This window comes from Calliphora vicina, chromosome 1 (assembly GCF_958450345.1).
Source record: "Calliphora vicina chromosome 1, idCalVici1.1, whole genome shotgun sequence".
NCBI lineage: Eukaryota > Metazoa > Arthropoda > Insecta > Diptera > Calliphoridae > Calliphora > Calliphora vicina.
In genome coordinates, this window is record NC_088780.1 from 131,515,756 (window position 1) to 131,587,844 (window position 72,089).

General features: G+C 30.0%; 7 protein-coding genes across 7 annotated transcripts; 4 read left to right on the forward strand and 3 right to left on the reverse strand.

Moving 5' to 3' along the window:
- The first annotated feature begins 13,329 nt into the window (after positions 1-13,329).
- mil (milkah) lies at positions 13,330-20,892 on the forward strand. Its single transcript, XM_065515830.1, has 6 exons — positions 13,330-13,530; positions 19,677-19,843; positions 19,905-20,034; positions 20,107-20,338; positions 20,412-20,491; positions 20,555-20,892. Exons 1-6 carry the CDS (start codon positions 13,459-13,461, stop codon positions 20,732-20,734), a joined length of 861 nt encoding a protein of 286 aa, XP_065371902.1. The 5' UTR covers positions 13,330-13,458; the 3' UTR covers positions 20,735-20,892.
- On the reverse strand, positions 20,748-25,694 carry LOC135963839 (uncharacterized). Its single transcript, XM_065515829.1, has 5 exons — positions 25,235-25,694; positions 24,793-25,066; positions 23,543-23,824; positions 22,131-23,482; positions 20,748-21,290 (listed from the first exon to the last, which is right to left on the reverse strand). Exons 1-4 carry the CDS (start codon positions 25,579-25,581, stop codon positions 22,280-22,282), a joined length of 2,106 nt encoding a protein of 701 aa, XP_065371901.1. The 5' UTR covers positions 25,582-25,694; the 3' UTR covers positions 20,748-21,290; positions 22,131-22,279.
- A 145-nt stretch (positions 25,695-25,839) lies between these two features.
- Positions 25,840-27,182, forward strand: mRpS22 (mitochondrial ribosomal protein S22). The gene has a single exon (XM_065515833.1). The coding sequence runs from the start codon at positions 25,921-25,923 to the stop codon at positions 27,088-27,090; it is 1,170 nt and encodes a 389-aa protein (XP_065371905.1). The 5' UTR covers positions 25,840-25,920; the 3' UTR covers positions 27,091-27,182.
- On the reverse strand, positions 27,169-28,779 carry Boh1 (Buddy of Hmr 1). The gene has a single exon (XM_065515831.1). The coding sequence runs from the start codon at positions 28,684-28,686 to the stop codon at positions 27,325-27,327; it is 1,362 nt and encodes a 453-aa protein (XP_065371903.1). The 5' UTR covers positions 28,687-28,779; the 3' UTR covers positions 27,169-27,324.
- Positions 28,780-33,130: 4,351 nt separating this feature from the next.
- Positions 33,131-36,698, forward strand: mre11 (double strand break repair nuclease mre11). Its single transcript, XM_065515834.1, has 6 exons — positions 33,131-33,299; positions 33,430-33,553; positions 33,616-34,670; positions 34,742-34,898; positions 35,151-35,565; positions 35,630-36,698. The coding sequence occupies exons 1-6, from the start codon at positions 33,203-33,205 to the stop codon at positions 35,723-35,725; spliced, it is 1,944 nt and encodes a 647-aa protein (XP_065371906.1). The 5' UTR covers positions 33,131-33,202; the 3' UTR covers positions 35,726-36,698.
- A 3,530-nt stretch (positions 36,699-40,228) lies between these two features.
- Positions 40,229-43,840, forward strand: ALiX (programmed cell death 6-interacting protein-like protein AliX). The gene is made up of 6 exons (XM_065515835.1): positions 40,229-40,565; positions 40,814-40,932; positions 40,999-41,280; positions 41,358-42,953; positions 43,048-43,239; positions 43,314-43,840. Exons 1-6 carry the CDS (start codon positions 40,354-40,356, stop codon positions 43,430-43,432), a joined length of 2,520 nt encoding a protein of 839 aa, XP_065371907.1. The 5' UTR covers positions 40,229-40,353; the 3' UTR covers positions 43,433-43,840.
- HSPBAP1 (HSPB1 associated protein 1) lies at positions 43,667-45,228 on the reverse strand. Its single transcript, XM_065515836.1, has 3 exons — positions 44,765-45,228; positions 44,338-44,701; positions 43,667-44,269 (listed from the first exon to the last, which is right to left on the reverse strand). The coding sequence occupies exons 1-3, from the start codon at positions 45,226-45,228 to the stop codon at positions 43,898-43,900; spliced, it is 1,200 nt and encodes a 399-aa protein (XP_065371908.1). The 3' UTR covers positions 43,667-43,897.
- Between the last annotated feature and the right edge of the window lie 26,861 nt (positions 45,229-72,089).

Below are 72,089 nucleotides of genomic sequence, written 5' to 3' on the forward strand. Positions count from 1 at the left end.
GACTTTTACCGACACTGTATATTAAAATCGAGATAGAGATGCAATATAAAACAGATGTTTTCTAAAGGCCAGAAACGCGGACCGGGCTAGTCTCTTAGAACTTAGCGCATGTCAAATTTCACTCAAATCGGACTAAGGGTTTAGAAGTTACAGATTTATTTCCCTCTTTTTTTTCTCATACCACTGTGCGTCAGTAAATTTGAAGACCTTATGAAGGTTAAAATAATTTGTTAGGAATAAAACACAGTATAAATGCTTTGAGTATATCCATTTTTTTCTAGACATTGAAAATTAACTTTTATTCAGTGTACTTGTAGGAGAAATAGTTAACAAAGCATTGAGTAAGTTTTCAAACTTTCTAGATCGCTTGTGACATTTAACTAAATATAAAAAGTCGTCTTAAATAGTTGGAGTATTTGTTTTAAACAAGCTTTTTTAGAATTTAGAATATTTTTTAAAGTTTTTAATACGCTAAAACACAAAAAAAATCACTTTTAGAAAAAACCGGCTATTCGAATATAAAAACCAGGTTTCGTCGATATTCGAATTGTGATCTTTTCAAAAAAACAGAAAGCGACATAACCAAAAAAACCGGTTATAACCGGTTATTAAAAACCGGGCCGCTAACCCTACTGTTCAAAGCAATTTCAAATACATATAAAATATTGTAAAATTATGAGATATGACATATGACATATTATATTCATCAGGACACACTTAAAAAGGTGACTGCATCACTACAACAAATACAAAAACAACAGGAACTTTGTTTTTGTTAAAAGGTAGGTGAACTGTCAAAGTTGCCTGTTGTTGTTTTTGCTTTTGGGTTTGTTGTATTTTTCGCCACAACAACCACAAGTGAATTGACAATTCAAACTGAATAAAAAAAATAATCAGCTGTTTCATCGCAGTCACCTTTCTAAGTGTGCCCTGATATTCAAAAACTATTTATATTGATTTCTGTAAAAAATAATACAATTTTTTACAAAAATCAAATTATGCCGTTTTAAATTTTGCTAAAAAAAAAAGAAGAGCTAACCTAAAAAAAACGGTTAGAACCACTGAACTCAGCGTACTCGAATTAGTTTAACCCACAGTTTTTTCAACTAGCACAGTGTAATTGTTTTGGTTGTTTTTAAATTTCCCAATATAACATTATTAGTGGTGTGATTAATATGAGAAATTGCTTTAAAAACAACAATAGTTTTGAGATCTGTTTATAACGGGTTAATGAATGCTCAAATTTTCAGCGTTTGATTTTTAAATAGCGCAAAATTATTAGAGCCATGACTTTGGCAGCATTGAAATTCACAAAAGTGCAAAACATGGGCCATGCTAATATACACATTTACCCTTTACATACTGTAATACTTATATAGTAAAAGTATAAGTACAAGTGCAACTATAATAAAGAAGCTAAGGCCTTTAAAGAAAGTCTTGTTTATTTTGTTTAATTTGGAAAGGATTGAACTATTCACAAATTTATTGAAATATAAGGTTTTTTAACAGCATACATTTTTTTAGACTGCAAAAGTTAAATATTTGTTTAAATATTGATACTTTTTGTAGTTGTATACAGCGCCCAGAAGGGACAAAGGTTCTCATATAAATTTCAAGTATCGTGAAAACCCTCTTAAAGAGCACAAAATTCTACATCAGCAGGCAAGAAATTAATGTCAAATATGAAACGGTATTTTTAGTCACGTGTTAAAATTACACATTGTGAGAAAAAAAGCTAAAAAAAAAAGTGTTAAAAAAAACTAAAAAATTTACGCAAATAAATACTACTTTATAATAGCTAATTTCCAAAAATGAATAAAACAAGTATTTCTTGCTATGTTTTGGTTAAATTTAAATTTTAATTATTTGTGGAAGTGGTTTTGTTTTTAGTTTTTATATTTGAAGTGCAAAAAAAAAGGATGTTATCTGTTCAAATGTCTATAAAGTTATTAGTTGGGCTCAGTTGGGCAGATAATTCAATATAATTTAAAAGCCTGGACAGTTATATGCAAATTATTAACAGCTTCACGTGCTAAGTCTACCAACAAAAAGCCCTTTGCGATTCTGCTAAATATTTTATCGCTGTCGTTGTTGTTGTCACTGTTTTTTGTTTTATAATAGATGGGCAAATGTCGTGAGTCACGTGAGAGTCAGGCCTCATGTATTATAATGAGATAAACAATAATACATTTTTACCAATTACTTTTCTTTATTTCAGTTAACTTTAATTTTCCATCCGTTGAATTTCTAATCGTGAATGAATAGCATGAGGGATTTTAACAATTTAATTCTCACCCTTGTGTATGCTTGTTTAAAACTTTTTTATTTTTGTGAATAATTCGAAGTTTTTTCTTAGCTTAATAAAAAAAATCATGTTAGTTAGCACGATCGCGAGAATTTTAAAATTTTATATCAAGAGGCAATTATCGTTTTAAGAACTTCTCTAAATGAGTTAAAAAAATCATTGAAAATCAAACCGAATTCTTTTAGTGGCAGGTGTTGGGAAAGATCTCTTTCAGTCACCCTCCCTTCTCTAGTTAATATAATGATTACGATGATGTCATTACAATATGGTAGTTTTTTTTTACTATTGTAGTTCTATAGATATAGCACAGTTAATAATTATTTCATATGGTGAGTATCTGACTTACCCATCCTATAGCTATAGTCTGAGAGCTATCCACGTATGTATATGGGGCATTTCATGTCAAGTGAACCAACTTTTGAAATCAATGTATTCCGATCGGTAAATGATGGTAAATTTTTCTTAACACTTCAGAATATACAGTATCATTATTATTTTGGTTATAAAGTAACTATATGGTTATTCATAGTGCTGTAAAGTCAAAGGTTTTTTCTTGTCATTTTAATATTAGAAAAATGTGATTTTTTTAATTTTGAATCGCACATGTTTTTATAAAACAGTTAGCAGTTAACCATTCTACGTAGTTATTAAGGAGTTTTTGCGTGCTCTTTATATATAAAGGTGAAGTGATTAGGAACTTGTTTTAAATCTATAGAAACTATGTAAATTAAAAAATTACCCCCATATGCATAAACAATTTTTAAATTTATCAAAGGTTTATAAAACAAAATTTCAATACAAAATTTGATTTATAAACCTTCGATAAATTTAAAATTTTTTATGCATATGGGGGTTAGAGGTTAAGTGTAAATTACATCTAATTCTGTAAAGTATCAAGAGTAAGTACTATAAATTTCAGCTGAAAATATCTGTCATTCCAATAACCAGAACGATTTCAGTGCCTTCAAATTTTACACATTTTATTTTGTATTTTTTTGGTCAATTTCAAAAATTATGTAAATTTGAGAGTTATTTACGTCTATGGTGATTTTGCCAAAACATGTATTTTTATTTCGACATTTTTTCAATGGATCATTTATGTTATTTTTAATTATAAACCTAATTGAAGCCATTTACAAAAATTACATACTTTTTTCGATACTTTTATAACGTCAATGTTTATTTGGCCAACTCCTTTTTGCGATGGATCAAGTGTGATTTTCTTAAATTTCAGGCATTTACATGAATAACCTAACTTTTCCGATAATTTCAAAACGTCCATGATTGTTAGGCCAAACCCAGTATACGTATACCGAAATTTGTACGACTATTTTATCAATCACTTATGCTATTCTTCATTTTTGTACTAAATTTCAGGCATTTACATGAATAACCTAATTTTTTCGATGCTTTTAAAACGTCCATGATTGTTTGGCCAAACCCTGTATACGTAATCCGAAATTTTAATGACCAATTTTGTTTTCGATCACATATTCTATTCTTTATTTTTGGACTAAATTTCAGTCACGTACATGCAATTTTTTGATACTTTTAGAACGTCCATGCTTTTTTGGCCATACCCTGTAATTGAACATCGAAATATTTATCAATCGATCGGTTATGTTATTCTTAATATAAATACCAAATTTCAAACATTTTTATGAAGAAATAAAGAAGTTATGGATTTTTGGCCGGAATTGACCACCGTGCAAGGTTAGTTCTATTGTATAGTAATTCAGACAGAATTTTTCAACAAGATCGGCGGAAAACTCTCTGAGTTAGAGTGGGTCAAAATTTTACATTTTGGCAAAATGTGTCCCAAATAGTTTAGATATTAAAAATAAAAAATTTTAAATTTTTTTTTTTCGAAATCAAAAACTTTTTTGACTTTTTTTTTCAAATTGGGCGTTTATTTTTTTTTCTTAAAATAAAGCTTAGATATTTTCCTTGAAGACCTATTTGGTCGCTTAGTGGGATGCGAGTGGGATATCTATCAAAATAAATATTTTGTAACTCAAGACATACAATTTTTGGCTTTTTTTTTGCAAAATCAAACTTTTTTTACAATATGTAAGCCATCGATTTCACAAGTTGGTTAACTTGACATGAATGCCCCATATATGAAACTTATTTCTTTGTGGTGGTGAATATAAAAACTGAAATATCTTAAATAGTTAGGTAAACATCGATTTTTATTATAAAAAACTAATTTTTTAAATAGTTAATAAGTTTATACATACTGTGATTTTATGGAAATTACAATCAGTCTGTGATCATAGAAAATATAGATTTTTTTATAAAAATAACTTTAAATAGTTAATAACTTTGTAAATATTGTGATTTTAAGGAATCAGTGATCACTAATATTTTATAGAAAAAATTTATTTTTTTATAAAAAACTCAAATATTTTAAAACGTAATAACCTTGTAAAAATTGTGATATAAAAAATACTTTGTAAGAAAATTATGCACAATCTGTGATCTCTCATGTTTTATACCGAAAATCGATTTTTAGTATAAATTTTAAACATTTATATTTATGTATGTAGAATCTACAAGAAAATAGCTACAAAAAACATTGCTATAACTATATTTTATCTTTTAAAGTTTACGAGATATTCACCATTGAAAATTAGAATTTTAGGATTTTACCTTAATCTGTATTTTTGTAAATAGCGGATCTCTCCCGACTTTTTCGATTATATATTTTTTAAGTAACAACAAATTTATTGGTATTACAAAAAAAGAATTATTTCAAAATCGATACCAAGTCAAAAGTTATGTGCAATTAACTTAAAAAAAATTAAAAAGTAGTTTTTTCGCGAAAGAAAAGATTTTTAATACATACAAATTGACCCAATCTAATGTATATACATTAGGCTGGCTGTCCCATCTTTGGATGAGAAACATGTTTTTTCGAGCTACACTTTCACAAGAGGTATCAAAATTTGTGTAATTTTACACAGATTACGGTAAATGTAAAAAATCGAATTACATGCCATCTTGAGCGCTCTACTTTTGAAAACGTTTTTACAAACCTGAACCGTATGCTTAAAAAAAAACGAGATACAATTTTTTTTTATTGATATATTTTATACTTGCAATTAATGTACAATAAAATAAAACTTTTAATAAATGACTAACCGTAATAATTGGTATATAATTTGAAAGTGAATGTTTTGGGTCAGGAACAATTTTTTTCCGGAATTTCTTTTTATAAAAAAATCGTTATAACCGGTGCACCGCGGTGTACGTTATAAACGAACTCCACTGTATCTAGCAAATTTGTAGTGTCGTTTTTATATAGTCGTGGCATATTTATAATATGTGTCGAATTTAAGGATAGCGAAATATAATCATGAAAATAACTACTTTTCAAAACTTTGAAGATCGGTAGAGCCCTAAAGATATAGTTTCATTTTATTTTTAAAATCATTTTGGTAATCTACGATCAATTACGCAAATTTTAGGAGGTCTTGCGTTAGCGAAAAAAATCTCGGGACAACCTAATATACATATCTATATTTCTATTAATACAAATACCAATATTCAGCATTTTTATCGCGTTTTTGAATGCACGACGCGTTTCGTTATAAATAATTAGACGGTAGTTAAACTGCTACTTCAAATAGCTACATATAACTTTCAATCGCCAAATTGATAACTTCGAAAAAAAATTAAATTGCTAAAGAAAACAGTTATTACTCATATACTCGGTGTATATATGGGGGATTTCACGTCAAGTGAACCAACTTTTAAAATCGATGTCTTCCGATTGGGATGAAATTTACACCAAGGTTAGACCTATTGGATAGTAATTCAGACACAATTTTTCAACAAGATCGGACCAGAACTCTCCGAGTTAGAGGTCAACATTTGATAGATATTCCACTCGCATCCCACTACGAGACCAAAAAGCTCTTAAAGGAATAGACCTAAGCTTTCTTTTGAGCAAAAAAAAATTTAAAAAGGGCCGCTTTTAAAAAAAACGTTTGATTTTGCCAAAAAAAAATCAAAAATTGTATATCTTGAGTTACAAAACATTTATTTTGCTATATATCCCACTAAGCGACCAAATAGATCTTAAAGGACTAGACCCAAGCTTTCTTTTGAAGAAATAAAAATTTTAAAAAAGGGCAGATTTTGGAAAAAAAGTTCGATTTTGAAAAACAAAAATAAAAAAAGTGAAAAATTGCATGTTTTGCGATACAAAACATTTATTTTGAAAGATATCCCACTCGCATCCCACTAAGCCACCAAATAGGTCTGAAAGGAAAATATCCAGGCTTTCTTTTGAGCAAAAAAAAAATTAAAAAAGGGTCCATTTTGAAAAAAAAGTCGCCAATGTTTTTGATTTTACAAAAAAAGTCAAAAATTGCATGTTTTGAGTTACAAAACATTTTTTTGATAGATATCAAACTCGCATCCCACTAAGCGACCAAATAGGTCTTCAAGGAAAATATTTAAGCTTTATTTTAAGAAAAAAAAAGGGCCCATTTTGAAAAAAAAAGTTAAAAAAGTTTTTGATTTCGGAAAAAAAATATTAAAATTTTTTATTTTTTTTTTTAAATATTTTTTTTCGAAAGATTGAAGAAATAGCTATCTAAACTATTTGAAACACATTTGGCTAAGAACAATAGGTAATAAGTTACATGGATGAGAAAAATCACATGTTTGGCCAAAATGTCAAATTTTAACCCCCAACTCAGAGAGTTCTGGACCGATCTTGTTCATCCCGATCGGAAGACATCGATTTTAAAAGTTGGTTCACTTGACGTGAAATCCCCCATATGTTTATTATTTATATTTAATATACACTGAAAGAAAAACCTTCGTAAATACAACGTTTTTCTACGTTATATTAATGATTTTGTTCTTGAAATCAGTCCGATTACCGGTGTCATTGCATTAACGAAAAATGTTTCATTAATCTCAAAATTTTCGTAAATATAATGAAATAATGTCATTAATATAGAATATATAAATAACGTCACTATACGTGTTTACAATGTCAAATATCATTAAACCAATGATACAATTTCGTCAATATAATGAAAGGGTTTCATTAAATTAATGAATCTCTTTCAATACTAATATGAAACAAATCATTAATTTAACGATTTTGCGTTAATAGTATAACGACATGTTTCATTGATGTTAAGAAACTTTATCATATATGCAATGAATGTTGACATTGGTTTAATGACATTGCTTCACTAATATAATTATATCCTACATTAATGGAACGAAGTTTTTACATTTCAAAAACGAATTTTGTCATTGATTTTCCTACATTGTTTCGTAAATAGAATGTGCTCCTTCATTAATGAAATGAAATATATCATAAATATAACGATTATAAGACATTATATTAACAATATTAATCATTATTTTAATAAAAGGTTTCATTCCAAAAACGATTCCTTTCATAATAATAATGAACAAATATAAGTTATTTATAATTACAATTTATTAGGATTTTAATCTAAATGTACATATGTATTAATACTTTTTAAATACTTTTTATATTTAAATTCGATTCGCATTTGTATAAATAAATACAAAAAATATAAGCGGTATTCACAATGTAGAGAGTACTTGGCCTAGTAAAAAAGCAGAAAAGCTATTTATTGACAAACATTTCAATTTCTAATGTATTTCGTTTTTATTTTTTTGATATTGTGCTCTTTTACTACATTACCAGGCCAAGTACTCTACATTGTGAATACCGCTAAAATGCAAAATAATTGAATATCAGTAAAAAAAATTTCGCTGCAGGAAGTCTGAGATAGTGAAAAATGGTGATGAAACGTTTTTGGATTCCTGAGAGTCACTCAAAATTTGTTGAGACATGTTTTTCTCCGCCCTCCACTTTTCTAAATTATACTTAAAAACGATCTTGTCGCCAATTTTCATTTGCTGAGTAATTTCAAATAAGTCATTAGCAGACATTATGGAAATTGTGATGTTTTATTCTGAAAAAAAAAAATATTTTAATAGTTTGTTTAAATTTTTATATGATTATTAATAATGTTTACCTTGAAAAAAGTTTATGAGGTGATTTAGGCCCCAAGAAGTTAGTAGATATTGTAACGTGTTTTTTGAGTTTCTTCATCTAAAAATAAAATTTAAACGTATTCTTTAATGGGTATCATAAATTTTCCTTTTGATGTATTAATAATAGCTTACCTTTCTTATGAGTCACTGATCCACTTGAATCGAAAACCACTTCCTCAATTGATTGAAATAAATCCTCCTCAATCCATTTTTGCACAAAAAACACTTCAAATTATTTATTACTAAATTAGATTTTGATCACAATTTCAACTTTTTATAAACAACAAATAAATCAATTATATTTTTAACACAACAACTCTTCACTTGTTGACTGTTTAAAATAAACTAAAATTAAATAAAAAGAAACTCTCAAAAACAGAAGATGATGCAATTTATGTTGTTGTTGTATTTTTATTAAACGTGCCACATTATGTTCCAACTCTATTTTATTTTTCTTTGTGTCCATCAGCATCAACATTCTCTTGTGTCCCGTTATTTCTTTAAGAAACGTTCAATACAACGCAACTTTACGTTGTATTGATAAACGAATCGTTATATTTACCATTATTATATTAAATACTTAATTTTTTTTTTTATTGAATGACACATTACGTTAAATTAATGATAAAATCATTGTATTTACTACAAATTTTCATTAAAAATATGTTTGCCATAAAGTACCGTTATGATTTGTTTGCAAAGAAATGCAATGACACATTACGTTGCATGGATTACAAGTTCATTAATTTAATGACATGGTTTCATTAAACGTTCGTCATAATTACGTGATTGTTAAAAAACTTGTTTAAAATATTAATGTAAAATGACATAATTTTTGGCGTTTTTCGTCTCATTAATGACAATTTGTTATATTAGCAAAATAACAAGAACTAAGCAATTTAAATATTAAAAACTACATTAATTCGATTCCTTTATATATAATTTATTTTTTTTATTTTTCAATATTTAATCCAAAAAAAATGGAAAACAAAAAATTCATTATTGCTACGTAAATATTTCATTGAATTTTTAAGGGGTGCTGTATTTCATACAAATATTACTATATTTACACAAAAACAATTAGGATTTGCCAATTAAACCTTTTTTATTCCAAAAAATTAATTTGGGACACATTCGTTATTCAATTTATACATTGAATCTCACGTTAAAGTTTTACGTAATATTAACGTAAAAAGTTTCATAGCATCAATGACTCTACGAAATGCCAAAAAATACTCATTTTGCCTGAATCGTAATATTAACGTAATTTTCGTAAATACAACGTAAAATTTCATATCATTAACGAAACTTTTCATTGCATTAACGTAAACAGGTTAACGTAAAAGTTTCATTGGGGTTACGAAGCGTTTTTCTTTCAGTGTAGAAGATTTTTTAAAGTTATAACACTGATAGTTAGTTGTGGATAGGCATTTACTATTCTCCTTTATAAATGCTTAACCCTCTAACCCGCAAACTTTAAAAAGCTAAAAAGAAAAGTTGTCGAATAATTTTTTTAGGGTAATTATGACCCAATAAACCCAGTACAGCCATCAGAAACTAATTTGCAAATTCAGTTTAGGAACAAGGTGCAAAAAGGTGAAGAGTGCCTCAGGGCATTGTTGCCGGTTTAGGTGTAAAAAACAATAATTATGATACGATTTTATTGAAAAACGAATGAAAAAGAACTAATAAAAAATATTTCGAATAGATCGGACGACTAAAAGTTAGTAAAATTTTAGTTTAAAAAAAAAAATTACACACAAAATTTCACGTGCTAAAATTATGACATCACTCACAAAACAGCTGACAGAACAAAAACTAAAAGTCAGAATGTATTTCGACCTTCACAGTTAAATTTAAAAAATAAAAAAGTTATAATTACTTTTTGAGATAATTGGTGTTTTGTAATGCATGCCTTGAGGCAATCTTGCGGGTTAGAGGGTTAATTAGGTTGCAGGTAACCCATAATTAGACAATTATTCTTGATATTAGTAGCACAATTTGCTAAATTCCTTCCTACTCTTTTTTCTAATTGCGATATTTTCTTTATTGCCTCCATCCTACTTCAATTTAGTCATGTTGAGCAATATTAGTATTAAGTTAAATACTCATCATGTAAATAAATACAAACACAAATAGTTGTTTAAACAAGCGAAACGCCACGACAGGATAACATTTGTTAAAAACGCATTTTCCTTAACATAGAAACAAATGACCAGAGCACAGTAAAAATTGTTTTTGAAAAAATATTACTAAATCGTGGTTGGAATTGACAAACGTTGTTTACACGTGCGATTTTAGACGTTATGTTATGGTACAATGTAGAAAATGCGACAATTAAATAAATTTTGTTACCATTTAAACATTTTGTTTTCGATTTGAAATTAAAAACTTGCAAATTAATCCTTTATCATTTATTGTACATACATATATACATATATTAAAGAAAATTTCCAGTTCAATTTAAATTTAAATTATTACGGCAACCAAAAGTCAATATTACCCCACTAGTTGTAAGCACACAAATAAATATCACTTGCCTTACAGCTTCTTAAAATGCTGAAAATAAATAAAAAAAAAAACTTTAGAAAATCTATTAGGTATGCAAAGAAGAAAACTAAATGGTTGAATGTACAAACATTTAATATTTATTTCAAAATAACGGTCAACAACCGTTTAACTAAAGTTTAACTAAATATTAACATTACGAAGCTCCCTAAAGCAAAGACAAAACAACAAAAAAAAACACAACAACCAAATAGAATATTTAATACAAACTTGTATCAAACAACAAGTAAGAATGTATAGTCGTTCAAGCTCGACCATATGATACCCTACATCGATTACATCATTATAAATACTTTCAAAATTTATATTGAAGCTGTGATTAATTATGGGCCGATCATAATAAAATTTGGTAGCATGAAAATAATTTCTGTTGAATTTTATTTCAGAGATTTATGCTCATTAATGACCGATCGGTACTAAATTTTTAGTGCGAGTTAAGCTTAAAATCTTTTTTGTGTTGAATTTGGTTTGGATATCTATATAATTAAGATATTTGTGAGAGCTTAACTATTTCATACTCGACTCAGAAAGTGATCCTGAGCAGATTAGTATACTTTAAGGTTGGGACAATATTTGTGCTCGTTACAAACATCAGCACTAACCCAATTTACCCTCCCCACTATGGTGGTGTAGGGTATTAAAAGAAGAAAAAAAAACAAAACAATTCTATATGTTTTACGAGAACCGAGTACTTATGAAAATGCAAAATTATTTTTCATTATTGGTGGGTGGTAGAGTGAGTAAGGTTCAGTGTCTAAGTGTTTAAGAACTGGTGCACAGTGGAGACAATGGCAAAAAATGTGATAACAAATCTGAATGTTCTAAACTACTGGTCCGATTGCAAAATAATGTATGAACGAATCGTAGAGGAAAAAATGTTCTATTTTGAATTTCAGACATTTCCATTGGTATTCTTATTAGAATTTTCTAAAAAACAATTGGAAAATTCTGAAAAATCATTTGGACATTTCTAAAATACAATTAGAAACTTTGAAATACAAATGGAAAAGTCTGAAATATAATTGGAAATTTCTGAAATTCAATTAGAAACTTCTGAAATACAACTTCTGTAAATGGTGTAGATGTGACATTTTTTTTAATGCTGGTTCATACACGTCAAGTTTACTTGAGCAAGTCTTGAGTTTATAGAAGAGAGAGGGATATCCTCGCTCATCTACAAACTCAAGACATGCGCAATAAAAACTTGACGTATGTGAAGTAGCACTAACTTGATTTTTTTTTCAAACTCATTTCCAAATTCTGACTTTGATAATTTTTTGCGACCAGGTGGTTTGAGATAATGCCAAAAGCTTTTTACGAGTGATTTTGGAATTTATTAGAAATTAGAGGATGTTTTTCTACATTCACCGAAGAAATTCAAGGAAAAAAACGAAAATTTCAAAATTTAAACATAAATTATTTTAAACTATAAGAGATAACTTAACTTACCTCAACACATAAAAAAGTGCACATCAAATGCAAACAAATGTCTTTAGAATAACGGTACATATGGACACACCACTTTTTCCCTTGCTTTGTATATCAGGGTTAAGGTAGGGTCTGACAAGGCAAATATTTGATGCTTTAACTTCCCACTGGCTTTATTACAAATGTTCATTCATTGATTTCTGTCCATATTTGTACAAAGTACAAGCTGTACCTACATAGTTTTTCTAACCAGAGGTGGTTGACTTTGTCATTGTATCTCATCTTGTATTTTAACAGGATGGTCTCAAATTTCATTTTCCTAATAATCCTCCTCTACAATTCGATTATACAAAATTATTCAATCGGAACAGTAGTTTAGAGGATTCAGATTTATTAGCACTTTTTTGCGATTTGACCCACAGTGTGGCGGTGGATGGGAAAGATATTTTTGTCGTTGCTCAGTTCAAAATAATATTACACACTTCGTTGGTTTTGCGCGAAATACTGGAATATTATAGCGACACGTTGCCTGCATCTTAAGTTAAATACCAGTAAACAAACAAAAAATTAAATGCAATTTACATATATTTGAAATAGTAACTGACTGTTCCCCCGGCTTTTTTCCAAAAAAAAATAAAACAAAATCCTTTCCTTTGGCATTTATTTTTTGCAAAACAACCACAACTGGCAGGACCCTTTCTTTATCATTATTTTGCAAATACGAATACAAGCTCTTTCTTCCTCGCAACAACACCTTTTTAGAATTGTTAAATGTTAATTTGAATGAATGCACGAACCCTTTTCACATAGAAGTCAGTCACGTTTTTACTAAATATTTAAATACTTTGTTATTTAACGATTCATTAATTTGTTTGAGCTTTTTTCGCAGTCACTTGTTTTGATTTCCTTTTAATATTCGAATAATTTTTTTAAAATCTAATATTTCTTGCTTTAAAATTCAATTATTTTATTGAGTTTCTTTTGGATGTGTTCAAATATATTCAATAATTTTGTGACTGTTTGTTTATTTAACGTTAATAAAATTAAAAAAATAAGAAAATTTTCATTCAATATTTGTGTTTTGAAGTGTCAACCAGAAAATGGATGCAAAAACCCGTAGTGCTACCAAAGGAGCAAAAACTCCACTGCCATCTGAGAAGAAAAAGTTACAGGTGAGACTTTGGAAATTACCAAAATTTGAATCTTCAGATTAATGAACATAACAAAATGAATACATATTGTATTATCGCAAACTTGCACCGTAATCATGCGAAGTGAATGAATACATGTACATTAGGGATATTGTTATCTGAGTGCGAATCACTTGTTAAATCCAATTGTATATTTAAACTACAAAAGTCAAAATTTAATTAAATATTACATTTGTCTAATTACTTTAACCCCCATTAACACGAAGTGTGGTTATGCCTTAACTAATAGTTATACTGTCGGTTAAAATTATTTTTGTAAAAAAACTGTCAGTATAACTATTAGTTAAAACATAACCAGACTTCGTGTTAAGCTGGGTTTCCGCATACACCGTAATCGGCGCCGATAACGAAAACTGATACTGAAAAACGTTGGTGTTCGTCACCGTCTCGTTTCTGAATTGTTTTCGTTTCAGTTGGAGGCGTTGCGGCATAAAACAGAAACGAAATTATTACGGTGTATGTGGAAACGAAGTTTACTGGGGGTACATTACATATATTACATTTATTAACAACTAGCTTCACCCGGTGAGCTTCGCAACCCTAATCGTCTTAAAATTAAAAATGTGAAAATTGATTATAATTTTTAAACTAAAGGGCCTAGAGCGAAAATAATGGAAATCTGTGATCACTCATATTTTCCCCCAAAATTTTATTTTTATAACGAAAATTCCAAAATATCTAAAATTGCTTATAATTCGTCAACTAAAGGGCATAGAGCGAAAATAATGGAAATCTGTGATCACTCATATTTCCCACCAAAATTTGATTTTTATAACGAAAATTCCAAAATATATAAAATTGCTTATAATTCGTCAACTAAAGGGCCTAGAGCGAAAATAATGGAAATCTGTGATCACTCATATTTCCCATCAAAATTCGGTCTTCATGAAGAAAATTCCAAAATATCTAAAATTGCTTATAATTTCTAAACTAAAGGACCTAGAGCGAAAATAATGGAAATCTGTGATCACTCATATTTCCCACCAAGATTTGAGTTTTATAACGAAAATTTCAAAATATCTAAAATTGCTTATAATTCGTCAACTAAAGGGCCTAGAGCGAAAATAATGGAAATCTGTGATCACTCATATTTCCCATCAAAATTCGGTTTTCATGAAGAAAATTCCAAAATATGTAAAATTTCTAAACTAAAGGGCCTAGATCGAAAATAATGGAAATCTGTGATCACTCATATTTCCCATCAAAATTCAGTTTTCATGAAAAAAATCCAAAATATCTAAAATAAGCGAAAATAATGGAAATCTGTGATTACTCATATTTCCCATCAAAATTCGGTTTTCATGAAAAAAAAATTCAAAATATTTAAAATTGCTTATAATTCGTCAACTAAAGGGCCTAGAGCGAAAATAATGAAAATCTGTGATCACTCATATTTCCCATCAAAATTCAGTTTTCATGAAGAAAATTCCAAAATATCTAAAATTGCTTATAATTCATCAACTAGGGCCTAGAGCGAAAATAAGGGAAATATGTGATCACTCATATTTCCCATCAAAGTTTTTAGTTTTCATTGAAAAAAATCCAAAATATCTAAAATAAGCGAAAATAATGGAAATCTGTGATCACTCATATTTCCTATCAAAATTCGGTTTTCATAAAAAAAATTCCAAAATATCTAAAATTGCTTATAATTTCTAAACTAAAGGGCCTAGAGTGAAAATAATGGAAATCTGTGATCACTCATATTTCCCACCAAAATTTGAGTTTTATAACGAAAATTTCAAAATATCTAAAATTGCTTATAATTCGTCAACTAAAGGGCCCAGAGCGAAAATAATGGAAATCTGAGATCACTCATATTTCCCATCAAAATTCGGCTTTCGGCTAAAATTGCTTATAATTCAAAATATCTAAAATAAGCGAAAATAATGAAAATCTGTGATCACTCATATTTCCCATCAAAATTCGGTTTTCATGAAGAAAATTCCAAAATATGTAAAATTGCTTATAATTTCTAAACTAAAGGGCCTAGATCGAAAATAATGGAAATCTGTGATCACTCATATTTCCTATCAAAATTCAGTTTTCATGAAAAAAATCCAAAATATCTAAAATAAGCGAAAATAATGGATATCTGCGATCACTCATATTTCCCAACAAAATTCGGTTTTCATGAAAAAAAAATCCAAAATATTTAAAATTGCTTATAATTTGTAAACTAAAGGGCCTAGATCGAAAATAATAATATAATATGATCACTCATATTTCCCATAAAAATTCGGTTTTCATTAAAAAAATCCAAAATATCTAAAATTGCTTATAATTCGTCAATTAAAGGGTCTACAGCGAAAATAATGTAAATCTGTGATCACCATATTTCCCATAAAAATTCGGTTTTCATGAAAAAAATCTAAAATATCTAAAATTGCTTATAATTTCTAAACTGATGGGCCTAGAGCGAAAATAATGGAAATCTGTGATCACTCATATTTTCCCCCAAAATTAGATTTTTTTTATTCATGGGTCAAGCTTACAAATGTACTTACAATCAGTTAAGAAATAAGTAGTAAATTCACAACAAGAATATGTGGCTAAAAAAACCACAAAAAATATTGCCTTGTGTGGGAATCGAACAGTCACATTATTTGCTTGTGTTTGATAGTCAAGCTGCTAACTCACTGCTCCATGTACGAGTTATTTTATTGTAAGTTAACAATAGTTTTTACATCAACATATAAATGAATATGATATGAAAAAAAAAATTAATGACTTTGACAGGTGGCGAACCACTAACCTCCCGTTTTCCAGTCAAACACACTAGATAGCTGTGCTAAATGCAAAAGTTCATTACCTGTATAAAAATAAGTACTTATTCTAGTAAATAAAATAATGTGCTGGATAACCACCACTCATTACAAAATAATGCATGAAATAACTAGTTGTCATTACAAAAATTCACAACATTTTTGCTGGGGCTGTGACCACTCATATTTCCCACCAAATCTATAATATCTTAGAAAACTATAGTTCAGCAGATAATGGATAAACACTATTTACTTTGTATATGTGGTGTTACGCTCAATTTTACCGAAGTAAATTCAGAGAAGTATTGCTGCTTTAATGATAGTTCTCCAGATATTCCATTTTAAAACGATCGGTCCAGTGGTTTAGTTTCCTATAATGTACAAACAAACAAATAAACAGACATATGGATAAACACAAAATTCCTAATTTTACCCTTTTTTACTCATCTTTTGAAAATGTGCTTTCTAAACATGAGCTGAATTAAAAATGTTTCGTTTCAAAACAAATATTCAATGTTTTAAAACTAAAGGCACAAATTTTTGCCGTTTTTTCCTTTTTTATCAAATTATTTTTGTTAAATGTAAAGTGATACCAAATCAAGTACGGCAGCAACAAAACACAGCTATTATTTATTACAACAAAGTGGTTCCTGTATTAGAAAGTAGCTTTTGTTGACATTTAGCTAAGACACATGTTAAAAAAAGGTAATGCCAATAAAGGATTCACACTTCCGTTTTGCATTTTAAGAACGACCGTTAATTTTAAGTTTCTTTGTCATAAGTAGGGGGCGGATTTTCATGCATTTATTATTGGAAAATATGCGCCTAAAATATGCTTCAAAAAAATCAAAATATGACCTAAAAATTTAAAAAATATATATATATTTTTTAAATTTTTAGGTCATAAAATAATTAAGTATGGAATTCGAAATGTCCAAAAAAATACACAACACTGTTGCCAGCAGTTAGAACTCTTTAAATTATACCAGGAATTAAACAATTAAAGTTCTAAAACTATTTTTAAAATAATTTTTCTTCTGAAAAAACGATGGACGATATATTAATTGTAATATCTTGGTATGAATACTTGTTTAAAGCCATAATCTTTAGAGCTTCTCTATTTTGATCGTGCTGTAAAGTAGCATCCAACCTTAATTTTTATCACGTAATAACCAAGCAATTAAGCAATTAGTAAATGTATCCCTTATAGAGGGAAATAATATCTGATCACTTGGCTGACTCCAATTTATATATTTTGGGTCATTTGACGTGCTATTTGTAATGCAGAGAGAAGTCAATTGGTTACTTTATACATCCCATGGAATCTAGCATAAAGACAATTATCACTTAAGTGTCTCTATGTAATCTATAGTGTCTCTAAGTTTTCCAAAATCACTAGTTTACGACAGTCTCGTAGAAATGACTGTCAGGAGCGGTAACTGTGTATGTGAATCTTTCGATAACGAAATCTCTTATAAATCGAATTTGCAATTAAAACAAATATGAATGTTTTTCGATACATTTAATGAATTTTTGATACTTAAAAAAACTAAACTTTTTTGAAGAAAAATGTTTTGAAATGATAATTTTCAATTACTGTTAAGCAATGAAGAACTTAATGCCAGTTTCTCGATGTCGAAAGAAGTTAGTTAGTAAATGTTGTCTACTGCTATTTCTATAATAAATTCGACAAAAAAATTGTTGTCGAAACAATGTATTGCCCATTAATGACAAAAAAATATATTTTTATTAAAAATTGTCATAATATGCATATAAATATGCATTTTGAAGTAAAATATAACAAAATATGCATTATCAATAAAATATGCAAAAATATGCACTAACAAATCGATGCCATTTTGCAGCAAAATGTGCGATTCGGATAGATAATTGGTCTACATTGTATTTGGACGTTCTAGAAAAAACATGCATTTGCATATAAATCCGCCCCCTAGTCATAAGCGAGTACTTTGACTATAATTTTAACATGTGTTTTGTTAATGAAGCAAAGAGACAAAATACGTGTAAAAATGGTGAATTAACTTTAAAATCAATTTGAGTGCACAATGAAACATCATCGAGTGATCTTCAAGTATAAATAATTCTTATTTTTCTATGCATTCTTATTATAAATGCAATATTTAACATTTGCTCCAATAAAACGAAAGTGAGCAAATGTGTTAAGAACTCTATAAACTGAGTATTCTATTGACCGACTTGTGACTTTTGCTTTTCTTTAGTATTTTGGTACAAATTGCGATTGCACTTTGTTTCCGTAATGCAGTTTGCGCTCTACACTCCAGCGGGAAAAAGATGCAGTAAAGAGGCCTTCCTAAAGTTCTTATTTTGCATATACAAGGAGCGCTGTCACAGAATTCAATTTCGATCGAAAGTGGAATCAATGCCGTATTTCACTTCTTCAGAAAAATTAAAACGAAAATTTCTTTCGGAATGAAACCACTATCAGTTTTCAAAGTGTAATTGATATTTCTTTGTAATTATTTGTTTTTCTAAGGCAAAATCAATGTTTAAATATATATTTTTTTATACAAAAAAAATATTTAAACATTGATTAGGCTTAACTATGTTTAAAATTTTGATAAGTTACCCGGCCTAAAACTTTTAATCAATTTCTTTACCAAAAACTTCACTTTTGTTTTAATATAAAAAACGCTGCCAAATTAAAATCAGAAATACAGTGTTATTAAATATTTTTGGAAGTAATAAATTACACGGAATCTAAAGAACATAAAACGAAATCGAACGGAATTGAAACCATTCCGAACAAAATTTGTGACAGCCCTGATAATGTCTACATTAGAAATTCAATTAAAAGGCCTGGAAATCAAAGCCTAATTGAAGGTCTGCTGAAGCAAGCTTTGAAATATGGTTATTAGGAAAAATATTCTTAATGAATAAAACCTAAAGAATTTAAAAAAAATACTTCACGCGAACTTGAAAACATCATAACATTTGATTACTAAATTTTTAGAAGATTGTGTACCTTCTTCTTGTTTCAAAATAAAATTTATTATAAAGAGTTAACATATAGGAATAGTTGCATAACCAATCAATCATGTTTGAATTTTAAATAAAGATTTGTTAGAACATTTTTTTGTAATTCAGGGGGGTTACAAAAAAAAATTCGTTCGAATTTGTATGCTTTTTTAGAAGGATAAGCAACACCCTTCTTGAACTTAAGTGTGCTTTGTCTCATCAAAAATATTTTATTAAGATTTTTGTAATACAATAATTAAATATGTTGCTAGTTAATAAAAATTAATTGAATGTCTCAATATTATTTATTAAGAAATGCAAATTCTCACACATTTATCTTTCAAGGACCAGAAACTTTCCGCAGATGAAAAGTCATGTATAGCCGAATTGAAGAAATTGTATTTGGAAACAATAAAACTAGATGTAGACTTGCAGCGCGAAATCTACAATCTTGAAAAATCATTCGAGAAGAAACACAATGCAATTTTTGATAAACGCACTAAACTATTAGAGTAAGTTTTAAAAACAACAAAATGAAATTCATTTTAAAATTTATTAAATTCATTTTCTTAGCGATTTCAAAAATGTAGCCAAGGGTGGAGATGCAAAAGATGAAGGTCACAACATTAACAATTTCTGGCTGAAGGTCTTAAAATCATCCTATACGGAATTTATAAGTAAAAGGGATGAGAAAATATTGGTGGTAATTATTTGAAAGAACAATGAAATAATACAGTTTTAAAATTGTTATTATATTTACATATTACATATTTAGCATTTAAGCGATATACGTTCAAAACTTTATAATGAACCGGACGTAAAATTCGTTATTGAATTTTTATTTGAGCCCAATGAATATTTTTCTAATCGCATTTTAACTAAAACATATTTCCTTAACTGTTTGCCGGATATGGATAACCCTTTGTCTTATGATGGGGCCGAGATCTATAAATGTGAGGGTTGTGAGATTGATTGGAAGCAGGGATATAAGGAACATGATAAAAAAAGTAAATTAATTGAATGTGGTGAAATAAGTTTTTCGTAAAATTACTATCATTAATTTTTTGCATACCATTGCAGGTTTGACTTCATTTTTCGATTTTTTTGATCCACCTACACTACCTGATAATACCGAAGATCCTACTTATGCTGATATTAATGTAAGTTTAGAAACCATATGATATTAATTATTTTAACTTATGCTTTGTTATTGGTTTTGAAAGGTAATTTTACAAAATGATTTCGAATTGGGTTTCTATTTGAAAGAACGTGTTATACCCAAGGCTGTAATGTTTTTCACCGGCGAAATAGCCGATTGCCTAAGTTCTGATTCGGAATCTGATACCGATGATGAGGACACCGAAGGCAATCCAACTTCTGAATGTTTCCCAGCAGCTAAATAATTAAAACAAAATCTTTAAATTAATGCTAATTATACATATATATAGAGATTACAAACTTTATTATAATTATAATCATAAATCTGAAATTATTTTGATTTTAGGACATCTTCCAATTACTTTACATAATTTTTTTTGTTGATTTTGTAACGGTTTCAAAAATAAATTTTAGATTTAAAAAATAATAAAATAACAATAAAATTAAAACACATTTAACAGTTACACATGTTACTTTATAATAGTAATTAATAATAAAAATAATATTGACATCATTTTGGAGGTGTGTGTGTGTGTACTAGGGGTGGGAGTGTGAGTTTTAAATATTTATTGCAAATAAAATAATCCAAGTTTTCTAAAAAAAACTCAGTTAAGACAAAGTAAAACTAATATTAAAAATGGCTCTAAAAATGTTTGTTTACATTAATAGTTTATTTTACATTGTTTTAATGTACTTTATGTATATAATATAGAAGTAAAAAGGAATTATTTAAAATTACTTGTTCCACATGCCAGGATGATGTTCAAAGCAACATCTTCAGCTAACGGATCAAACTGTTATCTGAAATAAAAATTATTAAAAATATTATTAATTAGTTATTCAATAAAATACAATACAAATATATTGTGCTTTTCTTTATTCCGTGTCACGATCTAGAAGGTACTCCGATGAGTCCATGTATCCTCATTTGAGTACCGTTAGTAAAAAATTAATAACTGATATAAAAAATACAGGCTGTATGTTGTGTGGGGTCTGTTGCAAAAGTTTGTAGGTCATTGCATCAGTCAGTATTACTGACTGATTGTCAATATTTCGAATATACAAAATATCTGTGTCAAAATAACATATGATTCAAAATGATACCAGTGTTTGTATTTATTCTGTATCGTTATAGATATCGTAGTCGATATAGCCATTTCCGCCTGTCTGTTGAAGTCAACTTTCCGAAGCTTCGAAATAACTTGCATATCGTTGGTGTCATGTAGAAAGGCCCTAAGTCACATTTTTCACACAAATACACATCGTCACAAAAAATTTAATGCAATAGTATCAGGAATAACGGTTTTACAATCAATTGGGTAAAGAAAATTACATTTTCATAATTACCTTCTATAAATATCAATTATTTGAGTAAAGGTCGTTTCTACATGAGACCAATGAAATATGATTCATGTATACTTTGGAGAAGGGTATATAAGATTCGGCACAGCTTAATATAGCACTCTTACTTGTTTTTAAGTAAATTTACATATTTGAAAAATTTGTGTGCAGATTTTGTATATTTGCAATTTGTATACATATTTTGTAAAGGAACACTAAATAGGTCCATGAGACATGTGCGACAGTTGATTTACATAGCTTGAATCAATGTATATATTTTAATATTGTCTTTTTTCTTACCTTATATTTCCTGCGTGCTCTGCGCACACTTGCATACATCAAATGTTTGGAAAGTTGAAAATATTTAAATGTCGCTTTATCGCTCTATTCCATTCCATCCATTTTTCAATTATTTTATAAAGATCATTTATTGTTGTCTAAATACGGTTTCACGAAACTGTTGTTTCACTTTTGGTAACGCCTAATAAGTGTTCGGCTACGACTTTGCACTCGGGTTTCAAATCCTTAAAACGTTGCAGCCCATCTAGGGTAACACTAGTGCCACTCACATCCAAAAATATCAGACGCGGGGAACACTGCACCAAATGTTGCAGCGATACATCTGTGACAGATTTATAGTCACGTACAGAAAAACGTTCGAAACTATTTTCAAAAGGACGATTATTGAAACGTATCCAGACGACACCCTGTTGTACGGGTTGGCGGGTGCGTCCGAAACAACAAACACCACGATCCGAAATAGTACCACGAGATTGCTGGCGGTAGGACGAGGATAATGAGAATAGATTTAAGTGATATTCAGCACCATTCTCTTCGCCAAATAAACGATCTGGGCCACCTACACCCACCACACGGCCCAAAGGATTTACAATATCCCAAAAGAGATTGTGACGCATCATTTGTTCGATAACGGGTGGGGGTGATTGTTGTTGCTGTTGTGGCTGGTTCTGCTGATGTTGAGACTGGCGGGGCCGCCGCAAGGGTCTTATAATATTGTGATCGCGTACGTTTACGTGCGAACAATCAATAGAAATTCTATTGCGTACATTCAAGTAAAAAATGTGATCTGGCCGTGGCAGAAAACGGCTGCGAGCTGGGGCGTTTGTACCAACTAGAGGTACAATATTTGGTGATAAACTAAAACTTGGGGATGAAGTAGAGGGAGTCGAGCTTGAGCTTGGACCTGCCGCATTATTTTCCGTAATACTACTAGACTTGGGCGATGAAGATGAGGAGGATGATGATGACGACGACATAGATTCACTATCATTGAAAGATAACGATGCCGGCGTATTTAGAGAATCTTTAGTTTTCTCTGGTTTATCCTCATTTTGATCCGTACCAGTTAATGAACGAGAGGTAGAAGGTGTTTCAGAGTTTAATGAACTATTTGCATTTGCTGCTGAATTGGAGGATGTAGATGGCATTTCTGTAAGTATATCTGAATTTGTGTCTGAATGTGCTTCCTGATTATGGGATATATCGTCTCGAGTACCCGAAGATGTATCAGTTTGTGTACTGGTCTCTTCTTCTTCTTCAGGGCACTGTAAATAAATTTCCTTCAAGGTCTCCACAGCATTGAAACACTGTAAATCTGAATCATTCAAAGGTGTATCACGTAAATCTAAAATCTTAAGAAAACAATTAGGGTTATTAGATTGTAGAGCGTAAATTGGACAATATGTACTTACTTCCAACTGTTTGAAACCGTGTCGTGCTGCTATACTGCCATATGGTATGAACTCTTGCATTAGCCAACATCCTTTTAGACTCAAATAGCGTAGTAATGGAAGTTTTGATAAAGGCATTACGTAGTAGGGATCAAACCAAGAATTATTTTCAATGGCAAGTTCTTCTAAATTAACTAAAATCGTATCGATGCCAGTGAATAATGACTTGTTACTGACCACACGTACGTTGCAAGTGTTGAGTATCAAACGTTTAAGTGTTTGGGGGAAATCTTTTAAGGTAATCTAAATTTGAGTAAACAGAAATCAAACATTTTGTTTTAATAATTTCTCAAAAAAAAATTGGGTTGAAAATCAGATTGTGTTTTTATTGGTGGAAAAAATACACTTTTGATTAAAATAAATTAATTAATCGTTCTAATATAGCGAAATATTTTTTATTAAAAAAAACCTTAAGCTTAAATAAATATAATTTTAAAATTCATGAACATTTTGAATTGTTTAATTGTAAAATAGTTTTTTAACAATCCTCATATTTCGAGATTATTTTAAGAGCTTTCATCATAGAATAAACGCATAGAACGGAAGGAGAGAGTAAAATATTACTCTCTTTTCACACATACGGGTGATACAAAAACAAAATACATGGAATACATTCTCATGAATTAGGTTTCTGACAACAGACTTACATTTTTTGCACTCAGTTACCTATCTAGTTTTTAATTTTGAGTTTTCGAACAATATTGCATTGTCATGCATGATTTTATTTCAATTATTTGTAAATTTTTCGAACAAAACTTCGAATTTGATTTCGAATTTTTGAACATAATATTGCATATTGCAGGTCTAAGCATGAATGCTGAATTTCAACCTATTCGGTCTGCGAGAACTGGTTCAAAATTCAGTTACATATTTTGATCTAAACAAACATGCAAAAATAGTGTTTTTTGGTCAAAAATAGTCTATAAATTATCAGGGAGCTAAGAACACAAAGCTATTGTAATTTGTTTGTACATCTCATGCATATTTATTAATAGCAAAATGTTCCCGAATATTTTTCATATATTGATACTACAAGGACTGTATCTTTTTAAGCATCCAGATCCAAGTACTTATACTAGGGTCACAAATGAATGTTGTAAAAACTACTGAAAGGCAAATGAGCTAGTAGTAGCATCGGTATACAAATATTAATAATGGTTTTGCGATAATAAATAACCCAACTAATATTACAAAAAATAATCTAATTTTACCTGATTAAAATCCAACGTCACACCATACAATTCTAATGTTACCAATTTTGTGCATCTTGTTGTAAGAGAATTACGTATAGTTTGGTTGAAATGTTGTATCTCTCCCTCGATATGCTGGGAAGGAGATGGTCCTCTCAGTTTAATACTTTTAGTTTTATCGTGAGATCGTTCCAGCATATCTTCTAAAATACCCAAAGGCAAAGGCTCTTGACTAAGATCTATGTTTTCCCATAGACGTTTGTCCAAAACAAATTTTTGAAAACGTTTGCAGACACTGAAAAATACATACATATATAAAAACAAAAGTAATTTAAAATTGAGCACGCACAGATTTTAGTAACTCATACAAAGATACATATAATTAATTAATTTTCATAAATGTAACTAACGCTGGAAAATAACTATTGTAATAGAAAAACAAATATTGTACATATGTACTTACTTCATTAATGCCATCAAAGACCATGTATCTAAAAATTTAAATATCTCATATAAAACTTCATCGCATAATTCCTCCAACAAGAATTGAGATTGCAATTCTTCCTCATTATCAATATTGATGGATTCAAGCGGTGTTTTATCATCTTCGGCACCACCATCACCATTTGTTATGGACGTTGCATTTTCATTGTTTTCTTCTGGTATTGCCGATGTTGTTGTAGCTGTTTTCTTTTTTGGTGACTCATCTAAAGATTCTGTTAAAGAATAGTGCCGTTTACGTTTATTTCCAGTTTCTGACCGGCACCCGCTCAGATCATCTTCAATTTTATCTCTCGTTAAATTATCCATAGCAAACTAGCTGATTTATTGTTATGGTATAATTTCAACAAAAATTAAAAAATTTCCTCAACAATATTTTTCAACGTAATTTTATGTATTTTGCGTTTTCTTCTTCTCACAAAAGATGCAACGCAGTATGTTCAGTTAAGATGTTAACAAGGTTGTATTGAAGGAGTATGTTTAAGGTACTTCATTACTACAAAATTCTACAACTATGTGTTGTTAAAAATACAGCTGTTCAGTACTTTTTTGGTACTGTGGTCGAGTGAAAGAACTGCATGCGGCGCAGGAATCTTGTTATAAAACCATTATTTTCAAAGAAAATCATAATATTATTAAAAAATAATAATGTCTTTGTTAAAACAAATCAGTTTGTTAACTAACTTACGCAATGCGGCCATTAAAATCTCTGTGCGAACGTCATCTACCAAGGGAGTAACATTGTCATACGACAAAGATCCGCAACCTTTATTTACCGATCCAGAGACACAAAAGTTGTTAAAATCCATTACCCAGTTAAAGCTCAACAAAATATTTCGTAAACATACCACCAAGGATAATTCGGTAGAATATAAATTCATGACCACCGAAGAGTTGGAGGAAGAGTTCCGTAAAACCGTAGAAAAAGCCAAAATAAAGTTACAAATGCCACCAGTAGTTAATATTAAAGAAGATGAACAGAGAATAATTTCAGAGGATAAAGCCTTAAAAGGATTTTCTAATACAAAATTTGTTATTACAGACATTACCTTCGGTGTACGTAATACCGATCGTAAAGTAGTGGTACGTGAAACAGATGGTACTTTGCGTTATGCCCCCATGGATGTAGCCAAGCGCATGAAACAACTGTACGTGCCCATGGAGGGTCGTAATATACAGTTACCTAAAATGTTTGAAGATGAACACTTGCAAAGATGTTTGGAAGAACATAAGTATGAATTCATTTTGGATCGCATTTTGGTTCAGTACGATCCCAACGAATCGGAATTCCATAGGATTAGCGCTAAGGTATTTCAGCATTTGAATGAAACCAAAGAATTCGAACAATTGCGTTCAACTCGCCACTTCGGTCCTATGGCATTTTTCTATGCCTGGCACAAAACGATCGATGATCTGCTGTATGACATGATTAGACGTGATTATTTGCGAAATGGCGCTGAACTCATTTCTCTTTATTATAAAATCCACAGTATGTCAGAAAATTATTCCGAACTTTTGGCCAAACTTGATCAGTATAATGGTTTAGAAGATCCCGCCCTTAAAGAATTAAAAAGTACTTTGAAATCTTCGATCAACGAGGATATACACGAAGAAATTGAAACAGCCATTGGAAAGTCAGCAAAAGACTTTGAGGTAGATGAATTATGTTTGAAATTTATCGATAACTATGTAGCCTCTCATGCTCTAAAGAAAGTACAATTGGAACTGGCCATACAAACGCTGAAAGAAATTAATGCTGAAAAGAAACAACTGTATGAGGGTCTAAGTAAGGCACATGGAGTACAAAAATCAAGTTAATTTTATGAAATTGTTGAAATATTGTTTATTATAAACTAGTAATCTAAAATAAAGGCAGTCGAGAATAAAAACGAAAAATAACAATGTAAAAATATAGTATATTTTTTATTAATATGTATTAAACATGTTTGTAACAAACAGGATAGAGATAACTATACCATGGTTACAAAAAATATTAGTAATTAGAATATATTCTTATTATAAGCATTGAAAATAAAAAATGTATCAACATATTTATGCATTTGCTCTGGCACGTCTTTTTCGTATTAATCGTTTGCGAAATTTTGTTAAACACTTGCTGCGATGACGATTAAATACGGATATGTTGGTAAATGATCTTAAGCAAATCTTACAAACTCCTTGTTTAGCAACGCGCTGTGATAAGAATGTCTTCACCAATGTTGTACGTTTCTTGAACGTATGCAAAGTAAACACACGCACACGACATAAACGATCTTTTTGTGATTCCAAACCATAGACTCTAAATCGTTTCCGTTTGGCGGTCGTATAACATTTACCTCTGATTAGGATATGACGTAAAAATTCTTGACCAGTGCAAAAGCCTTTGCGGCAAGCAGAACACTTGTACATGCGATTGTTGTCATGTTCGTTTATATGATCGTATAGTTCCAAACGAGAAATAGCCACTACACTGCAGCCATGATGGGGACATTGCAGAAAAGCCTTCTCCAATTGACGCACTTTTCCACACTTGTGCTGAAGTAGCAAATTCTCGTTGTCCAAGTATTGGCCGCATTTAAAACATAAAACCCTTGGACCACGATGAATGGACATGTGGCCATAGAAATATTTATTCGACTTGCCTATCTCTCCGCATATTAAACATTCTTTATAGTCTTTGTGCTGCGTTGAATTATCTTCAACAAATTTCCTAAAATTGTCCATTACGGTTTCCGAATTTTCTCCATTCACAAGTGGTTCTTCAGTCATTGGCAGCCATTCACCCCATACGTCATCTAATTCCTCGTCCAATTTACATTGTATAGCAATAGACTTCATATTTAGAGTTGAAACATCGGTCTGTTGTACTTGATCATTAAAATTACACCTAATAATCGGCATATTTATACCACTGGTTGCTCCTAAAGAATTTACGGGCAAAACTGAAGCATTCACGTTGGTAATTTGCAATTGAGATGTATTGCTCTGCGGTATGTCTGTAACTGTTGGTTTTGATGTATTTTTGCTGGCTGATAAATTAGTGACAACATTGGTATTACAACTCGTGATAAGCTCTTTATTGCTTTGATTTGTTAGAGCTGATGCTAGTGGTACTATTGTACCTGTTGTTTGTTGTATTAGTGGGACTGGTTGGGTGGGTCCCTGTTTTGTTTGAATACTAAGTGTAACTGTTGTGGGTTTAGCAATAGTTATGGCATTTTTCTGCGAGACCTGTTGATCTTCCTGTCTACTCATTTCCAAACTTCCATTTTTATTAGTAATGTAATATATTTGTTCATTTTTCTTTTGCTTAGCAGCCGACTGAGTTATAAAACGAGTTTCCACGCATATGGTTTCAGGAATTTCATTGCAATTAAGCACAAAAACATCCTTAGGGGTTTTAGTTGTTGCCATTACTTTGGCTAATTTTAATTGTTTTAGTTATAATTATTATTTATTAGATTTTAAGAACAAATCAAAAAATGTAAATTTGTTGATGATTTTATAACAGCGTTGACAAAATATGTATTATTATTATTCAACGTTGCCACTCATAAAATATTTTTCCTACCAAATTTCTGATTAAAAACTACCAAAACCTTCCAAATTTTGGATATTTGGAAATTCTTTATGGATTCGTTTCAAAATTAATAGTTAACTTAAAATGTTGCGGGTGGTAATTTACTTGGCCAAATTTTGTTTTATGTTTGTCATATTTTGTTTAAGTGTAGCCCTCTTGTTTTTTTTTATCATTGACTTTATTCTTGTATGGGTTTAGTAGCTTAATTTTTACAATTGTATTTATGTTGTGCACTTTATTTTGTGTTTTAGTTTGTCTTATTTATTTAATTTTGTGTTAAATTATTTCTTTTGTTTTGTTTATGTTCATGTGTGTCTTACTATCAATGTCTTCTTCATTGTCGTACTAATATATAAGTGTGTGTGTGTCAGCTGCTTGTATACTAAATTGTAGTGGCTGTGTTTAGTAAGCATATGTGTAATGTTACAGTGTTGTATTTTCATTCAAAACTATTTAAATGTAGATAATTATGAAAATTGTAAAATTATGAATGAAAATACAATACTTGTTAAATTTTATGAGATCCTGATATGAAAGTTAAGACACACAGAAAATTTAGGATAATCTAAGAAAAATTTTAGCTATAAAAAAAAGTAATATAAATAGGAAGGGGAAAATTTAAAAAGATGGCGAGATTACAAGTATGTAATAATTAGCGCAAAATGCATATATTTAAAATAAATAATTATTATATATTTTTATATATATACTTTTCGCGCGAGGAAAACTGGCAACATACATTTTCCAATATCGCTATATTTAGATATATGCAGCTAGAAATTGTAAATAAGACGAGAGATTGAGGACGAGCTTAGAAGCAATTGAAAACTCGAACAGGAGACATATAAGAATAATAGTAAAAAAATTTTGTGTGGTGTAATTATATTTGTTCCTTTAACAAAAGTAAAGGAATTTGTTTATTTCCATAAAATATAAAAAAGTGTTGAAGAAAATAAACGTAAGTGTATAATGACGAAGAAGTAGTTCAGTGTGATTAAGCGTATTTTCCTTTGTTTGTCACAGCTGGCTATCTCTGGAGGATTTTATCCCAAGGACTTCCTCAACACCACACAATGATACAGAATAGCCAGGTAATATTTTTCGTCTTCAACTGTATAAACAATTTAATTTTTAAACAAACAAATGATTTAAATTGGCAAACGAGTTAAATTGGCATGATTATTGTTTAATTTATAAAATATTGGCAGCCAAATATTCCATATTGTGAGAATACGTCTGTAAACGCAGAAAACAATAATAATAAACAAATTAAATAAAAAGAAAATAAGAAACAAAGATAAAAATTAATTTAAGTTAGTGTTAAGTGTATTTCGTGATATTGTGATCCAAAAATTATAAGTGTAACGTTAAATGTTTTAGTTCGTATGTATATGTTGTCCGTTTTGTTATGTACACTTCTCCCTCGAGAGCCGGTAAATTTAATAAAATATAAAATCTTGAGGAAACGTTTAAAACTTATCTAGGTCACAAAATTGAGCGCGAAACGAAGGAAAGTAAAAAAGAAATATATATTCATCTTAGGGAGCTCCTTCAGATAGAATAGGCATATATATAATCGTAAAAACCTAGAATTAGGAAAATATGCATTTTGAGATCTAGAAGTATAAGTTTAAAATACAAACGAATATAGATATAAAGATACGTGAAATTTAGTCATGAGGGAAAATTGTGAATATGTATAATTGGTCAATTCACAAGGTCTCTTATCATGTCATATTGTGTTAATGTTCTAATATTTCACAATGGTTTAAAAATGTTATTGTTGCCATTCAAGCAAAAAATGTCCTAAACTATTACTACTCTGTTAGCTATGTTTATTGTGCTGTCGTAACCAACCAGCAGAGACCTGCGCCGAACCCTAATAGCCGCATACGCCGAGCCGCCGAGTCGCTGATAATATTCGGGAGCCGACACTGAGAATCGCAGTCAAAAAGTTATAGTCTGGAAAAATTATGCAAAGCCGCCATACCATTTTTCACAAGCCGCCGCCACCGATAAAAGTGTTCGACACAGGTCTCTGATAATCAGATGTTTTTGTTTACAATTATTTTTTGAACAAAATTTGTTTTCGTAAAAGTGTAAAAGTGGTTGCAGAATAATATGCAAACAAATTTAAGATAATCTTTATTTACTTGAGTCAGCCATTACCACCTCGAAAATGTATTTTTCGCACAAACCGGATATTATTTTAGATTTCTCACTTGGCATTGTTAAAGAAAATTTTTGTTATTGTTTTATTTTGTATCTGTCTTTTATATCAGCTGATTTAGATTTGAAATAGCACACTTAGTTATGAGGGGTTGTTCACAACAGTCGTATTTTTTCTTGTTATTATTTTAGTACTTCTGAAATTAGGACACCTTGTGAATTAGCTTAATATGTTTTATGTTTTTATTACTATGATTATGTGTATTTTTTTTTGTTAAGGAAATTTATTAATATTATAAGATTTAAAAAGTATAAATATGAATTAATAAAACATGTAGTTATGAAATAAAATTTAATAATATTTTTTTTGGACTAATTAAAACAGGTTTGGTAATGATGGATAGGTAAGTGGAGAAGTGGTCATGTGGTCATTTGGGTCGTAGAGACTTGTGGAGCGGATGCGCCTACGACATGGTTGGGTGGGCATGATAGGGACCAACACCTGTCCCTGGTCATTATTCATGTGGTGTATTTTGTTCAGTGTCTGTTTTGTGTTCACTTTTGTTTATTGTGCGGAAACGCGGCTGGAGAGGAGGGTTGGAACCGCCTGAGTTCAAACATGCCAAGAGCTAGTGGGAAACCTCGCCAGGCCAACCGATCCGTAACAAAAATTATATTATTTCTGCTATAAAACTACCCAGAGAAAGAACATTATTTAACTTTTACAACTTTGAAGACATTTTCACTTTTGAGTCGATTTAACGTTGTCCCTCCATCCTGGCTGGCTGTTCATATAAACTTGTGCACAAAGTATAGGTCGTAATTTTAAAGATATTTTGATAAAATGTAATATCTTTGGCCTAATGAAGGAGTCTATTGAAACTGATAAAAATCGGTCCTTTATTTCAAAGGCCCACCCAAAATTAGACTTTATACGAAACTGAAATCTTGAAATAGCAGAAAAAATAATATTAGAAAAGAAACGTTTTGCGAGCCCTTTTGCATTTTCTGAACTGAACACTACTAAATACGTACACATATATCTGAATAAACTAAATATTTAATATAATGCTAATTTTATGTTTTACTAAAAATTTTATTATTTTGGCATGTTTTTTATTATTTTGTTCTTAAAAATACTTATATATTCAGAATTATCGTAGCCTACCAAAATCCGACAAAAATCGGAACTAACCAACCAAACTACCAAAAGTCAATTTGTTATCTTTAAACTACCAATTTTGTTCCAATTGGACCAAAGCGTCAACGCTGTTATTATTTACTATTTTATAACAGCGTTGACAACAATTTTATTTTGTTTTTAAGCATCGTATTCAATGTCTATACCTGTTTAGCAATGATAAACGGCAAAATGGTTATCAAGATAAAAAATGGTCATTTATAGTTTCCATTTATTAGTCAAGATAATGTTGTCTGATAATTGTTATGAGAAATATTTGTCAAGTATAGACAACATTGAATACATTGACATAACACTGCAGCCACACGATCAAGTTTTTCTTGATAGTCTTTTACATATACTGTTTGTCAAAATTTATAAAAATTGAAAGCGGTGACGTAGGCAGCACGCAACTTGAAAACAATTTTAGTACAAATTGGACATAAAAATGTAATCAGCTGTTTTCTTGAATGAAAAATTGAAAACCAACTTGAATGTGAAATTGAATGCAAGTTCGTTTCAATTCTTAAAAGTGTGAGTGTATTAGTAAAAAAGTGTGAGTGTATTAAAACTTGAAAGGCAAAACTTGATCGTGTAACCCCCAAGTAAAGTGTACAAACAAGACAAATTCACAAAATTGTTCGCTGAGTGAACAAATTGATGCCTAGTCAAGACATGGGTTACGAAGCAATAACAATAATACACCAGATGTCGATACGTCGAAAACGTTATTTTTGAAAACAATTTTATCGATATTATGTAATATTATGGTGAATTTTATTTTTAAAAATTTCAATACCTCATTAATACGCCATGAAATGCCTTCGGTTTTCAAACCCTGGTGTCATCATTTCAGAGTGAGTGCCATACAACAAACAAAAACTTTGTATATATACACAGAAGCGGTGACAGAAAGCGGCGGTGATTTTTTTGCATTATCGCGCGTTGTTGTTGCGAAATATCTCAATTTTATTAAACAATTTAAAAAAAAACTGGTTAAAATGACTACTGAATCGAATATTGATGGTAATGATGTATTGCGTATAATGATATCAACTGATAATCATTTAGGCTATGGAGAAAAGGATGCCGTGAGAGGTAAGAGTAGCACTTTAAAGAAAATTCAATCTGGAGTCATTGTCCTGTAACATGAGATCACTGTACTTTTTTTTACTAATTGAAAATTTAATAATTCTTTAATACTCACTTAATGTTGATAATGATGCAGGAGAAGACAGTTTTCTCGCTTTTGAAGAAATGTTGGAGTTAGCCGTCCGCGAGGACGTGGATTTTATTTTGCTGGGAGGTGATTTATTTCATGATGCAGTGCCCAGTCAAAATGCATTGCACAAGTAAGTTTCGCCTTTAAGGTACATTTGTATAGAGCATCATGTAACTTAATGCTTATTTGTAGATGTATGAAACTCTTAAGGATGTATACGTTTGGTGACCGACCAATTACCGTGGAGTTTTTAAGTGATGGGAGTCAAAATTTCCATAATGCCGTTAACGAAACGGTCAATTATGAAGACCCGAACTTAAATATTTCTATACCTGTATACTCTATACATGGAAATCATGATGATCCTAGTGTTTTTGGTGGCCTAAGTTCGTTAGATTTACTATCGACCACGGGCTTGGTGAACTATTTTGGCCGTTGGACGGATTTAACAAGAATTGATGTTGCTCCAGTTCTATTAAAGAAGGGAGACACTAAATTGGCCCTCTATGGTCTAAGCCATATACAAGATATGCGTTTGGCGCGTCTTTTCGAAAGCCGCAAAGTCCATATGCAAGTTCCAGAGGGTGGTGAAGGTGAATGGTTTCATTTAATGGTTTTACATCAGAATCGTGCAGACCGTGGTCCTAAAAACTACTTGCCCGAAGAAGCCCTGCCAGATTTCCTCAATTTAGTAATCTGGGGTCATGAACATGACTGTCGCATAGAGCCGGAGCATAATGTCAAACGTGATTTCTATGTTTGTCAACCGGGTTCGACCGTGCCCACTTCTTTGGCTGAGGGTGAATCTTTGCGCAAACATGTGGCAGTTTTGGAAATATATAAAGACAAGTTTCAAATGAAACCCATACCACTTAAAACGGTACGACCTTTTGTATTTGAATCTGTCAATATAATGGATTTGGCTGCAGAGCTCCGATTAGATGAGGGTGATGCATCCAACAAGGTTCGGGCTATGGCTCAGGAGAAAGTGGAGGCCATGTTGGAAAGAGCTAAGGATTTACTAACAGGTCATCCAAAGCAACCGACGCTGCCCTCAATTCGATTGCGTTTAGTATTCACGGACGAAGAACAAATGTTCAATGGAATACGTTTGGGGCAAATGTTTAATGAACGCGTTGCCAATCCTGGCGATATGATACTTTTTAAGAAATTAATAAAGAAGGAGAAAAAAGAAAAATCAAATTTTGATAAAGAGGAAATGAAAAATCAATTTAAGAAAATGGCAAGTTATTAAAAATCTTTTTTTTTCTCATCTTAGTAACAATTTTATTTCTACGTATGTCTGTGTTTAAGGAAGGAGAATCGGCTGCTCGTGTAGAGGATTTGGTGGAGCGTTATTTCAATGAGGTAGATGATAGCAAGGCTCTCAAAGTTCTATCCACAAAAGCATTAACCGAAATCTGTCATCAATTGGTTGATCGTAGAGACAATAATGCTGCCGACAATTTAATCAGGTACATTCAACTATATCTAGATTAATCTAATGTGTTGATTATGGATGGAACCGAATTATGGATGGCAAACCGAACTTCAGTTGCGTTGCTAGAGGGCAACCACTAATTTCTGGTTGCCATTTGACAACAGAAAATTATGCTGCCATCTGTAATACAATTTAGGCAACTGACAACGCAACTGAAGTTCGGCTGCCATCCATAATCGACCCATAATTATCTTTTAACTTATATATAACTATCTAAAATGTCTAGGTCATATAAAGTAAAAGCTGTTGAGTATTTAATGGATAAAATGCCGGCAGAAGATGAGCTGGACTCGCAATTGACACAATTTAAATTAAATGTAACATCTGATGACATTTTAGAAATGTTAAGTACTACGCATATAAATACTGCTACTAAGACATCCTCCATTATTTCGGGTAATTCCAATTATAACAATGATGATGATGAAAGCTCCGATGAAGATGATGAGGAAATCCCTGTTAAACAGACTCGTTCATCGGCATCTGCTGCTACCTCTAGAGGTGGTCGTGCCAGAGGAAGGGGAGCTAGAGCTGCACCCCCTAAAACTACAGCTTCGAATAATGCGAATACATCGCGATCTCCAGCTGGACGATCTAATAATAAACATATTATGCCGGCGTTGGAAACTTCACGCGCCACAGTAAGTTGTACAAAAGTCATGTGAACAGGATTGGGTTATTAATATTTTATAAACTCTTTTTTAGCGCTCTTCTCCCCGTAAGCAGGCAACATTATTCAATATGGTGGGTTCCAGATCTAAGCAAAAAATTTATGAAGTTTCTGATTCCGATTCTGATTAAATTTGTCTATCAGATTGCATATGTTTGATTCATACTTATAAGAACTATTTTTTACACGAAATAAAAAAGTATTCCAACGAGATTTTTTTCTCGAATTTTAACATATACATTTTTAAAATTAACGCTAATTATTGAGTACATTTCCAGTTGATTGAATACGAAGTATTGTTCCAATAAACCAAATTATAATATAACAATATCATCTAAGTGATATAAACTATAATATATGATATCGGAATTCTCGTATCATAAACGATAGAATTTACGAACTAAATTGCACCTTATGATTTCGTTTTTCCATGAAATTATGATATTGTATTCATAATTAAACAAATTTTGGTAAAATCGCCATGCTACAGATTTTATTCTGAATGCTAATTAAATTTTTTTCTGTTTTACTACAAAACCTGAAAAGAAAATATAACAAATCTCATTCATATCACATGTGCATATTTTGTTGCAAATATTTGAAAGCTTTAAAACATGAAAAAAGGTTAGCTAGTTTATTACCCACAATTTAAATGATTTAATATTCATTTAGTTTTCATTTTTCGTATGATTGAAAATTTTTAATTTAAATTATTTTTCTGTTTGTAATTTTTTTGTGGTTTATTTATTTTATTAGAAGCAAAACGTTTGAAAACGATATTATGATAATATGGTTTCTATAATAAAATATGATGTTATACATACATAGCTATCATATCGTTCTCTGGTTTATTGGAATTCTTCTACAATTTTGTTTTTTTTTTTCCAAATTTTTCTTTAAAAATAATTTAGTTATACAACAGTACTCCTCTTTTAAATTTAATAATTATATAAGGTTTGTGGTATTTACTATGTAATATGTTTATGAAAATATTTTTTTTTTAAATTGGAATTCTAACATATGTAGCAAGCAACATTTAAATACTTTGATTTAATTTAATTAAAAATTCAATAAAACTCTCAAATTAAAGGTAAATAAGATAAATATATTTTTGATTTTTTGTAATTACAGTGCACTCGCAATAATATGAACTAATTAAAACCAGGCCAGTTCACTTTTGCAAGATTGTTCATATTTGCGAATTCCATCTAATTGCCATCTACAGCAAGGAAAATTCCCAAATTCTTAATAATTAGCTGTTAGAATTTAGCCACTACCATGTTGATTTAGATTTCAACTCTGTGTAGATATATAAAATACGTTAAAAAACAAAAAATAAGCTGTTCATATTTTAAAGCTTTTTTTGAGTAGCCAATGGAAGTAAAAAGTGTTCATATTATCGCGAGTGCACTGTATTTGAACTTTATTTTTTTTATATAATTTGAAAGTAAATTTTTAATTTGGAATTGTATGATATTGTATCACTGAAAAAGTAAGTAAAATTTCGTCTAACTTACAAAAAAGAAAATATATATGAATTTGGCTTCCCATATTCTAATTCCAATATTTATTCTAACTTAGCAGGGTAGAAAATGCATTCCAATTAGCCAATTGTCTAAAAAATTAATTTTCAGTGATATTCTTTGTATTATTACAGAGTAATTATAATAAATTAACTTAAGCCAAATTTAAACTTTGAATTTTATTTTTAAATACTTTTTCATAAATACAAATTAGGGTGCCATATTAGGAAGATTGTTACGTTTTACCTTATAAAAACGTTGGCTTATTTTCTTTAAATAAACCGGATTCTTTTAAATTGCAATAAAGCGCCATATTTATAACGAGTCTTTATTCATAATCACTCAGTGTTATACAAATCGTCACAATGCAAAATAACGTAACATCACTTTTCATAACTTTATAGGAGAAGCAAAAAACGATATAAAATGAAAACTACTTGAGATATTGAAACAAAATTTTCCAATCTGACTTACAATGAAACTAGAAATATATTTTATAAAAAAAAATGTTTAAAGTACACTTTAACCCTCCGTTAGTCGCAATCATTTTCAATAGAGACTAGTCTCAATGTATCAAATTGATATCAATAAAAAAGGCGCGTTCGAAAATAATCTCTTCACTTTTTATTTCGAAAACATAAAAACAATATTAAATGCAATGTATTTAAAAGAGTAATACAAAAAAATTGCAGCAAAAATATTATTTTATCAAAAAATAGCTTAAAATTTAGGGTGTTTAAAAAAATTTATAATAAAAAAATGTTTGCCTGTATTTATTTGCACTTTTGATTTTGACTAAATCACACGATTCACAATAAATTAACTGGTGATCTTTACATCTTGTTTTTTCGTTTTTTGAGCGAAATTTTTTTTACAGAATCTTGGATAGTTTACAATACTATTTTATATACTATTAATTATATTCAAAACCTGTTTCTACTTTATAATTCTATAATATTTGTTTTTTCAAATTCGGGCAAATTTTTACCGAATATTGGTATTAAGTAAATTTTTAGCCTAATCCGAAACCGAATATTCGGCCGAAGTTTACTGGTTATCAGGCCTGTTATACATATTCTTCGGAATGGTTTCAATTCCTTAGTTTTTATTCCGATCGCTTTCGTTTTAGGTTCTTCAGATTCCGTGTGATTTATTAATTCCAAAAATATTTAATAATTCTGTATTTCTGATTTTAATTTAACAGCGTTTTTTATATTAAAACAAAAGTAAAGTTTTTGGTACAGAAATTGATTCAAAATATTATAAAAACAAATAATTACAAAGAAATATCAATTCCACTTTGAAAACTGAAAGTGGTTTCATTCCGAAAGAAATTTTCGTTTTACTATTTCTGAAGAAGCGAAATACGGAATTAATTGCCCTTTCTGTCGGAATGCAATTCTGTGAGAGGCCTGTATATATTAACTTAATGTTATACTGTCTGTTTACATAATTTTTGAATGAAAACTGTCAGTTTAAAATTAGGGTATATATTATACATTAGGTGGGTTCGCGTACTTTTCAGTAAAAAATATCCAGTAACTTTATTTTAGAGAGTAAAAATAATTTACTCTCAATCTGAAAAATAACCAAAAAAAAGTACGCGAACAACAATTTGTAAAAATAAATTGTATTTTATTATAAATCAATTTAAAACGTTTGTTTTATGTTATTTTACTTCTTTTCTTTGCAAGTCTTGTAAATTGTGTTAATTTTTAACTTTTTTGTTTTGTTTACATTTGCAACCATATGTTTTAAACATATTTTTTATGTTGATATTTTTTACTGGACAAAAATGTCCAGTAATAAATATCATGTGTTCTCTGTCTACGAACTGTCACTTTTAACACTTTCTTGCTCTCTCGTTACAAGTTTTTAAAAGTAAACGAACGGAATCCCGTAACTTCCAGTGATAATTTGTACAAATTATTACAAATTATCAAGTACGCGAACACAACTATTGTGATAATGGGGGTAAAAAGTATAAAATTATAGGATTATATTGAAAATAAGAAGAATTATTTATTTGACACTAACATTCATTTTTAATGAAGATATTTCATTGCTGCAAATTATTAATTTATTTTTAATGGCACTAATCTCAAGGTTAACTCCAAAAATGGAAATTTGAAAAATCGAATAAAATCAGTAAAACTAGTAAAGGTATTTAGAGCCAACAATACTGCAGAGAATTAATAAGTACTTTTTCAAATTTAAAATATTACCTAAAAGGTTAAGTCGTCATCAGAGACCTGCACGGGCCGTTTCGGTTGCAAACCGGCTAATCTTAGTCGCAGAAGATTTTCAACCGCCGCCGCCACTGAAAAATGATCGAGCACAATTTTATTTATTTTATTCATCACATTAAAAAACATGTAGTAAAAAATGTAGCTAAATGTCATCACGATTGCTATATAAGTTATAATTTAATGAGTGTTCCAACGATATTCCGGTAGATTTGTATGAGGGCTAGTTGAAATCATGCACCAATTTCCACCATTTTCTATAGGCTCCGTCTTTGGGTGAAAAAATCCATATGTGCCATATAATCATAATGATTTCCACATTTACAAGGTTTATTACGTTACAAAGATTTATTTATTAAAATATTTGAGAGATTTTATAGTCTTAATTTGAATTTCAAAAGAAGATAAAGTAGCTAAGAAGCTAAGACCGTAATGATCTTATCCTTACAAATACTACGTTTATACGCACGACTTATTCTCAAATAAAAATATTACAATTAGAAAAATTTGCCGCATAAACAGTGAATTCATTTTTTTATTTGCTAATAGCTAACTCATGAAAATAATTCCTGATTACCATATGTTTTATGGTTTTTAGTTTAGTAAGATGTTTTTTAAATATTTCATTGCATTTTTGCATTAATTTTATTGCAAGACAAACAAGAAATTTGGATTCTTTAATTTTTGCATTCAGTTACTTGCATGTGTAAACGCCAGGTTATAATTTTTATTTGCGAATATGCTACGTATAAACGTAGTAAGTAATGTTGTGTATTTTCAGCCGCCGCCGATTATTTTTTATGTAAGTTGCCGCCGGCGCTGATTAAATTGCTCGGCGCAGGTCTCTGATCGTCATTGTTTGTAGACTATTGAAAAAAGAACTGGATTTTCCTCTGCATACGAAAAAAAAGTATTAAGTGAAGTTTAAAAGCAGTTGTCGTTGAAGAAAACATAGTTATTGCGTAAATTACAAGAACATCTTAAGAAATCATGTCTAAATTATTGGGTGTGCCACTCAAGAAACCCTCAGAAGTTGATGTGGAGAAGCCACTGAACAATCTTATCCAGAGTACATATAGCGGTGCTTCTGCGGAGGCTAAAGAAACCTATAAAACTGCAGTTCAACAATTTGCTCGACAACGCAATTCATCGATATGGAAATTCTTTGAAAAATACGAATCTTCATTGGAAATAGTTTATGCGTAAGTAAATGATTTGTCCAAAGAAAAATAGAATAATATGAAAAATAGTTACCAAAACACGAAATGACTCATGCATTTAATTTGCTCTAAACATGACGTCGTTACAATAATTGATTGGGAAACAAATACAATTGTTACGCTCTTAATCATTGTACCTATTAAAATAAAGTATTATCTTTTTTTTTTTTGTCAGTTTTATTTATAATGTTTACTTTGATGCTATCTGCGTTATCTTTTATTTGCTATAGCTACTATGATCAGATTTGTATGTTGGAGACAAAAATACCGGTCAACGAACTCCAAATACCCTTCAAGTGGAAGGATGCTTTCGATAAGGGCACAATATTTGGTGGCAGAATAAGTTTGAGTAAGTATTGTTAATATAATGATAATGGCACAAATGTTTAATTATTTTGATTTTTGTTACAAACAGCCCATACTTCATTGTTGTACGAGAAAGTTTGTGTACTTTTCAACATCGCTGCTCTTCAAAGTCATGTTGCTGCCACTCAGTCTCTGGATAGTGATGAGGGTCTTAAGTTAGCCTTAAAACTTTTACAACAAAGTGCTGGTATTTTCCAGTATTTGAAAGGTGCTGTGCCAGCCGCTGTTCCATCCGAGCCAACACCTGATCTAAATCAAGATACTTTAACCTGTTTGCAGGCTTTGATGATTTCTCAGGCCCAGGAAGTTTTCATAATGAAGGCAATTAAGGGTAAGTGTGGGTGAAAAATCTTTCCTAAGATCAAAATTAACTTTTGGAAATATTTTTCTTTATTACTTTCTTTTTAGACAACATGAAAGAAAATATCATTGCAAAGCTATGCTGTCAATGTGAAGAATTCTATGCTGACGTATTGAGGGCCATGCAAAAGGATTCGGTACGTTCCTTATGGGAAAAAGAATGGATTCCCACTATTGCTGGCAAACAGGCTGGTTTCCATGCTTTGACACAACTCTACCAGAGTTTAGCTTGCCGAGCTGCTAAGAAAATTGGTGAGGAAATTGCACGTTTACGAAATGCGGTTGATCTCTTTAAAGCAGCCCAATCTAGATCCGGCAATCCCACCTATATGGATGAATACTTTAATAAGGCTAAGCGTAATTTGGCTGAATCGACGAAAGACAATGATTTAATTTACAATGAAATGATACCAGATATTAGTGCAGTGCCTTCGCCTGGAAAGGCTCAGCTGGCAAAACCTTTACCCATAGCCAAGCCAATGTCTAAAGATTTCGATGACATATTTAAGGAATTGGTACCAGTTGAATTGCATCGTGCATTGCAGGCTTCTGACATGCGCAAGAACGAAATTGTTAACGTGGAAATAATGAAATTACGTGAAGCCACACAGACTTTGAATGGTGTATTAGCAAGTCTTAATTTGCCAGCTGCCGTTGAGACCACCGATGGTGGTTCTGGTTTGCCACCTTCGTTAATTGAAAAAGCCAACGAAGTTCGCCAGAAAGGTGGCATTGAAAGTATTCATACCCATTTGAAGGAATTGCCCGAATTACTGAATCGCAATCGTGAAATTTTGGATGAAACCGAAAGAATCTTAGATGAAGAGCGTGATTCGGACAACCAATTGCGCTCACAATTCAAAGAGAGATGGACACGTATCTCTTCCGATAAACTTACCGAAATGTTTCGCACTAATGCCAAAAAGTATCGCGAAGTTATTAATAATGCTATAGCTGCTGATAAAATTGTACGCGAGAAATTTGAGAAGAATCAAAAAGGCATTGAACTCTTGTCATTGCCCATCGAACAATTACAACAATCCATGCCCGCAGCTGGCGGCTCTGTAGATCCCAACTGTGTTAGTGTACAAAAGCTGAAAAATCTAATGGAAGCTGTCGAAACCATAAAGGCCGAACGTGATGCCATAGAATCTGAATTGAAATCAGCTACCTTCAATATGAAAGATGAATTCTTGGAAGCTTTACGCAAAGATGGTGCTATTGATGAAGCAGCACTATCTCTGAAACGCATTGGTGAAACTTTAAATCCCTTGCAGGGACAAGTAAAGGAGAGTGTTGAGCGTCAACAGACTTTGGTCACGGACATACAAGTAGCACATAGCGAATTTGTTGCTGAGACCGGGTCAAGTGGCAATTCTCGCGATACTTTGTGTCAAGAATTGGCCACTGCCTATGACAGTTTCATAGAACTATTGGGAAATCTCAAGGAGGGCACTAAATTCTATAATGATTTGACCGAATTATTGGTGGTGTTCCAAAATAAAATATCTGATTTCTGTTTTGCTCGCAAAACTGAAAAGGAGGAATTACTCAAAGATTTAACAACCGAGTCAAGTCGCCAGGCACCAGGTCCAACACCTACATTACCATCTCATTATTCCTCGACATCGGGCAGTGGAAGTGGTATGTTGAAAACATAAGCTCACCTAACACCATCTCAAAAATACAATTATTCTTGTAAAAAAATGTATTAAACATTTTTTATTTTATACTTTAGATATATCATCGGCAACAGCATCGTCTCCTGCTGTACCAACTGCTGCTGCAACTGGTAGTGTACCCTATCCACAAGCTGTTCAAGGAATGCCTATGCCTTATGGTGCTGGACCTAATGTTCCTTATCCTTCGTATGTACCACCACCAATGCCACAAAGTTTTAATCCGTATGCTACATTGCCATATCCAGGAAGTAAGTGTTAATTTCTGAAACAAACTAATGTTGCTATTTACAAACTTTAATTAACAAATTTAATTCTCTCTTAGATGCCTATCAGTATGCCGGCTTTCCACAAGGTCCACCACCTGGACATTATGGCACTTACCCCGGAAGTTATGCTCATCAACAGGGAGGTTATCCCAATCAAAAACCACCAGGCTGGTAGACGAGAAAAGGCATTTTTAATCACAACAATTTATTATAAAGCAAATAATTAACCATTAATATTTTAATTTAAATATTTAATTTTTTTTTATTTTATTAAGTTCATTAATTTTTCTATTTTTTTTTTGGTTTTAATTCAATTAATGAATTTTAGTACATATATTTCAGAGTTTAGAGCAAAATTAAATTCAAAATTTTATACACAAGATATTTCGTAATTATTAAAACATTCATGTTGTTGGTGTTTTTATTTATTATAAATATTATTGCATAAAAGTATGAAAATGTTTTTAAAACAAGTGAACACACATTTCAAAAATATTTTAGTGATTTGTTCCAAGTATTGTGGATTTTATAGAGTAAACATTAAATATACCAATAAATAAAGAAAATATTGTTAAACAAAAAACTTCATGTTATTTTTAATTTCAAAATTGTTTTATGTTTGAAACGTATTATGAAGGCATTACAAATTTTCCTGTTTGTAGCGTTTAAAAAATTCCTTCTTTATAGCTTCTACTATATGTGGGCTACAAATACTATTAATTAGAATCTCTTCCAGAAATCCCAAAGAACATTCTTTAGAATTCATTTCAGCATCAGCACTGTAACGCAAACTATTTGTTTTTAATAAATTCTCCAACTCTTTACTGGTTATTGAGGAAACATTTATACAATTTGTACACTCTTTTAACAACTGATCCACATTACTTTTACTTATATAATGATAGTCATATAAAGTTGTTTCTTTTTTGGCAGTTAAGTTATTTTCCGATGATTTTTCTAGGAGATATTTTAAAATTTTAAATAATTCATTACTCGATGAACCGGTCATAAGCTGAAAAAATTAATTAATACTATAATAAGAATTATTCTCTCAATGCTAATTAGACCTAACCAATTTACCTGATTTGGATTCATTACATATTTTCTGGTAGTTGGCGAACAGTCCTTTATAAAGTTTTCAATTAAATATTTAACAATACATTCCTCTATTTGTTGCTCCAAATCACATTCTAATGGAATCCAGGCATTAACACTTAGAGATATATCTAAAGCTTCTACGTAATGCCACCAATGTTTGGGGACAATTAAAACATCATTTGGTTCGAGTATTACGTGATGTGCTAGACCTTTATATTTTTCCACAAATGCATTTACATCGAGAAAAGGTGAATATAAATTTTCTTTACAGTATATGCTAGATTCTTCATATGGTATGCGGGTGGTAGTTAGCGGAGTGTTAGGAGGGAATAGTAGCCATGATTTCCTACAAAAATAAATTGGACTAGCGTTGGAATGCGACGTTTACATTAGATTTAAATAAACTTACTTTCCAAAAGCTTGCACAACTATATTACAGCCATAACTATCATAATGACACGGTGTATTTGCACCACTAGAACTCAACCACAAAGTGGCATCATCAGCCGCCTGTGGAAAGCCAAACGCAGAGAAGTCTATTCCATTTGTACAGTTACCCGGTAATTCATGTATACGTTTATAATTCAATGCGGACCAATAGTCACAATCTTTGTTATGTTCTTTTAAAAACTGCTCTCCCGTCATTAGTATCTTTTGCCTCTTTCGTTCCCATTGTGGTTCCCATGAATCTCTTTTTGATATTCTTTCAAAAATTGCACCCGAAGAATTCGATACATCAAACGTTTTACACCATCCAGCTAGGCCATCTTGAAGACAAGACCAATTAAGATTAAATTGTTTTAAAACAATAGGTTCTCTTGTATTTAATATAATTTCCCTTAGTTTCAAAGGATTTATATCGAAATTACTCATATTGTTGGAGGAAAACTTTTAGCAAAACAAATAACGAAAAATGTAAACAAAAGTCAGCTGTTGGGAGGGAAACTAACTCTCCACAAAAAGTTAATGCTCTCCAAAAAAGGAAACCAAATGTAAAAATGTCAGTTTACCGTTAGCTTTTATAAATTTTGTGCAAATTTGTTCTCGGTCCGAGTTAATTTATTTAAATTATGTTAAAATTAAACGTTTCATTATGAAAATATCACAAAGAGTTAGTAAAAACTTTTTATTATTTGGGAAAAATTAAAGTTTGCTAAAAATTTAATTAATAAAACAAGAAGTTTCAGTGTTTGCAAGAATAATATTAATGGTGGCCGGCATGTACAATATTTGGCAGTGTGTGTGTTTATGCTTATAAATGAAGTGAAATTGCGTAAAAATCTTCAACAATCTGTTAGTTAAAATAAATTTTATTGTAAATTGCCTTAATATTTGGTAATTTTAAGTGATAATTACACACAAGATAAATTGAAAAGTAACAACCAAACGTACATACATCTGGAATCATAAAAAAAGTGTACAACAACAATAATAGTCTCCAAAATCCAGAGATGTGATGTTCTACATAAAAGCAGAGATGTTCTACATATCATTTATTTCCCGTTACTATTTGAACGTGTGCATTTATTTGAGTAATTCTTTCATAGGATTATTTTGGATACTTCTCAATAATGATAATTTAAACTTCATAAGTAACGGAAAATATACTCATAGGAAAATTATATTTAAAGGGAATTGAAATTGTAAGTATATTTGTATTAATTAATCACCCCTATCGCGAATCAATATTTCACATGAAATGTGTTCCCTTTTCCCATTTTGCGTTCATAAACTTTGTTCACGTTAGGGTTCTATAAGATTGTTCGAACAATCGACTTTTTGCTGAAAAAGTCGAAAAGTCGAAATCGACTTTTTGGTCGGAAAAAGTCGATAAAAGTCGGAAAAAGTCGAATAGTCGATAAAAGTCGAAAATAGTCGAAAAAAGTCGAAAAAAGTCGAATAGTCGATAAAAGTCGACATTTTAGATTGTTCAAAAAATATTTAATTTCAACATTAAACTAAAACTATTGCAATTTGGTACACTTGCATTTTTTAAAATTTGGTACACTTGCATTTTTTTAAATGCAAATGTTTATAAAATAAAGCTTTTTTCTACACAAAATTCTTCCATCGCCTTGATACATTTTATTTTTATTGCTAAACATTACAAAAGTAGCATCAATATATGTAGAAACTATATATTTTTTTACAAGAAATGGTAAAAAGTTGAAAATAGTCGGAAAGTCGAAAATAGTCTAAAAAAGTCAATTTAACTAGAAAATCGAAAGTTCGAAAAGTCGACTTTTTAAAAAACGAAAAAGGTTCGAAAAGTCGACTTTTTAAAAAACGAAAAAAGTTCGAAAAGTCGACTTTTTGTTTTGTAAACAATAAACAGCTGTTACGAATAAAATCAACTATTGTGAATGAAAAGTTCAGGGGAATATCACGATAGCAATTTTCCCTTCGAGGGAAATGGATATTTCATGGGAACATAAATTACACATGTTTTTCACGATAAGGGTGAATATGTATTTTTTTTTAGATGGAAAATGGGTAAAAACCCAATACCCGGTAAAATGGGTAAAAACGGGTAAATACCCAGGTGTTTACTAAAAATGTGGGTAAAAACTATCTTGAAGATTATGTGGAGCAGATAAACATTTGATGGTTCAAGAGAATGATTTTTTTAAATTAATTTTATAAAGAAAAATAAAAAATTGTACATAGTAGTTGTAAAAAAAAGGCCTGAAGACTTGTGGCTGTTGCTTTCTGTTGATAAGTTCCGAACAAAAACAATCTCGGGCTTAGAAATTAAAAAAATAATAACTCCTTCATTGCGTATATTGCTGCAGCCATTTCACTGCAAATACCTCGATGATTTCAAATGTGTATTAATGTCAGTTTGCATTTCCATGTAAAGTTTATTCAAATATTTATTCGAAATTACGTTTCTACTCGGTAATTTATATAAGGGTTGTAAGTCCTGGAAAAATTGTACCCAGAGTGGGTGATTCACAATTGAAAAGGGTGTTCCGGAAACAATAATGGCCTTGGCATGAGGGTGAGAGTGAATTTGGAGAATTTGAAGAACTTACACAATCACTGCTTTCAAATGAATTCGCAGTTAAAACTGTTTCGGTTGTTTTACCAATTAACCTTTTGGCCATACTAGGACATTTTAGACAATTTATTAAATGTTTGGACATTTTATTTATATTTTGGTCTTCCCATGTTAAAACCTAAAAACTATTTATGTAAATTTGTTGCATTTTACAACTACTAGCACAATAAACTCATACCTTCTCGCGGAATTACAAATTTTATTCGCCTTTTTGAATGTTTTTTAGATTATAATATGAATAAAAATATTTTTAGGTTTGATTGACATTCAGTTTTTGAAAATATTTTCATATTAAAATCATTTTATAAATACTCAAAAAAAGAGTAAAAAAAGAAATATACCTGGTATTTACAAATACATCGGGTAAATACCGGGTAGAATCCCATCTATAACTTTTTTGCGATAACGATTCATCGAATTATTTACTAGGATACTGAATTATTTGTGATTTTGTTTAAGTCATTTGCAACACTCGTCATTATTCAAAAAAACGTAATTTTGTGTTAATAGAGCACATGTTTTCCTACTACTTTTTGTATGCTGAACATGAATATGACATTTTTTAATCGTTTATCAAAATAGCGGAAGCCGATTATGAATTGAAAAATTTTACATTATTGTTTTTGGAAAATATAATATCCATGTCATAAAAATAAATGATTAAAGTTGCAATTTGTTTAAAAAAAGTTGTCTACTTTTAAAGTGTCATTAGTTATGTTCGCGTACATGATAATTTGCACAAATTATCACTGGAAGTTACGGGATTCCGTTCGTTTAGAGCAAGTGAGTGTTAAAAGTGACAGTTCGTAGATAGAGAACATGATATTTTTTACTGGACATTTTTTGTCCAGTAAAAAATATCAACATAAAAAAACGTTTAAAACATATGGTTGCAAATGCAAACAAAACTAAAAAGTTGAAAATTAATACAATTTACAAGTTTTGCAAAGAAAAGAAGTAAAATAGCCCAAAACAAACGTTTTAAATTAATTTATAATAAAATACAACTTATTTTTACAAATTGTTGTTCGCGTACTTTTTTTGTTACTTTTCAGATTGAGAGTAATTTATTTTTACTCTATAAAATAAAGTTACTGGATATTTTTTACTGGAAAGTACGCGAACACACCTATTATCATGGTTGTGGCCATAGGGTAACATAGAGACGAGACGTAATTGTCAAAAACCTAAGTCTGTTGTCAAAAACCTATCTCTCGCAACAACAAAATACATGCTAGTCAATGTATTTTGTTGTTGTGTCAAACATATTTTTTGTTGTAGTTTTGTTTGACAAATCGTAGTGTCTCGTCTCTATGTATAATTCTCTATGGTTGTGGCTATCAAAAAACAGCAACCATTATTTATCTAATGCTCTATCCAATGTTGCTGCGGAAAATAATAAAGTTGTTGAACAGAGGTTCTTAGAGAAAGATCATACGCAATGTATTGCCATAGTGCCCATGCTAAGATAGAGATTAAATTGAAAAATAAATCTATACACTTACCAATCGATTACGTTAGAGTTACTAGAGAAGACTTAAAATTAACAATTATATCGTAATAATTACAATTATGACAAACTTATGCGTTTTTCTTCCATTAGATGATGATTAGTGGGGGTTAAATAGGTTTAGGTTTATTAAGCGATATACGCACCTTTTTCTCTCGGGGTTTGTTTTGTAAGTAAGTTAAGTTACAATTCTTTTTTTGTATCAATGTCTTAATTATAACAATTATTTTTCACAAGAGAGCATACGTAAAACACTACGGCGATTTGAATGTTTTCCACAGCCAAGGACGTTTTATAATGGGCACTTAAAATTCTAACATATTTACATATAAACAATAAGATTTATTTTATATCTTACAAATGGTAGCGTAAAATATAAATTAAATTTTGATACATTGATCTGCATGTTCGTATTCAACCTTATACAGGACATATGTATGTATTGAACCAAACCTCTATATTCTGGTCCACTATCAGTTCAGCCTAATAAGTAAAAAAAGAATTTGAAGCAAAAAAAACATTTTTTCTATAATTTTTTGTTTAACATTGTTTATTTTTAATTTGTTACCTTATGTTGTATTATTAGCCGTTATCTTAAAAAATCACGTTTTATTAAAATGCAGAAAAATCATTTTCACAAAAACTCATTGAATATTTTTTATAAGCAATACTCTATCTATCATAAAGTCCCCAATAATGCAAAATTTTAAAAACCAATTATATGTGAGATTCAGTAGTTGCTTTAAAAATATTGTAGAATACCGAATAGTATTAACTCATGTAATACGCAAAAAATAAAGTTTTTTGACTCTCCTGAAAAGTTGTGTTTTTTAAGATAGAGGGTTTTAATGTTTTTATATAAATATAATTTCATTATTTATGTACTTTTGTAACTACATATCATCACCTAAAATGCAAAATAACGTAACAACAAAAATACCAAAATCTAATGTTTGATAGGTTAGGTAATGATGAATAGGTTAAGAAATAATAAAAAAGGCAAAATTTTAATTTGGCTATGTGTTTGTCATTCTTTTTAATGATCAAATGGGAGGGAGAAATTAAGTTTATATCATAGATAATTTTAATTTTTCAACTTTAAACATTTTTGAAATGATGTTACGTTATTTTGCATTTTACGTGACGATATGTACATATTCTAAATTAGTTCCTATGAGTTTAATAAAATCTGACTTTCTGCATTTAATTGCGCTCATTATAACAAAACTGCTTTTCAAACCCCATAAATTCTTATTAAGAAAATTTTTTTTGCCACTTACGCACACTGCTTTTCAACAAATGAAGAAAATCTAAACAAATGTCTTATTTCGATGACCTTTTAGCATTGTAGAATTTAACATTTATACATTATGGACAGAATGTAGTAAATAACTTTGATTGTTTATCTAGAAAACACTCTGCACACAAATACGGTTCAAAGTAATGTGCGCATGAGTACCACACCTTTAGAATATTTTTTTTTTCATTTCTTCTACATTATTTGCACAAAGATGACTCTGCGCATAACACAAAGGTAAATATGTACATAAAACTAAATAAATAACATTAAAAACTTTTACTGAGAAAAAAATAATACAAATTCAAAAAGTTCTTATGTTAAGCGTCAGTCGTTTGCAGTAAAGTAAATGCATATTTTATTTATGTGCATTCGTTCGTATTGGCACATACAGTAACGGTCAAAACATATTGGACAAACTTCGCGTTTAATAACATTGTTTTCAATTCCAAATCACGTAAAGATTTCATTAACAAAAATAACATGTAGAAAGCATAACTCGACCAAAAAACCGGCAAATTTAAAAAACCGGTTTCCGGTTTAACCGAAAACCGGTTTTTATAATGGACTATTACGATTTCATGTCTGGCCGCATATTCTGGGTCTTTTTCGGTCGATGCTCGCTTCAAACGAATCAGTTGCTTTCGGTACAGGTTCCCTGTGATGGTCTGGCCAGATTCAGCAACTTTGTTGTCGATTCGGCTGGTTGGTAGGGCTTCACATGCGATCTCTTACGCTTCGGGTTATCGTAATGGATCCCTTTTCTATCACAAGCAATGATTCCTTGCAAAAATGATTTTCCTTTTATAGCGTTAAAGTAGTATTTCAGACATACAAAATCTTCTTTCAAGGTCTCTCTGCCTCAATTCGTATGGTACCCAATTTTCCAGCTTTTTGATTAAACGTTTGCGAGTAACGTTTTGCAATTGTTGCTTGGGTAGCTCCCAATGATTTTACAAACCTAAGTCTGTTGTCAAAAACCTATCTCCCGCAACAACAAAATACATGCTAGTCAATGTATTTTGTTGTTGTATCAGACATATGATTTGTTGTATTTTTGTTTGACAATTCGGAGTGTCTCGTCTGTAATTTGACAAAAATCTTCAATGCCTCCAATTCTTGATCTTCAAAGTTTTTTTGTCTTCCTTGTCAAAATCAACACTTCTGAACTGAACAAACCATTTCTAGCACGTTGAAACCGATGAAACACATTCAACGTAAGCTTTGGTGAGCAATCGGTGTGCTTCAGCGCTTCAAATTAATGAATTAAAGCAAAACTTCCCGCTATGACGCATTGTTGGCACAAAACTTGACATTTTTTAAGCAAAAAAAAAACTTTGTTATTTACTCTATAATGTTCAATAACTAATTGACAATAAATGACAGATATGAACCCTTCAAAATGACATAAGTTATTAAAAACAAAAAACACGTTCAAAAGATACATCATCTACTGTAAATCCCGTATTTTGAAGTCATATACTCAATATTGTTATAAAACTTATTTGTGGAAAAATGTGTATTAATATCTACATATATAAATCATGCATTTGTGACCGATAAAGTCCTATTTCTGGAGGACATTTGGGTGCTGCAGGGCACCTATAAAAAACCGAAAACCTGATCTAAATTTAAAATATCTATTTGGTTTTGTTTGTCAATTAATAAAGATTTTTTGGTATAAATGGAAACAAATAAATCTTTGTATTAAATAGAGCCAAATTAGGCGACACTTTTTTATACTTTTTTTTTGAGGAAATCTTTGAATGACTTCAACTTATGAGCTTTTCAATAGTAGTTGGGTAGATTGTAGTTACTGATATCAAAGATATAAAAATCGCTAATTTATTAAATTTATATGCAATCTGGCAACATTTACAAACACACTAAATTCATCACTCTTGGTGAAAGTCTCTTGCATAGAGAATAGACATAGAGCGGAAACTTTGCTGTCAAAGACCTAACCCAGTTGTCAGAAACCTAAGTGTTGAGAATGTATTAGTAGAAAAAACTATGTGAAAACAAAAACAACACTCCTATGTGTGATTATTTGAGTCATTTTTTTGTTTGAGTTTTTTTCTAGTTTCCGCTCTATGTTTCTTGCTTTATTTATACACACCATTAGATATTTTTAGCTTAATATGCGCAAACACAACATAACACACACTTTGTAGATACTTGATACTTTAAAAATGAATGTGTCAGTGTGTGTGTGTAGCTTATGTTAATGGTTTGTAGATAGTATATGGACTGGAAGGTTGGCATCTTCTGTAATCACGCTTCTGTGAGGTCGGATTGTGGAATGGTCTGAGGCTGGGGGTTCTGTGTGGTGGATTTCCTCGTGTTGACGGAACGTCCGCACTAAGCTTGCCGTCAATATGGGTACCATGGAGGAGTCCAAGGTATTCAGGTTGGCTAAGGAGGGGTGTACCGGGCCAGGGGTGAAAACCAGCAGCCAAGAGTCCCCGCGGTAAGCAGTAGTGGGATAGCGTACCGGAGTGGGGAGCCATCGCCAGCCCAGCCAATATGATTGGACGGCATTCTTTTTGCAAAAATATTAAAATTTTATTTTTTCCTGGGTTCGATTCCCAGTCAATCCATATTTTATTTTTAAAGTTATTTTTTCTGGGTTTTATGATAATAATATTTTTTTTAAGTAGCATTTCGATTTTTCATAATTTTTTTGAAGGTTTTTGCGTAAATGAAAATAATGGCGTCCTTATTTTTGGAAAATATTCACTCTTTGTGGTGGTTCAACGCACCTAAAACGGTTGAAAAATGTATAGAGCATAAACTGTTGAATATATTGCAAATATGATTTCACAAGTCGATTCTGCAGAAAAAATGAATACAAGGAACGTTTTTGGAACCCTTAAAAAAAGTTCCAAAAACCCACAACAGGGGGCGCAAATCTCATACGCGTTGTTACTGATTCGTCACTTGTTTCTTCAGACGTACGTCCCCGGAAACCATACAATTTTTTTCAGTTTCAATAGGATTTGTCCTTGCGAAATATAGAAATATCTTCAAACTTTGCGCACACGTTTACAGTCAGCCAGACAGATATCGTGATTCTGAGTAGAGGTGGCTGTTAGATATTTTTGGGTGATACAAACATCAGTACAAACTAGGGTTCCTACGCGGGAAAAATTTATCGGGAATTTCTTCATAAGTTTTCTGCTAAAAGTTACAATTTTCAGATTCGTTTCGATGGCCAAATTTGTTGCTAATTGAAACATTCTATTATATCCATAGATATTTCGTTTTTAGCAACAGATAGTCAGTTGGCAAAGAAGTATTACTGTTGAAATAACCGAAATTTTTTCATTTAACACAAGCCACAGCAGAAAAATTTGGTTATTAAGAATGAATCTAATTTAAAGTTTATGCTCTTAAAGGAATTATTACGATGCCTAATATTACAAGATTTAGTGATATTCAATGAATATTATTCATATTTGGAGAAAATAATAGCAATAATAGTGGTTCAAATTTATTTATCTACAATCAGATATGAAAAATGTCTCTAACTACGCATGTTTTATAGATTTAACATAGTCGAAATTCTTAAGTTGTTTAATTAAACAAAGAATTTATTGATTTTATACTGATTAAAATACGACTGTGATAATACCGATAAAATGCCACTATTAAATTAGAAACCCTTATAAAGGCTAAACAATTATAAGTAAATTTATTCGAAAAATTTGGTTTTTGGTTTAATTTAGTATTAAAAAATTCGCGGGAATGAAACGATTTTTTTATTTGCTCCCGGGAATGAAAAAAGTACAAACGTATAATACAATCCCCTCGATTTTTGGCCTATTTTTGAGCTAAGTATATCTGAATTACTAAGTCATTAAAAATACAATATGGATATCTGATGATAGATATTTCAAAGTCCTTTGCAACGACGTATATAAGGCCATAGTAAGTTGGACCTACGATGGGTCAAAATCGGGAAAATTAGTTTTTAACCCGAATTTTCTTTCACCAAAAAAATTGTTTCATATATTAATAAATAAATTAAAAACTAATTTAAAAAAAAAAAAAAAAAATTTAAATTTTTTTTGGTGACAATCATGGCAGAATCAACCAGGTACAATTATTAGGGAGAGTTGTCAATATTTATACCTACAACGTCAAATAAAGCATTTACTCTCATCACTTTTTATTTTGTTTTCGCGATGTTTGCACGTTATATTCAAAATAAAACATATTTTTATTTCGAACAATTTTAATTTGAATTAAATATTTTACGGAAAAAAGTAAATTGTACATAAATTAATTTATTTTTGTTTTAGACATTTCGTTTTGTTTTTTCTAATTTTATTTTGTTTGATGTTATAGGAAATGTATAATTGAGAACATACTTTCCAATAATTGTACCTTGCTTGTTCTGCCATGGTGACAATATGGATATCATTAGATATCTATCAGCCTAACTACGAAAGCCTAAAATCGATTAGGGGTATATTTTTAAATCCAGATATAGATTAAAATAGGCCAAAAATCGGAAAGTTTATTTAAACATACAGACGGACATGGCTATATAGACTCCGCTATCTATAACGATCCAGAATATATATATATACTTTGTGAGGTCGCTAATGAAAATGTAGAAATTACAAACGGAATGACAAACTTATATGTATATATCGTTGTCACTCATGATGAAGGGTATAATAAGATTCGATATTGATGTCATTGGAATTGACGCATGCCTCATTTATAGCTTGATACAATTTCTTTCGGCCTCAAACAAAATGAGAGTTTCTGTTCTAAAAAACTAGCTAATTTGTTTTTCACATTGAAATAGTATAGCCGCAATTATTGTCCAATGTATTGTATTTTAACCGACACTGTACATAAATGTACAATGTACAGGCAGATATGTAAATAACTTAATTCATTTTACTTCGGTAATGCAATTAGTCTCTAATAATAATCTATTCTCAACCTCAATGAGTCTTTCTTCTATTTAGTGAAAATACGACGAGATAAAAGCATTTCATTATCAGGCCTGTCACACATTTTGTTCGGAATGGTTTCAATTCCGTAGTTTTTATTCCGATCGATTTCGTTTTAGGTTCTTCAGATTCCGTGTAACTTATTAATTCCAAAAATATTTAATAATTCTATATTTCTGATTTAAATTTGAAAGCGTTTTTTTATATTAAAACAAAAGGGAAGCTTTTGGTACAGAAATTGATTAAAAATTTTAGAAAAACAAATAATTACAAAGAAATATCAATTCCACTTTGAAAACTGAAAGTGGTTTCATTCCGAAAGAAATTTTCGTTTTACTTTTTCTGAAGAAGCAAAATACGGAATTAATTCCACTTTCGATCGGAATGGAATTCTGTGACAGGCCTGTATGTTTACAGTTTAAACTAACTAAAGAAGTTAATTTTTTAAGAATTAATTATTTAAAATATCTGACTCTTAATCCATATTTATACACATATATACACGCACACACTCACTCCTCTTGGTAATTATGGTTAAAAAGTGATCAATTTGCCTCCATGATTATGCAAGTCAAATAAATTACAAGTGACTTCCATTTAAATGTAAACGCGTTGTAAAACCCAACAAAAAAAAATAACAACAATATCTACACAACTTATGCATTAAACACATTCAAGACAGCAGGCTACCAACTTCAATCTGTCAAAAATAAAATGCACACGTTTATATGGAGACGATTATTTTAACGACAGCACAGCTACACGGCCACACGATTGCTTTTGCCGCTGTAGCCGAATTAAACTAATTTCTATTTCTGTCAACTACAAAGCAGAAATAGTGTTGCTAATATAATAAAAAATGTAAATCAAATGAGTGCTTAAAAAAAATATATTTTTTTTACTTAATTAAGAGAAGTTTTTGATAACCATATTGATGTAAATTAATAACAGGTACATAATTATTTATAACCATATATATATTTTTACTCAAAATAATTGTTTCAATCTTAATTACTTTGGAATTTTGTACGGTTATTTTTTTATTAAAGTGGCACCACTGAATTATAAATCAGCTGTTTTCTTTGTAGCTGTCGTCTTTAAAATAATTCAGTAGCTGCCACACGACTACAACTGTAACCAGCAGAATTTGTGTTCGTGTATTCGTGTAGCCTGCTGTCTTGAATGTGTTTAATGCATTAAGTACTCCACGTACTAAAGGCAAATGGAAAACCCTTTAAGCATCGTCTGACATTGCCTGTATTTGTACTCGTATTTAGGTGCAGAAAGAAGCAGTCAAGGTATGTATTTGCTGCAAACATTATTTTAATGATTGTCTAAGAAAAACACATAATTTTTTTTTGCAAAAGGCACATACGAGTACACGATTTTTCCCTTCAATGTTTTAAACATTTGGCCTGGAATAGTTTTGCGTTTTTACCGACACATTAGTTTACTGCTTTAGATTTTCTGAAAAATTGTTTCATTGCGTATCGATTACATTTAAATTATAAATTATATGTTAAAGTTATTAATAACTGCGGCATTTCTTGAAATTGTTTAACTTCTATTAACTACTGTTTAAATTGATTTTAGTTTCAGGTGCTCTTATTTACGGTTACATATTATTAAAAACATTTATGGCAATTTAGCACTTATATAGGTCAACTATACCTATTCATTATAGTTAAATTAATGGATTGCATACAAATTTTGTAAATTTCTTATACAGGGTAATTTAAAAGGGTTGATGCATACATATTTAAATACTCAACAGGATTACAATACCAGTGGTTTAGAAACATTTTATTTTGGAAATCATTCGGTAGCTCGTATACGATTGGAGATATTGAAATGAAATTTCACACATTTTGTGGTAAGGTGTTATTCAGTTGATTTGTATTTTCATGGGTTCGTAGTTGGAATGGGGACGGCGGCCCACATTGGTTGAAGAGTGGCCGAAATTCATTTTTTTCATGTTCGCCGATTTGGATAATTTTTTGGTATTTTGTTATCAGATATCTGAATATTATGATTCCGTAATATTAGGCTGATATATTTATTATTTGTTTGGACAGACACGATCGAAGTTCGTATATGTTCGCTTGTTTAAAATGGCATGCAAATTTACTGTATATTCAATCTTTTGGTACAATCACAGTGAACTTATCCTTTGACTTTGTTGTATATTTTCGTAAATGACAATTGCCATAGATGAGATTTTCATTAAAAAAAGTTGGAAAAAGTGCCATATTAAAAATTTCGTAGAACAAAATATAAACAACATCAAAATTTCAATGTTCATCAACTTCAGTGGACTGCATCTTTTTAGCGCTGTGGAGCGCTGTTTAACGAAAGATGTCAAATTACAGCTTGAAGTCTCAGCAAAAAGTTAAAAAAAATTCAGCTGCTTCTACCTGCTCCTTTCCAAAAAAAAACAGTAAAAACTGTAAAGTGATATAGTGATAAAGTAACAAAACATGAATTTTCGTTCATGCTTGTTGTTGTTGCCATAATTCTTTAGTTGTAGGAAGGAGAAATTTATCTCCTTTTCATATATATTGCATGGATACTGCCAAGTTGTCTGTTGATCTCTATGGCTGGTATTACATGCCTGTAACTGTGCATAAGATTCTGGTGCATGGTGGCAAAATTATAGCAGAAGCTATTCTGCCAATAGGTATGTCTGTATCTAAAGGCCTTTATTCAATGATTTCATTTGAATTTTCTACCTTTTAATTGATTATTTTTATCAGGTATGCTCTCCGAGGAAGCTCAGGAAGCGAGGAATAAAGACTATAGAGCCTATAGATTACATCATTCGCGAAGAATTGGACGTGTGGCCACTAATGAAGACGTAATGCATTAAAAGACTATGCTTAAATTACTTATTCATGTTTTTTCTATGGGAGATGGGAGTAAAAGTGGGCGGGACAGGTATATATTTTCAGGAGCCAATTCTACAATTATAATATTTATTTTTTGAGAAAATTGAGTTGATGCATTAAAAATCTAGGGAGTTATGAAACTTTTTCAATACAAGTTGTATGGGAAGTGGGCGGATATTTTTCCAATTTCACAAAAATGATTCTGAGTGTTTAAAAATGCTATGTGCCAAAAATCAATGCCATAGCTCAAAATTTATTTAACTTAATTTTCACTTTGTATGGGAGGTGGGCGTAAAAGTGGGCGGATTAGTTTGATTTTTCAATTTTTGCTTGATTCAAACAAAAAATGCCTATGTGCCAAGTTTCATTGTCCTTGGACAACTTCTTCTATTTTTAGCCGCTCGTTGTATGAACTTCAACCAATGTGCGGCCCCCCCAAAGTGGCTCACCTGGGCCTACAAAATTTAAAATCATAAAAAATTTAATTCTTATTTGAATATCAAGAAATTGTATATTTAGATAAAACTTGAAATATCTATGTACATAAAAAATCGAAAATTTTACAAAAATTATAAATTAAATAAATAAAATTAAAATTTTTTAAAAATTTGCCAATTTTACAAAAAACTTAGTTTTTTTTTTAAAATAAGCAATTCTACAAAAAATCATAAATGTTTTAAAACATCAACAATTTTATAAATTTTTACAAACAATTTTCGATTTGAAAAAAATCTTTAAAATTCACAAATTTTCATAAAAATCTGCAATTTACAAACGGAATGGCAAACTTATAAGGTCGATGTTCCAAAATAAAATTCAATGTAGATTGAATTTCGAAAAACGGAAAATCTAGTCTCGGTTAAATTATATGAATATGTAACAATTTAAAAAAACTTAAAATTTTTGCAAAAAATTACAAAAGTTTACAAATGTAAACCCATTTGACCCTCAAAAATTGTATTCCACTGAAATTCAATTTTGACTAAAATATAGTACCTGAGAAAACATTTAATAACGGTACAGTGACACACCATACCACTTCTTAAAGACTATTATCCTACCAACATAACAAAAAAAAATCCAGCCATTTATCGATAATAGTTTGAGAGTAATGATAATTTACTTCTGATCAAATTTACAAAAATCACATTTTTTTAAAAATATCATAAAATATTTTTCTTTAACAAATTTTTTATTTTTTCCCCCACCTTAGTTTCATCATGTTTACTTTAGAATGGCATTAAAATTTTGGAAATCGGTATTAACCAAAAAATCATTTTGCACAAATTTTGCAATAAAATTCGAAAACATGGTAGTATGTATTTATATCTGTAATATCCCAGTAGTTGAGCAAGTAGTCAATGTATCCCTTAAAGACAGTAATTGTCACAAATATCTTATCACTTGGCTGACTCCAATTTATGTATTTTGGTCATTTGACACGTATGTGCTCTTTGTAGTGCAGAGAGAAGACAATTGGTTACTTTATACATCCCAAGTAATCTATCGTGAAGACAATTGTCACTTAAGTGTCTCTAAGTAATCTGGATTGTAGTCACTTTAAAACTTTTATGAGTAATTCGTACAAACTGGTTTTATACAAATTGTTTTGATATTATAATTCTCATACAGTTTATTTTTATACTGATATTCCATGTAACATAGCATGAAGTCAATAAAGAATATATTTTTTTCTCGATTATATAGTATTTACTAACTTCAAAGTTATGTATGGTAACTATTAGGGTATTCAATCGATTAACCGTTAATCGGTTAACCGATTAATTTTTGTCGGTTAACTGTTCGAATAATTTAAAATTGACGATTTTCAAATAACGAATAAACCGATTAATTTGTGTCGATTAACCGATTAACCGAAATGTCCCTTTTTTGCACTTCACACAGAATTATTTTTTAAAATTTAATTTCTTAACTTGTGAACATTCACTTCTAGCAATAGTTATTTGAAGTATAGTACGGAAACTGAAACTAAGGAATTTGGCAATGACATTTTTTCTAGAATATTCTATGATGAACTTTGTGATAATGAGTTGAAGGACGACATGGTAATAGACGAATCTAAAGACATTACTGAAACGAGTCTTTAATCAGAACTTAACGATACTATTAAAGTATTCAAAATCTAAAAAAATATGCCTTATTTTCGATTTTTCCAAATCTACAATCAGTGAGATAGTTTTTTCAAGTCAAGTTTAATTAAAACTAAAAAAAATCGTTTAAAATTGAAGCACTTAAATTACATTCTTTTTTTAAAAGATTATTTCAGAAGATCTCCTTAAAAATTTTAAGTTAAAATCTAAAAAAAGAACTCACATGTGTATATTTTTATTTATTGTTTTGTTGAATATTATGTTTTGTTTGTTTTGTATGTTTTTGTTCTTTTTAGTAACAAAATGCTTATATAAGTATACAAAATTCGTGTTTTTCTTTTCAATTTAAAATTAAAATTACGGTTTTTATCCCGGGAATTCCCGGTACAAATTTCCCGGGAATTTTGCCAATTTTTCACTACCCGATTCCCGGGATTTTTAGTCAGGAATCCCGGGAATTAAAAACTGACGAAAATACATAGAAAACAAGTTAGAACTCTGTTATTATTATTATTTATCTGGGGTTTTTCGTATGAAAATTTAAGAAGAGAATTCATTATTTATAGAATTTATTTCTTATTGAATCATTATAATTTCTTTAAATTTCTTCTTGAAATCCATAACAAAATAGCTTCAAAAACTTATTAAATGATTAAATTTTTCTTCAATTAAAATCTAGTACAAAAAAAAGTTTTAAGACAATTTTTTCAATTTATTTTGGAAATGATTTGATTTAACAAAAATTTAATCATTCAAAGTTTGAATAAATTCTGTTCTTAACTTTAAAATTAATTCAGTTTAAACAAAGGCTTTGGAATGAATCTAAAAAATTAAATATTAGGAAGGGATTTATGGAATGAAAGGCTGACATTTTTTAATTACGGATTAAGATTTTAGTGAATTAAGCTCAAATTTTATTAATTAATTCGAAGATCTGATATTTAATAATTATAACACTAAGTTTTTATATGAAATTTGGCTATAACATTCCTAATTTACAGTATCATTATATATTTCGGGAATAGCCGGGTACCCGGGAATGTAGAAAAAAATTTCCCGATTCCCGGGAATCAAAAAAGGTCGGGAAATTAAAAACCCTAATTAAATAGAAATTATTCGGTTAATCGAATAATTTAATATTAACCGATTATTAACCGATTAAATCTAAATCCCGATTAATTATTTGCTCGATTAACCGATTAATAAAGAAACCCGATTAATTGAATACCCTAGTAACTATATAAACAGTAAAAACCTTTCTACATCAATACCTCCTTAAAACTTTGCAAACATTATGAATTTCTACCAAATTACAACAAAAATAAAAAGAATGTGCTTGGGTATCATATTATGTAGAGCTTGAGTGGCTGTATACTATACAGTGTATAGTATGGTTTTCTTTTATTAATTCTTTAAATTTTTTTAAAAATATGTTGAGTAAATGTTGTTGTTAAATGACCCAATCAGCCAAGTTGAAAATACATAATTTCAAATCTTTATAAATTTCACAACAACAACAACCGTTGGGGGAAATTTGAGAATTTATTTATTTCCTCACTCAACGTAACGCATATACATACGTTAGTTACCTACCATTTATAGGTATCTACTACTATTTTCTATTTTTGTTGAACAAACAAATCACTGGTAAAGACTGTTATCTGATCTTTGAGAATCAAACCTGAAAACTCTCAAAAATCATTCTAATATTCACAAAGAAAAATTACAGTTCCAGCATAATGTACAACCAAAGATATTGCTTCTTCAAGTGTGTATTCTTCATTCGAGCAGAATTTGTTGGCTGGTTGGTAGTTGTCATTACATGGCGAACTAATTTCCTTTTAATTGTGGCAAAGATACGCATCAAACCATGATGATAAACAGTTAAACATGTGTGCAAAAATATAAAAAAATAAAATAAATAAATGAAAACTCATACTTAAATGACTTACATGACCATAGAAGAACGAATGAACGAACGAACAAAAGTAGCAGCTTCTGTAGAGATTCCAAAAAAAGAAGAAAGATCTCTTAACATCTTAAGAAACTAAATCTAAGAAAATGCAAAAGTAGAAGATGAACATGTTACACATCAAAACTAAAGAAAGAAAGATAGAGTTAAATACACAAAAAAACACGTTAGCATGATTTCCGGTTGTCATATCACAATTATTATCTGTGACAGAATAGAAATGGAGAAGAACGTCCCATGAAGTATCTATGTCTCCTCAGCCCAAACTGCAGAAATAAACCAGTTAAACTAATTAAGAAATCACACTTAGAGTTAGCAGCTAAAAAGGCTTAAATAAACAAACATGAATCTAATTTAGATTAAAATGCATTTTCAAAATACATTTATGTTATGCGATATGTCTCTCCCTAAGTAGACTACTAATTTTAACAATGTTGTCTTGATAGAAGATGTACTCGTCTATATTTATGCGAATTTATAGATAAGTAGCTATGTATGCACAGAAAAAGGGTTTTAGTTGTTTGATTAATTGCATTTCGTAATGTTTAAAAGGCTTCCATAATTATTTATCACTTGGCGCCATCTCAATTCCGAACATTCTCACAGCAAGTGAACGAACGCCTGTGTCGTTGTAGCATGTTTTGGCTTGACAAATTAAAGTTGAAATTATAAATTAAATAATCAAAATACCTGTGTTGAATTTTAAAAATTATTTCAATTCTTGTATTCTATTTGATATTTTTTTATTTATTTTTTCTTCTTCTTCTGCAACCTGTACAAAAATACAATTTATTTTTTCATTTAATCATTCTTTGTTACTCATGCTAGCGTAGAATGTGTGAAAGAACTTGTAACTTGGAAAAGTTTTGAAATACAGAATACGAAAGCGTGTGCACGAAAATAATTGTTTTACATTGTATTCTAAGCACTGTTTTGAGAACTTTACATTGGGAAATTATGAAATTTATGCAAATATCCAAAATAACATAGCAAGAACATATGTTTTGATAATCATATCGCTTATCTGTGAAGGTCATAACTAGGGTTTCTACGAATGAAAAAATACTGTGTCAGACAATATTAGCTTTCATTCCAAAATCGTCTATAATCGGAGGCTTAATATATGTTTCAACACATTTTTGTATTACAAAACATTAAAAAAAGTATTTAAAATTGTAAAGAATATGAGTATTTTTTTCACCGAAACTTTTTTTAAATCAATCGATGGACACACTTCGTAGTTTGCCCCCTATGTTTTTGACATATTTATCTTTACACTATGAACTATATTCAAATAATAATGTACACAATTTTTAAATACATATCTATTTTAAAATATCCTTACTTAAAGGATATTGTTTAAATTGTTATCCTTTTTCCTTCGAATAATGGATATTTGAAGTGTCTGCTATTTATATAAGACTAGCTGGCCCGACAGACGTTGTCCTGTCCAAATTAGAAAAAATGTTGATTTGTGATTAAGTTCATCGCATTAGTTCGCATTTACACAGTGCAACCAATAAACGATGAGTGTTTCTATTTGCGTTTACCATTTGTCAACGTTCGTGGCCCAAATCATTCCAAGATTTGCGAACTATAAATGGTGAATTGTGTGACACGTATAGAGAAGCGTGTCAATGTTTGCGATTGATAGAGAATGACACTCACTGGGAATACACCCTCGGATATGCCGTGCTTTCGTCAATTGCTAATCAAATACGAACATTGTTTTCGGTAATTATCTCAAAATGCTTCCTATTAAACCGACAAATTTTGATGGATTTAATCAAGAGTAGCTACGCGAAAAACATTATGATTGCGATGCCTCGAGGGAATCAGGTCGAACAAACGTTTCACTATTGAATCGACAACAAAAATATGAAAGCTGTGAAATATGGAACTGGAGTGATTTTTTTTTCGACGCTACCGGTGGAACTCGGAAAAACTTTTTTGATCGCGTTGATTTTGGCAACGATACATTCTTACTCGTCTTTTTTTACTCTTATTACCTATTTTTACACATTTTATACGGACGACATGACTGTTAGGAAGTTGTTTTTATAGTATTCGAAATTTTATCGCGAATATAGGTGATATTTTAAAAAAACAATTTCGAACCACCGTAGGACCGACATATCTAAAAAACTAAAAAAAGATCGAACAAAAATAAAAAAAGTAAATAAATAAACCTAAATAACTCTTGACCTAAAAGTGATAATTTACATATGTATATATATTTTTTGTAGATCTTCTCTAGGACTATTTATATTTTAAATATCAGCTCATTCGGATCATAAATAGAATTTTTGTGATTTTTTTAAAAAATGTGAGACCCAATGTGGCGAATTAAGCGTAAAGAGCTTTATTTACAACTTTGGTATCCCCCACTGAAATTTTCCGGCAAAAATTTTCGTAGATAATTTGAATCCTTAAATGTCCTTTTTGAAAGGACTTTATTTGATTTTCTCAAAAAAAGGGTCAAATTGACCCCTAAAGAGAGGAGATAAAGGGTTAAGATCTTCCACAAAAATGATCCCCATAAAATTCCATTATATAACTCTGACCATAAGAATTCTCTCAGATATTAACTTTTTTCAGTTAGTATACTGCTCCCTTCGATCAAAAAATGAAAACTTTGACCCACTGTAAAAAAAAATTCAGACCAGCTGGACTATAAGTTTATTCTACAAAAATGCTCTACTCAACATGCCCTTTCAGAATTATAGGGTCGCTATTCTGTTCCAAAAATGCTGTTGGACAGTGTTATTAGTCACAGAATTTATCACACCATTTTTCAATTTATTTACAATGTTAAATTTGTTTGTGCTCACCCTTTTGAGAAATAAAATTATTTCATTAACTATTTTGCGCATGCCTACTTAATGTTTGTTAGTTAGTAGAAGCTAATTTTTTAGATCTGTACTACAGTTAAGTAGACAGTACAATCATTTTAAGGTACTGTTTGTAAAAACTTTTATAAACATCTGAAATAAATGCAATTCATCATTCAGATCAAAACTGTGCATGATGAAAATATAAATAGAAATTTTTACATATTTTTTGTTGACAATAAGGATTTCTGAAATATTGGTTTTTGAAATCAGTTGTAATTATCTTCATATAACTAATTCATATCTTACGTTGCTTTCTTTTTACTAAACATTGTATTATGTTTTGAACCAACTAGATAGGTAACTGAGAGCCAAAAACCTAATTCATGAGAATGTATTGCATGTATTTTATTATAAAAGAGATTATTTTTTTCCATTAATGTTGCTCTCTCCTACCGTTCTATGCTTTTATTCTACATGTTTTGAACTGTGTACAGCTATAGTTGAATTGGAAAATGACTCAAAAAAAAAAATATGTAGTGTGATAGTTGGTCGACAGCGACTGAAAGCTATTTTACTACTTGCAATTTCATGAAATGATATACATGGCAGTTTGAAATAAATTATGATGACAATGAATTTAGACGATGCGCAAATACTAAATAAATAAACAGAAGAATGAAACAGGATTTTGAAAGAATTCATTGTTAAAATAAGTACCGGTTAAATTATGAAAAATAATTTTGCTTACATTTGTAGGATTTCATTAAATTGCATTTTATGGCCTGCTACGGACGTCTTCAGCATTCTTAAGCTCCGAAATTATAATTTCTAAATTTGTGTGCGACGTAAATCGAGGTTTATGTGTGGTTTGTAAGACCATTAATCAATATTTTGCTATTCCATCATTACTAATCATTCACCATTAAGATTTATTATTTTGTACAGTTTGTTTTAATTTTAGAATTTTTTAGCACGATCAAGATTGTTACATATCGACCATAAACATTTTGTGAGACAATTATGCTGATATTTTGCGATCACGAAAATATTTAATGTAACTTTTGTTATAGCAATTTGTATGAAGTAGGTATTAATTTGTGTCTTATTAATAGGATTGCCAATTATTCGAGTTTTGTTTTAATCGAATGCAGATATTTTGCGATCACGAAAATATTTAATGTAACTTTTGTTATAGCAATTTGTATGAAGTAGGTATTAATTTGTGTATTATTAATAGGATTGCCAATTATTCGAGTTTTGTTTTAATCGAATAAAAGTTCATGATTTTGAATAGTTATTCAAGTGATCGATTAATTTTTAAAATTTCCTCGATTATTTACACGAATAAAGAGTAAATATTATTCAAATTGTTTGTAGTTAACAATGATACAAAATTAATAATATATTGATGTAAATAGTAATAAATTATAGCATTTCAGTAATTTTTCAAGGCGTTTGATTAAAATAAATTATAATTTTTTTCTATATTTTTATTATTACATTCTGTAATTGGAAAATCATTGCAATTCTATTGCAGAATCTTTAATGTTTCCAATGTCTTTAGTAGTCACAAACTTTTTGTTTTTAAATTCAGATTCATAATGTTTCGATATTGGTGTTTTTAATATTTTGTATTTAAACAACTTGGAATAAAATTATAAACTTGTTTCATTGATCCAAATTTTGTTTCTATTTATACCCTTCACCTTCGTGAGAAGTCCGTCTGTCTGTTGAAATCAATTTTCTGAAGACCCCTGATATCTTCGGGATCCAAATCTTCAATAATTCTGTCAGACATGCTTTCGAGAAGTTTTCTATTTAAAATCAGCAAAATCGGTCCACAAATGGTTGAGATATGAGGAAAAAACCAGGACAACCTCGATTTTTGACCTATTTTTGATCTATATCTGGATTACTAAGTCATTAATATAGACAATATGGATATCTAATGATAGATATTTCAAAGACCTTTGCAACGACGTATATAAGACCATAGTAAGTTGGACCTACAATGGGTCAAAATCGGAAAAAATATTTTTTAACCCTAATTTTTTTTCACAAAAAAAAATTTAAATTTTAAAATTTAAAAAAAACAATTCGAAATTTTTTTTCTCCAAAAAATGAAAAAAAAATTTTGTTCACAATTTGGTGAAGGGTATATAAGATTCGGCACAGCCGAATATAGCTCTCTTACTTACTCTCTTAAATATAAATAAATATATTTTTAAAACTACCTTAATTATTAACAAAGCTTTAAAGCATTATTTACCCCTTTAAAGAAACACGTTTAACCCGATATATATTTGATATTAACTCATTCTTTTCAATATCTGCTACAAAGATCTTAGATAATTCATAGAAATGCTTGTCTACAAGTGCTGGAAGTTAGTATGTACCAGCTTTAATGAAATTTAAATTTCTCTGCAATTTGATTTAATGTTGAAATGAGTTATTTAGTGTGGCTGCTACGAACTTTTATACATTTTTAACTTGTGAGATTTTTATTTTACAAAATTAATTCTGCTTTAATTTGCTAACTAAAATATTTTTTGCTTTAAACTTGTATCTGATGGAGTTAGAAAAATACGTTCTGTACCAAAACTATAAAAGATATGTGTGAGAATTAAGAAGCTCACACTGAAAGTGTTTGGATAAAAATAAATTATTTTTGTTTTTGTAATTGTGCAGTAGTACAGTATGTTTTTAAACTTTTGCTTTAAAGATAATATGCATATAAAAATCAGGAATTTTCCACCAAATCGAAACGGCGAAAACATAATGGTAACGGAAAAATATATCAGAAAAGCGTATATGTATATAACAGTTATTTTGAATTATTTTGGAAACTGTATTTTAGCGGTAAGGATATTTTTAATTTTATTGGTAATGGTGCATTTAAACCGTTTAAATATTATTTATAAACTAAAGTTACTATTATTTTCTATTACTTAGATAACAACATTTGTTATTTCTACCAGAGTACTTTCAAATTAGAAATCAAATATTTTATTATTTATACCTTCAGCTTTTGATTTTAAAATAAATTCTAAAGCTGGCACTTATTCAAAATCTATATATCTATATAAATATATTATTACACTTATTAGTAAGTACTCTTCAAAATGTCTAAACATTAAAATGGGCAAGTAGTATTTTAAACCAGCATAACATGTAGTTTCCACAGAAATATATTAATGAGCACTCCTTAAAAAATGCCCATATAAATTTAACATAAATAATATTCACATGCCTGGATTTATGCGTCGCAACACACTTCATTTTCAAAAGTCATTAAGGTTTGAAGCCACAAGTAAATTATGGCCGGCCCAAAACTTACACCAAAAAGACAATTATAAAGAGGTCAATGAACGAAAGTAAAAACATGGAATACAAAATCAAGAAAATTCATAAATAAATTAAAATGTTTGTTTGTTATTTGTTTCATTATTATTTTTTTGGCGAACTACTTTAAAATTACTAGCGTTTCATTTTGTCAGCTTGAACTTTTGCTTGTGGGTCAAAATAATAAATAGTTTGTCTTTATACTTCACAGATTTTATTATACTAAAACACACATAAACAAAGGTAGTTAGTTGGTTTTGTAGTAAAATTAAAACAAATATATAATAATTATCAAAATCATTTATGTGAAATCTTGATTATTTAAAGTAAACAATGAAACTCAAAAGTAGCTTTTCATATGTATTATCTCAGATATATATAGACAAGGCTATAGTCCAGACTATAGCCTTGTCTATAGTCCAGACTATAGCCTTGTCTATAGTCTGGACTATAGCCTTGTCTATAGTCTGGACTATAGCCTTGTCTATAGTCTGGACTATAGCCTTGTCTATAGTCTGGACTATAGCCTTGTCTATAGTCTGGACTATAGCCTTGTCTATAGTCTGGACTATAGCCTTGTCTATAGTCTGGACTATAGCCTTGTCTATAGTCTGGACTATAGCTTGGTCTATAGTCTGGACTATAGCTTTGTCTATAGTCTGGACTATAGCTTGGTCTATAGTCTGGACTATAGCTTTGTCTATAGTCTGGACTATAGCCTTGTCTATAGTCTGGACTATAGCCTTGTCTATAGTCTGGACTATAGCTTTGTCTATAGTCTAGACATTAAATAATTTTACAGATTGAAATCATTTTGTACATTTTCTTTGCGTTCACATTGTTCTTTATAGATATTCAAGTAGAGGCTTTAATAATTAACGGTTTTCTTATGTTTAAATAATATTTTGTTTAAATTGTTTTGTAAACACTGTATTGTAAGTGTATAAACATCATATTATGTTTAAAATTACAAAACTAGAAACTTATCTACAATTTTGGTATACCTTAACGCTTGGGTGCGCTTTATAAAATACAAAAGAATTCTCTAAGAATTCTACATTAAATTCATCACAGCATGATTATATATGACGATTAGAAAATTCTTAAGTCGGGCTGTTTTAACTACAACAATAATTACCTTTTAAAATAGTTACAAAATAAAGTACCAATAGGCCGCATTATATGACACCCTTCATTGTTTAAGTGATTATTTAACAGCTGTATGTTCTTGACAATAGAGCTTCCTACAAACTTATTTAAGCTGATACAGGGAAATCGTTATTGTTTTATATAAGGTAATGCACAGGGTAATGACCACTCGTTGTTAAGTAACACATCAAGTAGTGTATTGCTAAAAAATTTCAATACATAGTTATTTGTTACGATTGTATGTTACGTGTTACAAATTGAATGACAAAACTGAAACTTACAAATCTGAATTTATGTCATGCTACTTAATTTTTCTGATGGTTTACTGAGTGTAAAGATTACATACTTTTGTTGTGTCATAGAACTCAATTTATGCCTTTAAGAAGATTAATTTTATTTTTTCCTTAAAGAACAACAAACTAAAAACGTGACTCAAGTATAATTAGATAAAAATTATTGAAATTACACAAACATTGCTAACATTGTTTTTAAAACCATCGTAACCAAGTCTAAAGTAAAGACTTACTTGTTCATAAATATAAATTTAAACTTGGCTGGCTAAATTCTTGTAGGGTAAAATTTAAATAAGTCATCAGATTTTATGTTTACATGTAAATGAAAGGAAAACAAAAAATAACAAAACATATTTATGGTTTCGTTTAATGTTTTAGTCATTTATAAGAAGAAATCTACCACTTGACTGTGGCAACAATAAATTAACATTTTATTGCGAATATCACATTAAGATGCAAATTTTAGTGTGGTCGCCATCAGTATATTCATACTGCCTGCTATTAGAGTTGTAACGAAGTGTTATTTTATTGCAAGGAGTTGTTGGCAAATGAGCGATAAGAGAAAATATGTATTTTTAAAATAATTGTTTAACTGGCAGGCAAAATATGAGGCATACATTTTGACGGCCATTTAGTAGATAAGAGATTTCTTGGCCAGTACTAGAAACAACAAGTTAGAATATTCACATACATATGTTGTTTTAGCGATTCTGTCACCTCAAATGTAACACAAACATTTATGAATGGTGAAAGTTTAAGTTAAATATCGTATTGTATAAATATTATCTCTTTATATATTCGTATTATTGCTGAACAAGGTTTTCACTGTAAATTTGGCCATAACAAATTAAATAATGGCTATAAAGCTGTTCCAAATTCGCAACAGTCTTTGGACAATTGCAAAGCAATAGGCTTGATTCTCAAAATCACTGGGTCTACGACAGTAGTTTGTCTTATTCTCCGTTCGGATGTCGACATCCATAAGAGAGATAAACGTCGTGGCTATATATTAACGACGCACAGTGTAGCAAATTTAAAAATAGCGGCCAAAACTCTATAACTTTTGACACAGGCGGAATTTTTTAATGTGGTTTTTTTGTTTGATAGGTGACTTGTTTACCCTTATTTTGGTATATTAATTTGTATATTAGTTTGTGGCGGAATGTAGTTATGATGTCTAGAAAAGTGATAGTTATTTCCTGAAGAATTATTAGCCATAATTTAAGTAAGAATTTGCATATGAAATTTATAACAAAAAATTTAGTATTTATTGTATTGTATAACATAAAAACCTTTCTGAGTCCAAATTATTGTCGAATAATTAAAAAAATTTAAAAAAAAATGTTGAATTTTTTTAGAAAAGTTTTATAAGAAATATTTTATTTTCCAATAAAATTTAATAAATAATGATAATAGTAGTAAAGAATTATAATAATAACAAGTATGAAAGTATGGTGGTTCAAGCCCGACAATATAATACCCTAAACTAAGAAAATGAGCAAAATCATTATTCTTTAAAATTTCAATAATTTATTTTCGTGAAAGATTTTCGGAAGATGGCCTTATATTGGAGCTATGACTAATTATGGAGCGATCGCCATGAAATTAGGGCATGTGATTTATGTCTATATGAAAGTTATTTCTGTTGAATTTTTTGTGTATACCAAAATTTTTAAGAGATATATGCTCATTAAAGTGATTTTCGGAAGAGGACCTTATATGGGAGCTATGGCTAATTATGGATCGATCACAATGAAATTAGGTCGTCTGATTTATGTCTACATGAAAGTTATTTGTGTTGAATTTTGTGTAGCTACCAACATTTTTAAGAGATTTATTCTCGTTAAAGTAATTTTTGGAGGTGGGCCTTATATGGGAGCTATGACTAATTATGAACTGATCGCCATGAAATTAGGTCCTGTGATTTATGTCTATATAGAAGTTATTTCAGTTGAATTTTATGTTTATACCAACATTTTTAATAGATTTATGCTCGTTAAAGTGATTTTTGAAGCGGGTCTTATATGGAAGCTATGACTAATTATGAACCGATCGTCATAAAATTAGGTGACTGACTTCCGTATATATATAAAACTTATTTGGAAAGGAATTTTGTGTAGATACCTATATTAACATTTATGACGGATAAAGTCTAATTTCGGGAGGACTTTCGTATGGGGACTAGGTGAAATAATGGACCGATTTCAGCCAGTTTCAATTTTATGTAGCAAATTCTATCGAAATATCTTCAAAATTGTGACCTATACTTTATTCACAAGAATGCATTTATACTATACAACGTATATGGTG

Excerpts from the sequence above, each read along its gene's own strand:
- HSPBAP1 (XM_065515836.1), bottom strand. The coding sequence starts at position 45,228 with ATGAGTAATTTCGATATAAATCCTTTGAAACTAAGGGAAATTATATTA. Across the intron at positions 44,702-44,764 it reads GTTGTGCAAGCTTTTGGAAA|GAAATCATGGCTACTATTCC; the intron begins GTAAGTTTATTT and ends TTATTTTTGTAG. Across the intron at positions 44,270-44,337 it reads ATGTAATGAATCCAAATCAG|CTTATGACCGGTTCATCGAG; the intron begins GTAAATTGGTTA and ends TAATTTTTTCAG.
- mRpS22 (XM_065515833.1), top strand. The coding sequence starts at position 25,921 with ATGTCTTTGTTAAAACAAATCAGTTTGTTAACTAACTTACGCAATGCG.
- mil (XM_065515830.1), top strand. The coding sequence starts at position 13,459 with ATGGATGCAAAAACCCGTAGTGCTACCAAAGGAGCAAAAACTCCACTG. Across the intron at positions 13,531-19,676 it reads CTGAGAAGAAAAAGTTACAG|GACCAGAAACTTTCCGCAGA; the intron begins GTGAGACTTTGG and ends TTATCTTTCAAG. Across the intron at positions 20,339-20,411 it reads TAAGGAACATGATAAAAAAA|GTTTGACTTCATTTTTCGAT; the intron begins GTAAATTAATTG and ends ATACCATTGCAG.
- mre11 (XM_065515834.1), top strand. The coding sequence starts at position 33,203 with ATGACTACTGAATCGAATATTGATGGTAATGATGTATTGCGTATAATG. Across the intron at positions 33,300-33,429 it reads AGAAAAGGATGCCGTGAGAG|GAGAAGACAGTTTTCTCGCT; the intron begins GTAAGAGTAGCA and ends ATAATGATGCAG. Across the intron at positions 35,566-35,629 it reads TGGAAACTTCACGCGCCACA|CGCTCTTCTCCCCGTAAGCA; the intron begins GTAAGTTGTACA and ends ACTCTTTTTTAG.
- Boh1 (XM_065515831.1), bottom strand. The coding sequence starts at position 28,686 with ATGGCAACAACTAAAACCCCTAAGGATGTTTTTGTGCTTAATTGCAAT.
- LOC135963839 (XM_065515829.1), bottom strand. The coding sequence starts at position 25,581 with ATGGATAATTTAACGAGAGATAAAATTGAAGATGATCTGAGCGGGTGC. Across the intron at positions 23,825-24,792 it reads TGACGTTGGATTTTAATCAG|ATTACCTTAAAAGATTTCCC; the intron begins GTAAAATTAGAT and ends ACTCAAATTTAG. Across the intron at positions 23,483-23,542 it reads ACGGTTTCAAACAGTTGGAA|ATTTTAGATTTACGTGATAC; the intron begins GTAAGTACATAT and ends TGTTTTCTTAAG.
- ALiX (XM_065515835.1), top strand. The coding sequence starts at position 40,354 with ATGTCTAAATTATTGGGTGTGCCACTCAAGAAACCCTCAGAAGTTGAT. Across the intron at positions 40,566-40,813 it reads TCATTGGAAATAGTTTATGC|CTACTATGATCAGATTTGTA; the intron begins GTAAGTAAATGA and ends TATTTGCTATAG. Across the intron at positions 40,933-40,998 it reads TGGTGGCAGAATAAGTTTGA|CCCATACTTCATTGTTGTAC; the intron begins GTAAGTATTGTT and ends TGTTACAAACAG.